Genomic DNA, 72,089 nt, shown 5'->3' with positions numbered 1-72,089 from the left:
GACGATAACCGAAAACAACACGTGTAGGCCACGAGTATTTGTGCACGAATTTCTTTACGTAGACGGTAACCGAAAACAACACGTGTAGGCCACTAGTATTTGTGCACGAATTTATTTACGTAGACGGTAACCGAAAACCACACGTGTAGGCCACGAGTATTTGTGCACGAATTTCTTTACGTGGATGATAACCGGAAATCAACACGTGTAGGCCACGAGTATTTGTGCAAGAATTTCTTTACGTAGACGGTAACCGAAAACCACACGTGTAGGCCACGAGTATTTGTGCACGAATTTATTTACGCGTACGGTAACCGAAACCTACAAGTGTGGACCACGAGTATTTGTGTACGAATTTCGTTCCGTGTACGGTAACCGAAACCAACACGTGTATGCCACGAGTATTTGTGCACGAATTTCTTTACGTAGACGTTAACCGCAATCAACACTTGTAGGCCACGAGTATTTGTGCACGAATTTCTTTACGTGTACGGTAACCGAAACCAACACGTGTAGGCCACGAGTATTTGTGCACGAACTTCATTTGGTGTACAAAAAACCCCAGAAACTCGTGCGGACGACTTGTAATATTTCTCCACATGTCTGTTCCACTATAATAACCTAGTATCCACCAAATCTACACGTGCTGTTGCTACATGGGGAGCTACTCAGCTGTTCATTCCCATTAACTACTCTGTCATCAGATTCAACAACGTTGTTTCCACTTCCTGATTTTATGTTTCTAATTAAGGTACCATTATCCGACATTCTTGAACTAATCGAATAAATGTCTTCGCTCGAAGTTTTCTTCTTCTTGCTCGTGATGGAACTGCTGGAAATACTTGATATTTCATAATCAGACGGTCTCTTGTATGCGTATTTGGATTTTTGTTGGTTTGCTGCAACAGTCTGCTTTGATTTTTCCATCAGCTTTCTAATTCTGTACTCGGTTTTTCTTGGTACTTCTGTATTTTTTCTAAGATATGCTTTATACTTTCTTCCTTTAGACTTGCTATTTCCACCATGGTTGGGGTATGGTACATTGGACTCGTTGGTGTTAGGCATGATTGCATAACTGTTAAGCCTGGCTCCTAGTCACTTAACCTGGAGGGAAATCACAAGACACTTAACTTTAATATAATGAAATTAGAAAATATAAATAATTATTGCATTTAAAAACATTAATCTTATCAAATGACACCTACAACTGAATCTCTGCCCGTTAGTTTAAAACCACTTTCAACAAGTTGGCAAGCCAAAATATACCTCTCCTCGGAAGAGTTTTTAATTTTCAATGAAGCAAGAGGGCTCGGGTTCGAATCCCGACCGTTTAAAAATTATACTTCACCCAATGACAAAAAGAGGTCGCTTTTGGAAAAACCTTTTCCCATATTCTAAGAAACTGCGTACGCAGTGATTACCCTTTGCACCGAAAATGCGAACGCGTTCGCAGGCCTGACAGACAGACCCACAGACAGACAGACACGGTGGTTGTATAACCCCTCCTAGGGTACAAAGTACCCTCGGAGAGGTAAAAATAGGAAAATAAATGAAGAACACGAGTGAAACACGTACAGGAGCGCGGCTAACTCCGATGAACCGCTGTTTGCACAGCACATTATTGGAGTTGGCCATGCTCCCTTTAATTTGGTGACGCCACCCCGATTTCAAGGGGTTGTACTTGGCATGGGTTTACCAATAAATCTTAAATCTTATGGATAGGCAGGATCTATGGAATTTTTTTTAAATTAAATAAATAAAGCGAAAATTTACACCTAAGCTTTTCGAAATCAAAGGAGGTTTTAAATTTGCATCTCTTATTTCATTTAACCGCATGGGCAATTAGTGAGGGTTAACTGTTTAACAACAAGGATATTTTTTCCAACAGGTGTTAGGGAAATTTAAAAATCAATGTGGCATATTTTTACCAATGACCATATATATAACCGATCGGCCGCGAGCCTTTGTTGGGTTTTTTTTTATCGTCCTAAGCCTTAAGTTTCGGCGTGGTTTCAACGTTTTCTTTCGTGTTGTATTTTGAATAAAAGCTTTTCTGGAATTTAAGGGTATGTGCTAATTATGGTGTTAAAATTTCTGTGTATTTCTTAAGTTACTTGTAATTTCAGAGAATGCCTTAGCTGTCCAGGAAATTTCTTTTGATTAAGTGGGTCGAGGAGCAAGCGGTATGGGATGTATTGGATATTGAACTTTGCTTAAAAGATAATAAAGATTTAAAAAAGAAGATTATTGAATGTCCTGATGAGTTCATTGGCAAAACGTTAGATTTTCATTGGAAAGAAAATGAAGAGAATTATCCAGGCCTGCTAATAGCTAAACTATGAGTTCGGCAAAAGTAACTATAGGGTAATTCGGATAACCCATTATTCTGAAAATCATTGTTTTGATTCTATGTTTACAATTAATTCACATGTTTAAAAAACAATCTCAGCGGAAGATCCGCATCGCTAAATATTAGTAAAACTTCCACATGTGCCTTATTACACTACTTTTCATAGGTAAGAATACCGAAATGGAACTAAGAAGGACCAGCTTGATGGAAAATCATTTTAAAAAAATGGAATCGCATTTCCCAGGAAGGCGGGAGCTCCTAATTCACAAACTGTTATAATCAGCGTGAATTATTTTTTATGTAGAAATATTGCAATAGTAAATTAGTTCTGTTGTTTCCTGATAATTTTAGAGACTGTATCGAGCCCACGCCTTGGATTAGATCCATTCAAGTCTTAGCTATTTGCAAATTTTAAGTAGCCATATTACCCATAGGAGTAGCTTTAGCCTCATCAAAAATTTAAGAAACCCATGCTTATATTTTTGTTGGCGAGTGAAGTTGCGGAAGTGGGCTATACATCAGTACCAAACAGGATGTATTTGATATACACACACAAATGTGCATTACTACAATTGTTTGAATTGGGAAGGGTATTGGTAGTTTAAAAAAATAATGTTGGTGCAGATAATAACCCTAAGCCCCCCCCCCCCCCACCTTAAAGTATGATAGCAGCTTATATTTGTGTTTAGTAGTAATATTTTGGCTTTCTCTCTAATATAATATAATTTCAGTCCAAAAATTTTGATTTCAAACAACAAACCTCATTGATGAACAAAGTAGCCAATATTGACAGTAATGAAATGAGGACTGCTACATGCCATGGTAATTGTCAAAAATATGGCACTCTCAAAGAGAAATATAAAACCTTAAGATATGAATTGACGGCCAAAGATGAAACAATTCAAAAATTGGAAGGTATTGCTGGTTTTATTTGGCCAGTTTATTACTGCAATGGCGTTACTACGGTGGGTGACACCCTTTGCCGTAACTCAAGTTTTTAATTCGTTGATAAAGTTACCCTGCAAGATTTTAAAATTTAAATGAGTGTCAAACTCTAATAGCACCTACCTGAGGGTGTAACCCAGTATAGACCGAAAACTGCTTGTAACGCCGTTGATATATTGCTAACTCTATAATATTTATTTTGCGGTTTAATTCCTTACAGATGTCAATTCACTGATCAGTGAATTGAAGGAACTTGTCAATAACTTAAAACCAATTGACCAGTGGTCAGGGACTGCGTATCTGATGCAAGCCCCTCTTTTCAAGATAGCCCTGTGAATAGTTATTCTGGTTCAGCGGACACATCAAAAGTGTAGATGATATTTTTCAGAACACCGATATTGGAAAAGGCATTGTAATTGATAAATCCGATTTATGAATGATGTTTCGAACTTCAACAAGTGCTACCAAATTAGCAAGGTGCTTATTAATGGCGTTATTTATCAAAGGCGAACTAATTGGATCATCTCTCTCAGGGCGCCCATGTAACGCCAATAAAGGGTCACCTAGACCAAAAAGAGCCTTGCATGGGCTAAAAGTGGACGTAATAACTGGTAAATATTCGTTAAATAGTTTATCAAAAATTAATATCAATTTATTTTCTAAGGATATGTACTTAAGCGTTATCCAGGGGCCAACAGGAGAGATATCAAAGATTCAATGGCTTATAAAATAAAAGAAATTAATAAACTGTATGCCAAAAAAATGTAGTTTAAATTGAACTTAATTAATAAATCGAAATAATTGTATTGTTATTTTTTTGTGAAATTGACCTTTAATTTCTACAGTAATCCTGTACAATTTCTACAGAAACCATAGAATAACGCAATGGAAACTTAGTAGAAATATTAATATTTAATACAGAAATAACGTAGAAAACCCTTACAAATTACACAGATATTATGTTTTTTTATATAAAACTTCTATAGAAATTTCGTTTAGGTATAACGGGGTTTTTCTACAGAAACTTTTTTTACGGGTAAGCTTGATTATATTTTTTCACTGTCAAACTGCTCTTATTTATTAACAATGCGGTTTTCCTTCCACAAATAAAATCTTTATTAAAGGTCAGACTTGTTAAACTATACTTTTACTGATTTATTCTTTTCAGAAAGATGATCCCCTAATCAAAATAACGAAAAAACACATTGATGTATAATGTAGTTTTCCTTAATAAGTTATAGTTTCGCAAATTATGTTTTAAATATATAATGTTGATTGTTCGGACCCTCTGAAGTAGATTGAACCGTGCTCCTCCGGAAAGATATCGCCATATAACTCACGACATAATATGGCCTTTTAAAAATAATATTGGAAACCCTTAATCCTTTCTTTAAGTAGATTTCGAAAATGTATCCTGTCTTGTTCCAAAAGTATTCGAACATAATAATAATATTAATAATAATAATAATAATCAGCTGGGCTAATACCCTAAGCACCTCCTTAGGACTGACATTGAAAGATATTATTTTCTCCGTGTTTTTTTTTTTTAAATTTCGAAAGTTTCCGGCACACGATTTCGAAAACAGTTGCCATGGTTTGTTGATGAGAAATGAATCAAAAGACACTTTACGTATGAAAATTACCAATCGATTCTTGTTTGAACTTAATCACTTCTGTAAAACTTGGAGAACCACTCATGCACGTAAAAAGCGTTTGGTTGAGTGTTAACAAAATAACAATTGCCAATATGAAATGTAAAAGGTTACAAATTGTGAAAAGAGCTATTTGCTTGGAACGAAAAAGCATATAGATCAATGTTATATATACTCGGAAACTTCAATGATTATCATTTACATTTGAATACTTATTTGCGCCTGCAGTTTCTAGGCGACTTAATTTTAAAGCTTTTAGTTCGAATAACACCCAGGCTGAGATACAGAAGATTGTGTGTGGATATATATGAAGCATGATATCATTATAGTTATAAATTTTCGCAGATAATTTTTCTGAATTAACTTATATATCAAATGTAATTTTTATTAAAATGTAATCAACGTGTGAGTTAAGTTTTCGTTAAGTTTACTCTAGCTATTTCGTTGTTATTTTAACATTAGTATTTTGAATTAGTATTTCGTTTTTGTTTGCGAAAACCGCACAGAGATCATGTTCCAGCGCTTTACAATTTGGCCATTTATTAATTTTATATGAAGTTAAATTGATTCTGTGTACAAATATACCTAAATTTAAGTCATTATCAAGAAGGAGAAAATGGTCAGCATATAGCATCAGGCAATCGTTTTAATTAATATTATAGACATCGTTAACAAACAATTTGCACAATCGTAGGGACAGTATATATCCTTGAGGAACTCCGCAATTCATATAATTGGAGTAAGATAGAAAGGATTTTACTCTTGTTTTATTGCTTCGCATAGCTAGGTAGGAACTTAACCATTTGTGAGCTGGACCTCTGATCACAAGCATATGAAGTTTTTTATTTAAAATGTCGTCGCTAACCAGATCATGAAAAACCCCTATTAAGTATTTGCTCTCATTTAAATTATCTATGATTTTTGTAACCTTTATTTACAGCATAATTGACACCCTTACCGGACACGAAACCAAATTGGTTATTTGGCAAAAAAACAAGTATCAAACTTTTTTGCAAATACTAACAGGATAGTAATAGGTCTCAAATTGATTGGGTGATTTTTATCTCCTAGTTTATACAATGGACAAATTACGCCTTTTTTAAGCAGATTTGAGTACGTTCCAGAGGTAAGTCTAAAATTAATCAGATACACTAAGGGGTAAATTACATATGGTATAATTGATTAAAGTAAATTGGGGAGGATTTCGTCCTCACCAGGCGCCGAGTTTGCTATAAGATAATCAATAATTTAATCTCCTTTTCCGTGTCGAAGATAAATAATGAGTTAAGTAGATTTTTTACTTTCGAATATGTATCTGATTAACTTTGTTTTGTTTGGAGTTAAAGAGCAAAAGAAATCCTTTGGGAAGTTCGGTGGTTTTGAAATTTCTGTATTTTTGATCATTTTTGTTTCAAAATTGGTTCAGTAGCTTCGAGGTGTCACTTTTAATTTTATATTAATTTATTGATAATTGTCTTTTAATTTTATAACACGTTACTTTATTTGGTGTAGATAAAACAAAAATAAACAGATGTTATCGGATTAATTATGGCCTCGAACCAAAGAAAGTGGTCTAAAAGCCGTGATCTCCGGATAAATGTCGTCACCCGAGTGGTGATTGAGCAATAGTTATTGCGCGTATGGATCACAAGTTCCAGAACCTTTTAATAGAGCTGTTTTTTACGCAAAACCTTGTGCCAAGCGAGCAGCTAACCGAGTCGCTATGAGCAACTCGGTTCGAAAAGAGTGAATATGTTTGCATTTTCGAGTTTCAGCTATAGTATAATTTGAAATCGCTAGATCAAATCCATAGATGCCCACAAATCTCAGATTAAAGATAAGCAGAGAGTATTCACCGCGGTTGTTTTCAAATATTTAAATAAATATTCTGAATTATTAATTCACATATGCCTACTAATAGGGTCAACTATGTTAAATAATTTATCTTCTCATTTAAATTATACAATTTAGATTTCCTAATCATAAACTAAAGTAAAGGAGATTTTTCTATGTTCACCGAATCGTCTTTAACATTTGCATCTATATAACCCTCGCGGCCATAATCAATATAATTTGAGTTTTTGTTATTTGAATAGAAACATCTTTAACTAAAGATATAAACTTAAATTCCTGCATACCACCACAATAACCGATAGACTATAAAAAACAAATTGACGTATCTTTTTGTTTTGTACCACTCTTAATGGCTGTGGGTTTGAGCTTTTGAAGTTTGGTTTTTACTGGTTTGTTTACTTTATTAACAAGGGTTTGACTTAATTAATTTTAAGTGGGAAGAATAATCTGTTCTCCAACATGTTTCACTTTAGGCCCTGAAATATGTCTTCCAAAATTGTGGTTTTTCAATTTGGGTTCAATTCATTTTATATTTTGACCTTGCTTGTTTTTCAAAACCGTTTTACTAAGTTTAAATTACACGGCGTCTATCGTGTACTACTCGCCATAAGTTGATAAATATCTTCAAACAAGGCCATATTTTCTTGGGTTAAAGCTACCCAAACAACTACACTCTCCGGAGACGAGAATGCGTTTCCACCCACACCTCCAACAAAGGCGCAATGCAAATAGGATAGGATCTCACGCGGCGGTCGAGAAAAAACGAGAGGGTGTAGAATGCGGCAGGGATTCTTTTTTGGGGAAACGGGTTTTTGTGTTGCTGTCGTCCACCGCGACAACAGCTGTGAACTCCTAGTTCTGTCTCCTGGTCTGTCAAAACGCCGTTTTACAAGCTATCGCAAAGAACCGGAATGCTTCGCTTAGAAACGAGATACTCTTTATTTATTGAGGCGTAAATTATTATTTGGGTTGCAATCTGGATTTCAACCCGCATCACTTCAAAACAACTTGTTTCTTCCATTTTGCTGAAGACTTTCTAATTGCCTTTACGTTAACGTTTTATAGATCTTAAAAGAAATTGATTTGAAAATCATCATCGGTTCATTATGTAAATTGGCGCGTGCTTGCTCGGAAGGGATAATCTTATTGGCTAAGACAAATGCGGATAAATATTTCTAAGCCCACGTGATTCTATTTTATTATCAGAATAAATAATTACACGTGCGACGAAAAAATGGGCGATATCATCGAGATTCACGCGTTTTTAATTTAAAAACTCTTAAATTTTGACGGTTTTTATTTTGGAGCGAATAATTTCTTTTACCGTCTATTGGCTGTGGATCACAAAACTCTGCTCCTTAAATTGCAAGAAATTGACATCTCTTCAGAAACTGTGTTGTCGTTGGAATCTTATTTAACTGAACTTTTGATGGTGCTTGGACCCTTAAATTCTTTGCTTGGGAACTTATGGACATTGTAGCCCACCTCTTGACTGATGACGATGCTACAACAACAATTATATTTTATTAGACTAAACTTTAGCTACTTTTGGTATAATTCTATCTTAAGTGTGGTTTTTGAAAGAACGTTTTGCAAAATGGATACAAAGAAACGACTTATTCTACAACGACATTTACGTCAACCCTATCTTGAAAAAGGAATTTGGAAATGGTCTGCGAGCTATAGTCCTTGAAAAATCCTATGTAAAGATGCTACTACATAGCACAAAACAGCTTTTGCGAGGAGGAAAGAGAGCTTACATTGGAAAAACGTCGTTTGAATCACTTTCAGTGCATTTTCTGTTTTGTAGAAGATTTCGTCGGAGTTTTTCAGAAATCATCGATCGCAGGTAAATTAAGGGTGTCTTCAATTGATCGACCCAGGCATTTTTCTCAAAAACTATACATTCTAGAATTGTGAAATTTTCAGTATGTAATCTCTCGTTGGAGATCGTTGTTATTTGTGAATTTCAGAGAAATTGTGAAATTGTTAACGGTTTTAAAATTTTTAGTTTTTGATCGCTAGGTGGCAAACGAAAAGTTTCAAAGAGCAAGTTGTAGAGCATACTCGAAAACCTTTAATGGAGTTGGTATGGTCAAAGTCGTACATTTTGTCAATTAAATAATAGTTCATGAAAAATAACAAGTTGGTACTACCCAAATGTTTTTACGCCTCATGTTATGGTAATGATTGTCTGTGAAAAATGAACATGTTTTGATGTACAAATCCGTACGCGATGAAGCGTATTCTGGAATGAACCACGGACCATATCTGGAGTAACGAGTTGGAACGCTGAAATGATTCTCTGGCGCAAGTCGTCTTCGCTAGTGACTGGCGTCTTGTATACTTCCTCGTTGACGAACCCCACAGGTTAAAGACCAGTGGTGTCAAATCTGGGGACCTAGGAGGCCATCGCACTGGACCATTCTTCCCAATCAAACGCTCAGGGAACTCGGTGTTGAGGTTTTGCACCAAATGTCGTTCCTCGTGAGGAGGTGCACCGTCATGAAAAAACGAAATTCGTGGCAGGTCGACTAAAGGGACATCTTCCAATGCTACAGCTACTTTATATCGTAGAAACGCCAAGTAGCTCCCCCCATTAAGCCGATTCGAGAACAAATAGCACAATGACGCGATCTCCTAGTAGACCTGCCCAGACGTTTAAGCGGAATTGTACTTGATTGTGATGTGGAAATCCCCAGTGCGGATTTACATTGTTCCACATATGGTTATTCTGGGGGTTAAATGGGCCATCCCTTCCAAAGGAACACTCGTCGGACGCCAAGATTAAACAGAGGAAATCTTCGTTGGCATCCACCATGGTACTAAACCAGTTACCGAAATCCAACCTAAGGCTCTGATCACCATCGTGAAGTGCTTGGTGGAGCGTGGCACGAAATGGGTGAAATTTATGGTGGTTAAGGACGCTCCAGACATAATATTTTGACAAGTCCCAATCGGAGAATGCCATTCTTATACTTGCTCGAGGGTAAGCGACAAAGTTGGCGATGACTGTGTCTTCCATATTAGTGTTATGACGTCCTGGGCATTTTCCACAGACAATAACATGCAGCGTAAAAACATTTGGGTAGTACCAACTTAAATTTTTCATGACCTATTATTTCAGTGACAAAATGTAATATATGGAAAATACCAACTCCATTAATGGTTTTCGAGTATGCTCTACAACTTACTCTTTGAAACTTTTCATCTACCACCTAGCGTTCAAAAACTTCATATTCTGAAACCGTGCAAAATTTCACGATTTTTCGGAAATTCACAAATAACAACGATCTCCACCGAGAGAGTACATACATTTCTAGAAGGTATCATGTTTGAGAAAAATGCCTGGGCCAATCAAATGTAGACACCCTGTATTTTTTTTTTGCTTTACCATATTTATAATGCAAAATAAATAACCGCGAGCTTGTGTGTAAGTCGGATATGTTTTTTTTTTGCTTTACCATATTTATAATGCAAAATAAATAACCGCGAGCTTGTGTGTAAGTCGGATATGTTTTTTTTTTGCTTTACCATATTTATAATGCAAAATAAATAACCGCGAGCTTGTGTGTAAGTCGGATATGGTAGAAGCAAATTATCAAACACACAAGCGATTAGAGAATTGAGAAATAAAATTGAATTGTTTACAAAGTTAATACCTTAATATAACTAGCCTAAAACTAAGCGATGGGTTTGATGTTATAATTCTGAGTCTTGACCTACAAGGCATATTTGTGACGCTCTCTTTAAACTTATAAATGAAAAATAAAAGTTATTTAACATATATATTTTTTTTTAAATTTTAATTTATATAAAAATGTCAAATATAAAAATACTTTATAGTTATTAAAATGCGAGTCCTCAAGTTTCCTTTTAAGCTTACTTTATATAAACTATTGACTTTTGGGCAGCTCGGACATGTTCTGCTTATCTAAACAAGAAATCTAATCCAATAATTTTAGAAACTAAATTATAAAAAAACTCTCTGGTCGATCAAGAAAACCATCTGAAGCTACAAGAAGTGAAACAAGACTCATCTGCCATCCATTGGTGGCCATTCTTTGTAATACCTTCCATTTAAAGAAATTGTTCAAAGTTATTGTAATTAATGTGAAGACGATATTCACAACGAGCTACCAAATAACAAGGGACCCAATATCAGTAGCCTCTGTTTCGAGAAAGGCTTCAAATGGGGTTGATTAAGTTGGCCCTCCTTTTTTGATTTCCTAGAAAATTTCTCTATCAATTTTATGCACCCACAATGCGACAAAATGCGATAGCAATAAAAAGAGATGCGACTTAACCATTATCGAGATATAATTAAGATTAAAAGGGGGGCTAAATTAACGTTAGCCCCCATAATTTCGTTATTCAACCAGGACAGAATATCATAGCCACTACATGTCAATGCGATATTTTGATTGCGAAAAAATTGTTTATGAGAAAATTAATAAAGAAAGTGGGGGGGGGTTAACAGTAACCCCCATATTAATTCATTATTTTAATTAACCTTAATATAAAGAGACGCCAATGCGAATTAATGCGACACTATTTTTAACGAATGCGACAAATTAGGATATGAAATAATAGACAAATGCAAAAAGAGGGCTAATTTAATGGCAGCCCCCTCCCCGAAATATAAAAAGATAAGTTCTATAAAAAAATTAAGTCGTTAACGCGGACCAATGCGACAACCATTTTCCAAATGCGACATCAATAAAAAAAGTTCTTCGTAACCAGATTGCAATGTGACCATTAATAGAAAATATTAAATGGGGGCTAATTTAGTGGCAGCCCCCAAATTTTATATATGTAATTTGTAATAAAAAATAAATTACGTCGTTAACCTGGACCAATGCGACAATCATTTCTTCAAATGCGACCTCAATAGAAATAGTTCTTCCTAACCAGATTGTTATGTGACCAATAATATATAAAAAAGGGGGCTAATTTAATGGCAGCGCCCAAAATATAACAAAACAAGTAAAACAAAAATTACATTACGTCCTTAACGCCAACCAATGCGACCATCATTTTCCAAATGTGACATCAATAGAAATAGTTCTTCCTAACCAGATAGGAATATGACCAATAATAGATATCAAAGTTTAATGGCAGCACCCAAAATATAATAAAAGAGTTTAAAAAAATAATTTGCGAGTTTAACGCTATTTAACACGACAATCGTTTTTTAAAAGGCGACATCAATAGAAAGAGTATTTCATAACAAAAATTGTTTTTATCAGATTTAGAAAAAAAACAATCTAAGGAAACGGCAATCAAATTAATGCAACACTATTTTACACGAATTCAACAAATTAGGTAAAGTAAAAAGCTAATTTATGTGTAGCCTCAGAATATTAAAAATTGAAAAAAAATTATGTTTTTAACGCGGACCAATGCGACAACACCTTTATTAATTGCGACAATATTTAATACCTGCGAAACTGACTAATAAATGCACTCCATTTGTGTTTTAGGAGCGATAGTTTTATTAAAGAAAACTGATAGTACCGACTGCATATGATTACGAATCATCTCTATTCGAAAGCGACATCTGGGTGAATGCTTGAGACATCATTTTAATGAATGTGACCTTATTTTAAATGAATGGGACATCATTTTTAGTGAATGCGACGTCAATATAAAAATGTAACATCAACATTAATAAATGCGACATCAATATGAATGATTGCGACATCAATATAAATGAATGCGACCTCATTTTAAATAAATGCGACCTTATTTTAAATTAATGCGACAATTTTAATGTGATTCCATAAAATGAATGGGACATCAATATAAATGAGTGCGATATCAATATAAATGAATGCGACATCAATATAAATGAATGCGACATCAATATAAACGATGATACCGCATTCATTTAAAATAATATATTTATTAAAATTCTGTCGCATTAATTTAAAATATGGTCGCATTCATTTAAAATGAGTTCGCATTCAAATAAAATCAGGACGCATTTATCTAAAATGAGGTTAAATTTATTTATATTCATGTCGCATTCATTTATATTGATGTCGCATTCATTTATATTGATGTCGCATTCATTTATATTGATGTCGCATTCATTTATATTGATGTCGCATTCATTTATATTGATGTCGTATTCATTTTATGGATTCCAAATAAAATGATGTCGCATTAATTTAAAATAAGGTCGCATTGGTTTAAAATAAGGTCGCATTGATTTAAAATAAGGTCGCATTTATTTAAAATAAGGTCGCATTGATTTAAAATAAGATCCCATTCATTTATATTGATGTCGCATTCATTTTTATTGAAGTCGCATTCATTGATATTGATGTCGCATTCATTGATATTGATGTCGCATTCATTTATATTGATGTCGCATTCATTTTATGGTATCGCATTAAAATTGTCGCAATAATTTAAAATAAGGTTGCATTCAATTAAAATGAGGTCGCATTCATTTAAAATGAGGTCGCATTCATTTAAAATGAGGTCGCATTCATTTAAAATGAGGTCGGATTCATTTATATTGATGTCGCAATCATTTATATTGATGTCGCATTTATTTATATTGATGTTACATTTTTATATTGACGTCTCATTCACTTAAAATGATGTCGCATTCATTTATATTGATATCGCATTCATTTATATTGATGTCGCTTTCATTTATATTGATGTCGCATTACTTTATATTGCTGCAGCATTCATTTATGTTGATGTCGCATTCATTTTATGGTTTCGCATTAAAATTGTCGCATTAATTTAAAATATGGTCGCATTTATTTAAAATGAGGTCGCATTCATTTATATTGATGTCGCAATCATTCATATTGATGTCGCATTTATTAATGTTGATGTTACATTTTTATATTGCTGCCGCATTCATTTTATGGTTTCGCATTAAAATTGTCGCATTAATTTAAAATATGGTCGCATTCTTTTTAAATGAGGTCGCATTCATTTATATTTGTGTCGCATTTATTTATATTGATGTTATATTTTTATATTGATGTCGCATTAACTTAAAATGATGTCGCATTAAATTAAAATGACGTCGCATTCGCTTAAAATGATGTCGCATTCACTTACAATGATGTCCCATTCATTTAAAATAAAGTAACATGTATTAAAATGATGTCGTAAGCAGTTACCCAGATGCTGCTTTCGAATAGAAATGATTCGTAATCATACGCAGTCAGTACTATCAGTTTTATTGTATAAAACTATCGCTTCTAAAACACAAATGGAGTGCATTTAGTAGTAAGTTTCGCAGGTATTAAATATTGTCGCAATTAATAAAGGTGTTGTCGCATTGGTCCGTTAACTATTATTGGTCATATTCCTATCTGGTTACGAAGAACTATTTTTATTGATGTCGCATTTGGAAAAATGGTTGTCGCATTGGTCCGCGTTAACGACTTAATTTTTTTTATATAACTTATTTTTATATTTCGGGAAGGGGGCTGCCATTAAATTAGCCCCCTTTTTGCATTTGTCTATTATCTCATAACCTAATTTGTCGCATTCGTTAAAAATAGTGTCGCATTAATTCTCATTGACGATAAGGTTAATTAAAATTATGAATTAATTTGGGGGGTTACTGTTAAGTTAGCCCCCTCCCCACTTTCTCTATTAATTTTCTCATAAACTATTTTTTCGCAATCAAAATTATACCTGTCGCATTTCTTCGCACTGACATGCAGTGGCTATGTTCTGTCCTGGTTAAATAACGAAATTATGGGGGCTGACGTTAATTTAGCCCCCCTTTAAATTTTAATTATATTTCGATAATGGTTAAGTCGCATCTCTTTTTCTTGCTATCGCATTTGGTCACATTGTGGGTGAATAAAATTGATAGAGAAATTTTCTGGGAAATAAAAAAAGGGGGGCCAACTTAATCGACCCCTTAAAATGTATTTCGAAAACAGACAAAATAGTCAATACGCATAAGTTGGTTACCATGGTATTGGAAATAGAGACGTGATCAGTGGCGTATTTATAAATGTTGGGCCCAATGCAAAATTGTCCCCACAATATTTTCACCAGTGACACCCGTGGTGGACTGCTTAGCTTGCGGGACACTATAAATTAGACGGGCCAAGAGGCATTGCATTGGGTGCATTGACCTGGTTACACCACTGTTCGTGATATATTGTTCAGCGAACGAGAGACCTTAATAACTTTTTTCATTTCAGCGTTTTGAGATACATCGAAATGAACCTTAACGCACGCTTTGAACTATTTCACAATTTCCATGGACGTGAATTTCTTGTAAGGGAAGATATTGTCAATCAGAAAGCGAAAACATTTACGTTGTTATATTTGTCAGGAGTTTTTATTTTGCACCTGTAAGGAATTCTTATTTCTTTAACAGTGGTCATCTTTGAGTTCATAGCAGGCCAAGTCCTGTTCAAACAGTCCGCAAGCACCATTTAAGAGTGAGAAACAAGCGAACCGTACAAAAAGCTTGAGCAAATATTTTTAATTTTAAAACAATATCAAAAATATATTAAATATCGTTTTGATTTTCATGATTATTGAATTCGCATGGTATTGTGCTACTCAATTAGCTGTAGAGCCTCTTATTGGCTAGTTATTTAGCCTTGACGGTTTTTGACTTATACTAGAACATGAAAGTAAAACTAAAACTAGAACTCTGAAAATATTTACCTCAAATGAATAAGTATTCGAAAAGCATTTAATCTGTTTACTGGTCCTGTATATTCGACCAAACTGTTCGACGTTTTTCTAACTATTCTTAATATTATCCGTGGTTGGAAAACTAATATTTGAAATTTATCCCAAACAAATTTCCCTCTAGGTTGAATATAACCAAAATAATATTTAAAACAAATTTAATTCTGTTATTTTAGGACCTTTTCAAGTTAAATATTTTTAACAAATACTTAGCAGATTTTTTTACAAATTTCTTATGAGACGCTTACTGATTTATAATATTGTTAAAGTTAAAAATAAGTTTTTATATGGACATTCTATGAACAGAATACTAGGGATCTACGGATAAAGCTGTTTCAAAATACCGCGTCCCCTTATTGAAAGACTTTAATTTTAGATTATTTTCCCTTTTAGGGAGTTCTCAATATAATATTACCAGCAAGAAGCCAAGAACCAATAACACTTCTCTTAGACTCATGATACCTTTCCTGCATCTCAGCATTTAAAGTGTCCAATCAGCAATAACCAATAAGTTTGCTAAAGGTTGCGGTGTTAGACTTATTCTGTGTCTGTGCTATTTAACTTTCAAAACAAATAAATGGAATGAATCTGCCTGTGAGCCGGATTTCGCTGATTTTGAACCCCTTCGAGGTGTAAGACTTTCGTTTTTCTGAAATTGACAGTAATTTCGCTAATTCAAAACATTTTCAGACATTTTTCAATAAATTATTATTAAAACTTACACGAAAAACACAAAAATTAATCGATTATTAATTATATAAAAATGGATGACACAAAAAAGCCGATTGAATCAAAAATTATTATTTATAATTAATAATAATAATTATTATTATATTATTTAGCTCTAACAGGAAAAGAGTATGTTTTTCTGATTCGATTTACTGCTCTACGTCATTAGTTTAAAATTTATCATTTGCAACGTTTGACGTTTCTAAAAACAAGGTTTTCGACATGCATTGACTTAAGTTTTGTGGCTCAAGGGTGCCCGTATGGATAAAAGGTTGAACTCTACTAGAGCTCTCTCAGTTGTTCTTTTTTGCTTGAAGCTTCCGTCTTAGTTTATTTGATTTGTTAAGTAAGGAAATTGTTTATATGGTAATAAAGAGAAGTACTACTTTATAGAATAGCAACTTCAATCAGTCAGAAAATATGAATTTTTGACTAATATGGTGGATGTTTATGAAATAACTTTGTTCATAAGGTTTTAAAGCAAATGGAAAATTGCTTTTTAACAAAGAGCAGAATCTAAAATGAAAATGTTTCTGATAGAGAAGGAAAAGGTTTCTTCTTCCAAGTATATGTTCTTCAGTGCATTGCAACTCTATATCTCAACCGTGATATTTACATTGCCACTGGCTCGCTACACTATTTAAAACAACGATAATTATCCTAAAAAGATTTTTCGAATTAAAACTATGGAAAGTTAATATTTATTTAATTTTGATCAGTTTTTCTTATCATAGACTATTGCCTTTTAAGACTTAATCTATGGTTTATATTCTCCAAATTCCACAGAGCAATTTTTCGATATACCTTTGTTATTTTGTGTCATTCAAATGGCTTCATTTCCAATTTCCTTATTACAATATAAAATATAATTTATATTAGAGTTTAAATTACTTTTTTCGTTTGGTACCGTTGATTTTTTAAGTACATATTTTTGGTTCCAACACTTGATTTAGGATAATAGTACAACTCATCATTTGGTCAAATTTTAAGGAAAAATGAAGTGAATTTCTAAAACGATGAGCTAAGAGCGGAATAAAACTTGTCTTTTTATTTCATTCAATACTAACTATAAATATTTCATTTTCCTGCTCTACATGATTTTACCTTTCTTTATTATTATTTTTTCTATTAAGGGCATAGTTTTTCTGATTTCACTTAAACTGCAAATAACTTGTCAGTTTATTATATTTTTGGAACTTACTTTTAGATCAGACTAATTTCAATTTCGTAATTTGAAATACAATTTTTTACAAAGATAATAACTGGCCTAACTTATAACACCCACCTAATTTGTGTAAGCTGAAAATAGCGCTTTTATATAAATTTACATCAGAAAGACTTGTTTCCCGATCAAATTTTTCCACATGGCATTTTTAAATAACCAGGAGTAGGCTACTACCTATACTTAGGCGGTATACATAAAAATTCCCAACAAAACCTTATAACACAAGCACGCGATAAAATGCAACAAAATTTTAGAGCACTTTCTTCGATAAACAAACATTTTCCACAACTACTTTGGTGGCGAGAGGAAGGAAAAAGGGAGGTGTGCGTTGCTGAATACGCCATTAAACATGATATTAAGGAAAAGGCAATTGAATTCCAAACTGCCGCTTTAGGATACATGCTAATTACTTACTAGCTGCTGGCTGCGACGTCACCATCACTTGTGTATCGGCTGTGACCACGGATTTCCCTGGAAATAACCCAGTGGAAATGAACCTTTAACCCACCTGCGTCTCTGGAGTATTCGTATTCTTAACCGGAACACACCCAAAAAGGTCCAAAATTTAAATACATATGCTTTCTTATTTAAAAATAGTTATTGTGTACTAGGTTATCTCATACAACTTCACCCTACTCGTTTTCGAGGAGTCGCTTCACCTGTCTTTATCTCAAATAGGGAAACATTAACTATCCTTTAGCACGCTTTTTAAAGGTTTTACACTTCAAAATGTGTTAAGGGTTTTACACTTTAAAATGTTTTAAGGGTTTTACACTTCAAAATGTTATAAGGATTTTATCTACATAATATTTTTTGGAGTTCCAACAATAAATGTTTTTAGTATTTTCTCTAAAGAATGTTTATAATATTTTTATAATGTTCTATACAATATTTCTTTTTTATATTGTATTATACAGAAAAAGATGTGTATAAGCTATACCTCGCGCTGTCTAATTAAGACTAAAATGAAAGAGACAGCCACCTACACCAATAATACAGTCTACTGTATAAACAAATAATAAAGGGAAATGTAAAAAAGATAAATTCTTATCGTTTTGTTTTCGCGTGAATAAAATGAATATATCTCTGTTTCGACCATAATGTAATTATCTAATATCAAAAATGTATTTCTTTCTTTTTAAGGAAAATGACTTTGTTGAGACGACCCGCGTTCACTATGGTCCAATTTCTCCCTGCAAAAGACGGGGAGGATGACACGTCACTGGTGAGCTCTTCAATCGCGTCGGAAGGCGTCAGTCTCGGGGAACCAATGAGAGTGGAAATGAGCTTTTTTTCGAGCAGAAAGTTGTTGGAAGTTACGCTTAAAATCCCCTTACAAATTATCCCTAAGAATAAGTTAAAACATTCGTGGACTTAGTCTGAAGGCCACCAAAAAGACGAAAGTCTTAGGTAGCCAACAAGATACTGGGCTGATTATATTCTTAATTATATTTTGTAATTGAAATGTTTTATTAGTCTTTTGTTGTATTTTCTGTCATAACCTCAATTATTAGCAAAGTATATTCTCAAAGAAGAGGTAAGGGGTATTCTTTATAGCACCATCATAGATTTTCTCAAATAAGGGCTCCATTTACACTTTAATTAATTGCACCCAAATGAAATGAACTGAACTGATTCTGTACAAGTATCCTATCCTGACTCAAAGGCTATTTTGTCCCTCGAAAACGTGTACGTGGCACTTGTAGGAGTGTACAATTTAAACATATAAGCTCCAAGTTTTCCGTAGGCAGGCTTAATCTATGTGATTACCTCGTCCACAGGAAAACAAACAATTTATTTTAAATATAAAATTAATTTGTTACCGGACGATTTTTGACAAACGTTGCAATTATATAAAAATAATCAGCTAGGCTAATACCCAAGGCACCACCTTAGGCGTAAGTCATCAAGCGACTATTAAAGCCATTATTTTAGGTGGCCGGGTTACAATGCGTAGGAGCTTGGTGGCAAGCCCTTCATGCCACGCGAGCCAACAGCTCCCTACACCTACTTAAAACCCTTTAAACCAATGGGAGAGAACTTTCAAACTCAACGCAGAAGGAGTTTTCACCCAGCGCCACAAGCTGGGATCGAACACGGCTTCTCTTGCTGCGAGGCGAAAGTGTTAACCACTCCGCTACCCCAGTATACGAGAAGTACAAAACACGATTGCCAACATATAAAATTGAGTAGCCTCAGTGCTCGAGCGCTCCAGAAGGATGTTTTAGAATAACACCGCATAATAGCAGGAAGAGAGTCACTTGGGTTAAATCCCCCCAGAGCCTTAGACGGTGTGACTTCGAGGCTACTATGCAAACCTGTGACGCCGCCAGTCCAAGCCGCACAAGGCCTAGCTTGTCCATCAAAGATATTATGGAACCCAGTCAAAATAATAATAGTTAATGTAGGGAGCTGTTGGCTCGCGTGGTATGCAGTGCTTGCAATCACCCTCCTACGCATTGTAATCCGGCCACCTGAATTATGGCTTCAAAGATCGCTTGATGACTTAGTCCTAAGGTGGTGCTAGCTGATTATTAGTATTATTATTATCTTTTGCTACGTTCAGCTAGAATTCTTCATTGCTGTCTTTAGCATTAAAGTTGTCAATTTAAGATTAATTTTATTTCAAATATTAAATTTATGAGAAAGTTAACAACGATAGCACTATTCCTTAAATAGTTAGCAGTTTAAAACGGCATATATTTACGGGTTAATATGGGAATGGTGTTTTGTATCCGATAAGAATAATAAAGATATTATTAATTATAAGGTGTTTTCATTTTTTAGATAAATATCAACAAAATGAACATAAACGTGACTAACGAAACATTTACGGCGATTGTAAGAGAAGTAAGTCTGATTAATAACGGCCCACTTGATTCAGGCTAAATTCTTGAACATTTTAGGCAGATGTTAGTGCAGCTGAGCTGAGTAGAGGTCGGGGATGATTAACTTTTATTCAATAGATAAAGCTCTCAAAATTATTCGTAAAATGTTTTGATCAAGTAATTTATATTTCTGTATTATCCGATTAATTTTTTGATAAATTTGTCAAAATAATCGGAAAAACGACGTTTTTTACTATAAAAAGCTCAAATTTTACGAATAATACATGTTTTTTTAATCATTTTCCGAACTATTAACCGGTAAATTTCTTTTTTTACATTTTTTTACTCGAAAAAAATTAAGTTAAACGTGGATAATGATTACCCGTCCCCGACCTCTAGAGCTGAGTGAAGGGAAAATGCAAAGCAATAAAAACTAATCCGCCGAAAAAAGTGGTGGAGTTAAGATTGGAATGATTTATTTTATGAAATTTTATAATGGGAAGAACATTTCAAATCTATACCAAATCCACAAATATATATTACGCTAAAATGTGCCTCAATTGTTTGAAAAATTCCGGGCGAATTGAAGGTAACTCTTCCCCTTCCGTCACTTGACTCAAGAGTATCCTCTAGCTTCGCCAAACATGTTACTACGTAGCCTTACCCTCAAAATTTAAAACGATTTGGGGGCCCTTTAAACAGTTATGTGCATCCTCAAATTAATTCAATTGCCAATTTATTAGTGCTAATTAAGTCAATATGATTAATTAATGAGCATAGCATAACTCGCAAGAGTAATTAATGAGCGGAGCACAGCACGCATAAGTTTTTAATGAGCAGAGCATAGCACGGACGAGTAATTGATGAGCAGATCACAGCAGGCACGAATAATAAACGAGTTGAGGGAACCGCGCACTAGTAAAAAGTTTACAAATCAGTATTATATTTCTTTATTATAAATTTTATTTTTGTGTTTTGTTGAATTTTTTTTATCTAAATTATACATTCCAAAACATTTTTGCTACAAATGTATTCTATTTTACTAAAGTGTTAAATTGTATAAATTTTTAAAAAAAAAAACTATACAAAAAGGGCTATAAGTCACTATTGACTTGACCCTTGCAACTCTTAACAATGTAAAATCAAATGATAAACAATAAACGAACTTGAACTTGAACTTGAACTTGAACTAATAAACGAACTGAGGGAACCGTGCACAAGTAATTAATGAGCGGATCACAGCTTGCGTGGGTTAATAATAAACGGAGCACAGCACGCATGAATTGTTAATGAGTGGAGCACTGCACGCATTATTGATTATTAAGCGAAGCACTGCAATCATGATGAATTAACGAGCATAGGGCGCAACTGAAAACGCTGCACAAGGTCACTTGTAAATAATATGGTTCATCAAATAAAGTTAAAGGAAATTTGGTTCATAACGTTTATGAAAAGTAAGTAACCTCACTAAATTCGATTGATTCCGAGATTTCTTATTGAGCTAGAAACGTTTTGTATAGGTATTGAATTGAAACGGTTAAGATATTTAAAGGAAAAGTTTGGTTCCAAGTTTTCTAGCGCTAAAGTATAATTTCTTGAGAAGAAAATACAAGTGAAGAAAATTTTTTAACGAACCTTAATAATTAGTTATAAATTAAATTAAATTCATTAACGCTGAAATTTGGGTACCGCCATTACCGATTTCAAAAAAAAATTCGATCGCTCACCGAAGACACCACGCACGAAACTATAGAGCCTACTCTCTCTTGCTCTATCCGAATAGAGATAAAAGCAGGCTTACCGTTGTACATGCTGTGTTTCAACGTGATTCACTCTTTGTGGTCACATGACTCACAGACTCCTCAATCGTTGGCGAGAGTTTGTTTTAGACTGGCCAAAAAAATACTAGGTTATAAATCGTCTGCTGTGTTTCTTAAGCCTAGGTCTAACAGTCTCTCTCTATTTTTTTGCAATTATATTTCATAAATCTGAAATGCTTCGTGTAAGTCCCTATGAAGTTGAACCGGAATATACAGAAGAATTCAGGGAAATAGAAAATCAACGAATTAATGAGATAGTTGGCAATGCCCAAATTCAAATCAATTTAGAGGAAATTAAAAAACTGCACTTGTGGGAATTATGTCCCTGAATGGGTTGGCCTATCTGGTGATGATGAACAAATTCAAAACATGAAGAGATATTTAAGTTGGAAGGATGTAAGGAGAGGATTAATCTGTTGCAAACAAATTGAGAAGGTTATTGAGTACTTAAATGAATCTGATGGAAATGAACCAGCTCAGTGTGTAACTAATGACATTGATTATAAGTTTATGAGAGGGCCGTCTTAAGGCATGGGCTAAATGGGCTACAGCCCAGGGCCCCCAGCCAGTTTTGGGGAGCCGGAAAGGCCAGCCATACAGCCTCTACTGTAGGGATACGGTTTTAGTTGGTTAAATATGATTTATTCCCAATTATAATGAGTATTAAAATCACGACTGATACTTCATGGTGTTTTTATTATTAAAATCTTTAAAATTAAAAATTTTATACATATTCCCGGAGCTTTCGGGTTCGAGACCCCTCGTCAAGCGGTGTTCTACTTGTATCTTATGTATCTTGAAGTTACGTCTGAAGTTTTTAACTCATCGCCACATCGCGAATCATACGGTACCAACAATTTCTAAAAGCTAACAGCGAGACACTGTCAGTAAAAATCTTATTTTCAGTAGGCCTATGTTATACTTTTAAAATGAAAAGTTTGGGTTTGAATATTGTGTAGTTGAATTTAGACAACGGACATACAAAGGCTGACCGTTGGGGGATCGCAAGGGTCTTAAGAAATAATTTAGCCCAGGGCCCCATAAGGTCTTAAGACGACCCTATGAGCCAACGAAAGCGTGCTTTGAGAGCCACTTATAGGAGCTATTTGCATGTTCGTCAAAGACAATTACCTGAAAATTTTTCAAACAGGTAGGTAATTTTATATTCAAATTTACATGTAACTTTAACTAATTATATTTTATATTTTAGAACTTATCGTTATGTAGCTTATCGAACGTATACGCATCTCATTTTTCAGAAGCTGGAGAGAGGTATTCGCAACGCTTTCCCACTTTGCACAATTCTTAACATACGAAAAAACTTTCCTGAAGATTATGTAAACGCATATACAAGCTACGAACCTGGAGTGGAAATAGAGATTTAGAGCTATTTAATAAGTTTTATACGCTACCAATATTTATATGATATTATGATGATGATTTATAAGATATTCTGACTCTGAATATCTATTTAATCACTTATAGTTTGTGATAGAAATGTTGTGATAGTAAATAACCCAATAACTTGCTACTTTATTTTTGAGATGTTGATATAAATTCTATAGGCTATTTTTATATCTTTACGATAATAGTTAGTGTAGGGAGCTGTTGGCTCGCGTGGCATGTAGGGCTTGCCACCACCCTCCTACGCATTGTAACCCGGCCACCTGTTTGATAATAATGAAAGGGGGATGATATTATATTTTCAAGTTCAATAATTTCTCTGGTGCTATAAATTATTGACCCCATTACCCAGATTAACAGTTTTAAACGTCTAGATTAAGTCCATTTATTATACTGTAATACTAATTCAACTTAATTTTTAATATTAAAAAGGTGTGATTTTGTTTTTCACGATCAATAATACTAAAGCTAATTCTTTAAATATTAAATATAATATACTACATTTTTATTTCATTAGCCCAATTAGTTCTACTAAATAAGGAGATAATGTAGATAGTTAACTAATATTTTTTAATGGTGAAATTAGAAAAATGTTTACACCAGAATAATGACAAATAAGGTAAATACATATTAAGTAATACATTTTAAAAATTTGCTTTCAATTACAAATGCCTTCTCTTTTTTGCAGCTTCGATTAAACTTTGTTTGTCTCGACGTGTAATCGGAGCAATATTTGGTCTTGTACGAGGTGCATTCATCAAATAAGCCAGTGGTAATCATCTTCGTTAATTGGTTAACGGTTGGCAATATTTTTGATAATATCATAAATGAACACGTAAAACTTAGGCTCTTTGCGAGGTCTCGCATGCGATTCGCCGGTGGCTTTGGTAAAATAATATTCAAATTCTTCTTTATTCGAGTGATCGGTTGTAGATTCGACTTCTTTTTCAAAATAAAATTTTCTGTCTACATTAAAGTTGTGATCTAAAGCGGCTAACATTGTACGCGCTTCCATAACATCAAAGTCAAATTCTTGCTGCTTAGGACAATATTTTAGAAGTAAGCTGTAGTACGATTCCAATTTAGAAGTATGAGAGTATCCGCTTATTCAAGTCCCGTAAAAGTATCTTTTTGTTAATAATCTCATACAAAGCATCGTAAGCCGGAGTATCAGGTTTGAGGCTTTGAGCCATTTCTTTTTTCTCGATTCTTCAGTTGAGGGAGGACCATGAATGCAAGTTTGGTAGTGGGTCAAACTTGCGAATGAATGAACATTAGAGACATGATAAATAACAGATTTCCACGTATCAATTAGAATGTGAGGGTCTCCGTTACATTTTTCTGCAGCGAACCACATTTGACGACCAAGAGATTTTACCCAGGGTTGTAAATCTTTGTATGCCTTTTTCTTAGCTACATCTTTAATTTGTTTTGCAATACGTTTTGACAAATGCCAAACATCAAATTGATGGTCGATATTTGGGTAATTATCTCTTAAAAATGCTCAAATCTGAATATGACGGTCCGTTGTAATTCTGGAGAGTTGAATTGCACATTTATCCATTTTTAAGAGGCACCTTTTTCAGCCTTCCATTTCCATATTTGTCGATTTGTATTCCACCTCATTTTTGCTAAGTATTTCAAAATGGATACATTTGTCAGTATCTTGGTCAAGGTACGTAACACCACAGTATTTTGCCGAATGGCTTACTGAATCAAAACGACCATCGACTGAAACTTCTACTTTAGGAGAATTGCTTAATTTTCCTATAATATTAGTTTGCTCTTTTTTCCATGCAACCCGAATTTCTGGTATTATGTAATTTCTTTGCAAAAAGTAGAAAGTAGGCTTTTTGATACGCTCTAATCCCATATATTCAAAAATAGAGAAAATTCTTTGAAATGTAGCACCAGAAAGCAAAATACTCGAAGCTAATAATAAATTTCCAGCCAGCATTCTTCCCAGTAAGGGTTGAGAAGACCAAACTAATTCATGCCCACTAATAGATGCCATTTTGACCATTAATTGACTGCCACTAGTTTGAAACTGAAAATTTTCTGTTATATCAAAAGCACTTTCGCGGTTACTTTCCCCACATCGTAGCTTACATAGCAACTGCTTCAGTTGACTTTCGAAAACAATATATTTTCTTTCCTCAACTATGTCCTCGGGAATAGATTTTGAAAGTGTAGGTGAATAGTTGGACGATGATGTTGAATGTGGACTAGGTTCATATAGTGAAGCAGTACCTGTTGAAGATTTTTTAGATTCCTCAGAGATTCCACTTAGGGCTGCGGGTGATGAATAAGTTTCTGTAGAATATCCTTGTGGTGAAGCATAGGCCCTTTTTGGGGTACTATTATTTGATGGTGAAGGATATTTAAAAATTAAATCTGGTAAATCGTCGTCTATATTCTTAGAACTTGCAGAGTAAGAATGATCTTTTGACACCGTTACAACATTTTTCTCTTGTAGAGCTAAAAATTCCATTTCTATTTCCAATTGCGTTCAAGTTTCAGTGAAGTTGTCAATCTTAAAACAGTCAATCTGAATAGCAACTTCTTTACTATTTTGGTGGATGTAGTGGGTTTTATTACTAATTTCTGGATCAGTTTGTATTCCTATTTCTATAGTTTTGGAAAATGTAATATCACTTGCCTCATTGGCTGATTTTTCATGAATTTCTTCCCCAGATGAAATATTTATCACGTCTTCTACTACATTTGGTACGTTTAGTGTTGGCAAAGAATCCGACTTCAGCGTTAACTTTTGCTTCGAAAATTCTTTGCCAAATTCAACAGTATTGAAACACTCTTGAGTGAAATGTAATTGACATACTCCAGAAGAATCACAAAATCGGTTTACCATTAATCACCTGTCAGTCCTGTTAATATTTGACAAAGGCTTAGCCTCTAATGTTGCTATAACTTCTTCGAACTTTTGTTTCACCGATTCTTTGGCATATTTAATCCACTTTTTAGCTGATTCTAAATGTTCTTCCACATCGGGAATTTTAAAGCGACTAACACCAGATTGTGTTGAAGTTGTTTTACAACCTTCAATCATACATTTAGGCATTTTGGTAAAATATAGCAACGTTGGATTTTTCTACTCTTTAATTTTAATATTTTCCGTCCGATGGCAAGGCTTTCACTATGACCATTGATTGCGGACTCTGTGAGTCATGTGATAGATAATCACGCAGAACGTTCAGCATGTACAACGACAAGCCTGCTTTTATTTCTATTCGGATAGAGCAAGATACTCAGGCTCTATAGTTTCGTGAGTGGTGCCTTCGATGATTGATCGCTAGATGGTTTTGAAATCGGTAATGGCGGCACCCAAATTTCAGCGTTAATGAATTGAATTTAATTCATAACTAATTATTAAGGTTCGAGAAAAAAATTACATTTGTATTGCTTTCTTAAGAGTGAAAATTATAGTTTTAGCGCTAGAAAAAATTTGCCTGTTTCATATAGTTTAAATAAACATGTACATAATCGTTTCCATTTAAGGATATGTATGAAATGGTTCCATATTTTAAGGAAATAGTGAATAGAGCTATAAATTTAATCCGAAATAATTGCAATGTTGGGTAAGATACAAATTTTTGTAAAACATTTCTGAAATCCTATATTTTTTAATAATTTCTTTATGATGGTAATCATACATTGATTAAGATTGTGATAGTTATTATTTTAATGTTAACACTTATTTATTTTAATTGATTTCAATTGTTAATAATTGCGAGTAATTTAGATTATAATTTATTTATAAGTTATTTATAGGCCGAACATGATTTCCTATGGGAATCGATAGTACACTGGAAGGCAGGAAAAAATATAACTTTCTGTTCACTTTTTGAAAAAAGACAATTATTTTCAAGGTTTTTCATGCCCCAGATTCCGCATTAGGGAGGGTAGCGGCATGATTCTTATGGTCAACAATAATTGATTAACACATTAAAATTGCAATGCCGTACAAGGTTTACTCGGCAGTAAATAAGAGTATACCAATGGCTTTCCTTCATAGACTCAAATCTGACATAAGTCTGCTTTCATTGGCTGGGAAGTTCCTGAGCTAGCAACGCTGTTATAAAATTCCAAAATGAAATGGCGGACTGCGATGTCGCCTTAAACTAGTGTTAAAACTTATTATTTCTAAATAAATTTGGTTCAGATGTATTTATTTAATTGAAAATTATTATTACTAAACAATTGTATTAACGTTAATTATTTAAAATTTTAACTAATATTTAGAACTTTAGGGTAAGTTTTAATAATAATTTAAAATTCGCGCAACAAAGATTACTGGTAGAATTATACGCCATTAGATGGCCTCCTAGGATGTAGTAGGATCATACAGATAGAAAATAAGTTATCTATGAGTAGGATATACATTATTTCAGCACAGGGGCCTTGTAATTTGTTGAAAAGTAGAAACTCTGACTAGCTTGCTATTGAATTAAAAAGAGTTCCAAAATTAGAATATAAAACTGTGACTATAAGTGAAGATAAGTGTTAAGGTATTTTGTGAAAATAATTCTGTTAAATTTGCAGTTGAAAATCCAGTCCTTTTCTTCAGTTTTAATATATTTTAGACTGGAAATGAAGGAGTGACAGCAATTGTTAAAATTATAGTGGGCACTGATCAATTTGACCCCATTTTTGTTAACAGTGTGTGGTCTCAGTAGTTTGTTTCTAATTTCAGGATTTCTGGTAAATTTACAGTAGAAAAATCAACAACAACAGTTAAAATTGATTTTATTGTAGAAATGAAGTTATTTAGTGAACGAGTGATACTAATGGATAGTACCATTGCTAAGGAAGCAAAGTACATGTACACTGTGGCCCACAAAATGCTTTATTTTTTTCAAATTCCACTGGTTCTTTAATTAACTAATTTAGAGACTGAAAAAATTACTTGATTAAATTTTGTTTTTTCCAACTGGAAATGTAACTGAATTCTTTAAATTGTTTTTTAAAGACAAGACCGAATCTGGTAAATTTTAGTAGGAAAATGCATGAATCAAGTATTGAAGTTAATGATTTGGATTTGGTTGTGGAAAGTGAAATGTACTAAATTTAAAGAATTTTGATAACTGCACATTTGTGAAATTTATGATATCTCTGTAGCTCCTACCTTTAATTGATAAATTTTTAAGAATTCTTATGAAATTGAAACTCTAGTCTTCAACATTTTTAATAGTGCTTCTTTACATTTTGGCTTGAATCAAAGTGTAGGATTTTTCATTAGCAAAACTAAAATGTTTTACTACAAAGTGAAAAGTTATAAAACTTCTAAAAAAAAACTGGTATGTAAATATGTAACTGAATGATTACTTATGGCATATATTTACAATAGTAATTTATACGATAAATATGCCCTGTAGGGCAGGGGAAAGAGCCAGATATTAATTAAAAATGCTTTTATTAAAGCAGTTTAAAGGTAATTTATGGGGGGGGGGGGGGTGAGTTGGGACCTAGAAAGGTACAGATATTTCTTTAGATTTTAAGAGATATTTTTTGCAATTACTTTCAAAAGCCAAATATATTTTATTACATTTCATCAATTTTCCTCTCCTTTTAACAAATTGATATTCATATTTATCAGATGGAAATGTGTATATTTTAAAACCCTTTCCTTAAATTTGAGCCTTGAAACTGTAACGGGAAACGAATAAAATATTAAATTACAAAGTATTACTAACTCTTGTAAGTTGACCATTTAATTTGTGGCAACTCACCAAAGAAAATACACTATTAAATCAGTATAAATGTTTTGTAATCTACCTAATCAAGAATATTATGAACTACATAGCCCCTAATTAATGATGATTAATTTAGTATTGATCTCCACCCATTGAGATATGAGAGAAACTGCAACTATATAAGGTGTTATGTTTTCCAGTAATATCCAGAAAAAGATCAGAACTGATCAGGATTTTTATTCTAATAATAATAAAAATAATAATCAGCTAAGCTAATACCCAAGTCACAAACCACAGGCTAGCATCTTGTTAGTCATGATTCAAACTCTAGTTTAATGTGAAAATATTATAAATTTAATATATATAGTTTTTAGTATAATAGTAAACTGGAGTTAATTTATTGGGTAGCATAGTACAACAAGTTTTAAGCAATATCAAGCCCTAAAAATAACAATAAAAACCAAGTGCCACTTCATTTTAAAATATTATAAAATGCAAACTAACAGACAGAATTTATAAATTAAATGGAAGTAAAACTCGCTTACATATTAATTAAATACAAATAAAAAAAGCATGATAATTACTTTACAAAAACTATGTACTTATCTATTTATTCAAACTAGTGACGACACCGTAGCAGACGACTGTTTTGAAACAAAGGGCCAGATAGAAGGTTATTAAAGTAAAAATCTGCTTGCTATGAGTATGAAGGTTTCGTTATTTGGAATACGTGTATTTTGCTGTGTCTCTTTTCGCTATTTTCTTATGGAAAAAGTAAGTGATTTCCACGGTAGTTCCCCCCCTCCTCAACGAATAGAAAACCCTGGAAGTACACGCGTACTCCTTTGCATTTTAATATTTTATCAGTTTCCTGTTACAGTTTCAAAGCTCAAATTTAAGGAAAGGGTTTTAAAATATGTACATTTCCATCTGATAAATATGAATATCAATTTGTGAAAAGGAGAGGAAAATTGATGAAATGTAATAAAATATATTTGGCTTTTGAAAGTAATTGCAAAAAATATCTCTTAAAATCTAAAGAAATATCTGTACCCAACTCGCCCACCCCCCATAAATTACCTTTAAACTGCTTTGATAAAAGCATTTTTAATTAATTTATAGTTTTGTTATAATATTTTTTTAATTTTTTTATGTTTAAACCTTACCTGTATAATTTTATTAGGATATTTTATTTTAAAGAATGAAAATTGATTTCGAAATGATGCCTGAACCAGATTGGGATGTGTACCAAAGCTATCTTGAAAATCAGGTATTTCTCAGAAGCCTTCCTTAGTGGCCCTAGACGTGGTGTATTTTTGTATAAGTGTAATTAAATGATATAAAAAACTAGTGGGTCACTTTAAAGTCTAAAGAACGTTTTAATTTTTTTAATTTAATAAATCTTAATTTGAGGTTGCAACGCTGTTAACAATTATGGATTCCTTGAAAGTTAATAGAGCAATAACGAAAAGTCTGAACATGTCGTGACTCACCTCACAGTCAATTAATATTGCAATCCTCTTAACGTCAATCAAATTGTCCCTGAATCTCATTGGTTCCCCAAAACTGACGTGTTTGGACGTGATTAAAATACACCCGCATACGACACCAGGGGGCAGGCTTTGGAAGCTATAGGAAAAAAATGACCCCGAAATCCTTCTAAAATTCCCTTAAAACATAAAATAAGTTACGATTTTTGTGGTATAATTTTAGTTTCTTTAATTCGTAATTTCATGCGAACAATTTTGACGAAGGATTTTTTATGTAGTTTAAAAATAAATTAATGCGTTTTTTAAATGTAAAAACCATGTTTGAAGAAATACAAATTTCTACCAAATTCAGTGCGCTTTCGTTATGCAGAATTGTTGACTATTGGTCTATAGTTCCCGATTAAAAAACACGAGAAAAGGTTTTGATATGGGTAGTTTTCTTACGCCGCGAGATGCAAGTAGACTTATAGAAGTTTTCGTTCACACAGAGCTACGACTTTATCCTTTCGACGGTGGAACTGGATTACCTTAACTTCCAACAGGCACGTTTCACTAATGTAATCGCGTTCCAAGAAACACGAATTCTAACAAAAAATCCGAAGAGGCATCAGCAGTCCGACGTTCTCGTTTTGTTCAATATACCAGCGGACGTAAGTCGTTGGTCCCGTTTCTTTATTAATCACACGCCCATAGTCGCTTCTGTTGAGTTTATTGTAAACAGTGGCGTAACTAGGCTAACGCACCCACCGGGATGTTATTATTTATAGGGGTCCACAAGCTCAGCCGTCCACCCTGATCTGTGAGTTATCAGGGGCGTAAGTATCATTTGCCTACTCGTGAAAGTCGGATTATCGTCTTGGGGTTTTTCAGGGATATTACGATCGACTTCTTCAGCCAGAGCGTTTTATATTTGAAGATAAGATTCTCGAAAGCGTCGGAAACCCAAAAGCCCAATTTCACCCAGGCAGCACCATTATTATACGCAGAACTCGTTCGACAGTCACACGCTTATCCCAGCCAAATATCACAATACGCCAAATCCTCTAAAAAACACAATGTGACTAATATAATCAAAAATAACCAATCAGTCGAGATGGTAATTTATTTAAAAGCGTACATTGAAACTGATTAGACCATTTATTAAGATGGGTTGAAACGCAAAAAGGTTTTTATATTACTGTATTTGTTTGTGTTATTTTCGATTCAAATTGTCTTAATATTTACAGAACTTAGTTTACTTTCAACTAATTCGGTTATTTTTTCACTCTTAGGTCATTTATCTTGTGATTCTCTCAACATTGCTGGTAAAAATTTTATTATCTACGATAGAAATCTTGTTTTCAAAACAGTGGGTATTCAATAACTCGGTTTGCATGGTACAGACTCTTCGAAATTTCGGACAACTTTTATCCGCTTTCGCAAACCAAGGTAAATTTTATATTAACGTACACAATCGCGATACGTTATCTGTAATTTTGTCAGATAATAAATTAATTTTTAAACAAAACCTGTTGAGCGATTTGCCTAAAAATGGATTACAGAGAGCCAGGAAACTCTTGTTAAACCGTTATATTCTTGAGTCTGCGCTGGTTAATATTTGAATATCAAAGGGCTCGATCAATTTCGCACAAACCACCTAAAAGATAAAAATTAGCGCTATCATCTTGCACCTTTCAAATACAACAAACAAAAACACGTGAATATGTTATTGAGTAACTCGCAAGCTTGCCAAAATATACCTCTCCTCGGAAGAGTTTTCCCTTAGGCGTATTTACTACTGGACACGGCACCCAACGATGTTTCGCCATATTCAAAGCGTCCACCTAAAAGCTTGAACCCGGTCTTATCCCAATCAGTAGAATGTTTTTTATTATAATTAAAATAAATATTACAAATGTTATTGCCGTAATCCAATTTAATTTATCAATAGAACAAAAAATCGACTTTAGAACAAAATTGTTATTAAATTAACAAAGCAACCAAAATTAGAAATAGAAAATACAAAATTAACATTTATATGAACGCTCACGAAACGTTAAATTTATGCGTGCGAGAAACTATTTTAAAGACAAAAACCAACCCATTTCATTAAAGGCCTTAAACAATCTAACATATATGGAAAACCAAATCGAAAGCGAAAACAAAACCTATGGTAAAAATCAATGCAAATAAAAATTCGTAGATATTAATTATCCCTCACCTTATCAACACTTTCGATATTCGAAATAAGACATGAAAAATAACTAATCGAGAAATATATAATAATAACCCAACCTAGCAAAATTTTATTAATTAATTAGGAATCAAGAAAAAGTCAATCCAAATACCCACGGTAATAAGAATTGTAATAGAAACAAGACGTACGACGGTCAGAATACACACAATACTTCTAATGTGTTAAGTTTGTTTGAGCTATTCACAGCAATCTGCAACGCCGGTATCACAACCAAAATATATCCACGGTCAAACATATATACAAAATTACACTTATTTGTTACTTCTAGTCATTCTTTGAAAGCATCGAAGATTCCTTCGATCAGTGTCACTCTTATTTTTTACTTCTGATAACACTTATTTGTTACTACTAGTCAGACTGTGAGTGTCACAATTATTTCTTCTGGTTATACGACAAAGAGTAGTTCGATCAGTTTCATACTCATTTGATACTTCTGATCACGCTTATTTTTTTCTGATCACACTTATTTTTTTTTCTGATCACACTTATTTCTTACTTTTTATCACACTTATTTGTTACGTTTAGTGTCACACTTATTACTTCTGGTCATACGCCGAAGACTAGGTTGATCAGTGTTATACTTAATTGTTACTTCTGGTCATACATTGAAAGCGCGGCCCACTCTGAACGGCCTTGAAAAACGCCAGAGGGAAACGGGCGCGTAGACCTCTATAAACACGCGGATTTACAATGTTGGAAATTGCGGGGGTCCGTATACGCTGCCCCTAAAACCTTACTTATAATTAAATTTAAGGAACGTTTTTACAATTCTAGGTTATATGTAAATCACAGCTATTCAAAACTATAACTTTAATGAAAATCGGACTTAAATTAAGTAACTGTATGTAGATTTTAGGCGAAAATATAAAAACACGAAAATTGGGGTCCCGTAAATTACCCTGAAAACTATACTTAAATTTAATATTTACTTTTAAAACCGAAGTTGTAGGTCCGCTGAATCCTATCCTATCCAATATATTTTTTTAACGTTATCGGATTTAATATGTATGAAAATATCTACCACTTAAAGCGAAATCACCAAAAATAGTAAATTGGGCAAATGTCCAGCTTCTTGGGCTCCGATTTGAAAACTTTATGAAATACTATCAATGGCTATGTATGTACGTTCGAACGAGATATCATTGACTCTTCTAGTTGTAACCGTTGAAGAGATATGCGCGACACGGCGGCATCGGCGGAAACGGCTACACTGTACGTGAGACTAAACAAGTGGGTCACGTGACCCAAATAATAGTCTTACACGAGCTTACTGTATAGACGTAGTGACGATTCCCGCGTCCTCTCTCCAGCAATTTCGCGGTACAGCTCTACCCCAGCGCCCGTCTAGACGTAGTGACGATTCCCGTGTCCTCTCTTTCTCTCTACCGTGCCGTGTAATGCCTGCGGCGGCGGCGGCGGCGGCGGACGCCGGACAACGGAGCGAGACCAGGAGTCTTACTAAGAGCCTATACTGAATAGTGAATGCTAAACAACAGCGCATATCTCAAAATAAATAAAACCAACCTAACCACATTAATGAAAATGTATCACACATTTAAAGCCTATAAGAAGGCTCGTAAAATAAATTACGAAGTTACGAGTAAAGGTTGGTTCAAAATATGCGATTTTTGTCGGTCAACTCGTCGTAAAATTTCGGTTGTTCGCTTTGTCGCAAAGTGTGAATTAAAAAGTTTTCCGATTTTTGTGTTTGCAATTTGGCGAAGTTTTGTCGGCAGAGTAAGCGATTTTCGTCTAACGACTTCAGGAAGTTGGATGTTGTAATCTGACAGAATAAATCCAATAGTGAAAGAGCAATAAATACGTCACAGACAGGCGTGAACATAAGTTCAGTTATTAATCTGGCTCCAAGGAAAAGTGGAATTTGGTCTTTAAGGCTTATAGTTGGTACCGTGTATTGCCAAAGTTGTAGCTCAAATCGTCTGTTTGTTGTTCAACTTGTTCTGCATCCTGTTCGTAAAGAAGGCCGCAATGGAAGACAGGGTAGGTGTTGCTCCATTTTATGCATTTTGAATATTTAGATAGACATTTGTTTCTTATAGGATGAAAAGTTTCCTTGAACTCCAACCACAATCAGGAAATTAATTGAGACATACAGGGCTGATCCATTTTTATATAATTCGAAGAAAACAGACTTCAAAAACAATTCTTTAAAAAAGGCAACTCTTGTCAAATTATCAGAGGAAATAGGAAACGGTTGCACTAGTAAGTAATACGTAGAGTAGCGTCACTTCATTTGTGAGAGTATAGTGTAATGTTTGTAATATAATATTTTCTGTTAGTAAATATGTTGACATCCAAGTGGAACAACTTACGAACGTACCTGGTAAAATAAATAAAGGAAGTACGAGACAGCAAAAGAAGTAGAAGCGGGACCGATACAATATACTCGCCAAAATTGGATTACTTCAATTACTTTTTTAGTCACTTCAACTCAAACAAGAAGTAGCACATCTAGCTTTATTTTATTGAATGTCATTTGTTTATATTTCATTCATTAGTTCATGAAGTTTATTTATTGCCCACCTAAATTTGATTGAACTTTTCATGCTTTTAAAACCTACGTTCTGTAAAGCGTATATTTGTGATTCTTCCTTATGAAAACCTAAACGAATTGTTCAGATGCTGGCCACAAACCAATTGTTTTCATAAACACTCACTTTTATTTGTGATTATCATTAATAAATGAAAAATGCAGCAGCGTACATAGTAATTATTATCATTAGTAGTAGCTTTTATTTGAACTGACCCTGTGTAGTTGCCAATGGACAGCACCTTCATTTGTAAAAAAATTGTATATTATATACGTATGGTTTTTGCTATTGATGATGCATGATAACCTTGATGCTGAAGCGGTCTCAGTTTTTCGAGTTATTTTTGAGTTTGGTTAACCTCCAGGTGTCGGTAGGAAACTGCACCATACATACGTAAACAATTATGGAGAACAGTAGCGGCGAATATCAATTTCTCCACATTTTCAGACAGAACTTAAATTTTTTTTAAGAAAATTCTGAAAACTGTAACTAACAAGCCGAAGAAATTATCTGATACTCTCCTTGCTCGAGAGTGCCTAGGGTAATAAAATGTTAAGAAATGGTATATGAAAAATATATGGGAAAAAACAAACCCATAATTGTATACTCTTTTGCTTTAGCAATTTAATTCACTTTTAGCAAATGGCCTCATGGTATTTTCTGTCAAAGGGAAGGCTTCATCCGCAGGCCCGGACTGGCCCTGGCGGCGCTAACCGGTGATCGCCGGTCACATCGCGCCAACTCAAATTGGGGGCCAAAGAGGAAATATTTTGCATTAATGGAAAATGGGGCCCATACGATTGCATAGCCGGTGGGGCCAACTACTAGCCAGTCCAGCCCTGTTGATCCGCTACAGTGACATAGGGCACTGGTGAAATTCTTCCTGTGAGTGGAACTGCCTGTGGTAAATTTAATTGTTGACATGAAAGCATTTGGTCTAAGGTACTGTTAGACAACACTGAACTATCATGAGCTCTTCCATTCGCATTACGTACTTGCGCCGATTGTTTACCTTGCAAGTAGCACAACACTAAAACTACTTTGTAGTTATAGAAAAAGGATCCAGAGTTAGGTGGAGCCATAGAAATCTTATAACATGGGCCAATTACATTTTCGGAGGTTTCGACATTATCAGCCAATCACGATTCAAAGAGTGACTACGGCAACGACTCGTTGCCATCTAGTTTGAGTTACTGAAAATAATAATTCGATTTTAGATTACGTCACCTTAAGAACCCGCATTTGATTGGCCCACGTCAATAGAGTCATGGCCCCCTGCACGCGCTCAGGTGAGCGCGTGCAGGGGGCCTTGATCGAGTTTAATGTAGTTTTTAAACATGGTAGACTGTTTCTTTACTCGTAAAGAGTTTTCTCTTATATGCAAACGTTTTGGGTAACTATTGCATTGTTTGTTGTTATGGCTCCTCAATGTTTCATTTCCACGGTAATGTGTCGTTGTACAGGTAATAGTTTGGGTTTCCTTAAGCCTCGGGGCAATTTGAAATGTTAACCAACGGCGGGCTTTCAAATTGATGATTTGGTAAAAGTTACTTTAGGAAGTTCAGTGAGCCTAGTGGAACGACAACTCAGGACTATAATTACTGCAATATACGTTTTTTTAAAAACACTTCATTTAACTTTGTAAATATCGGTCTTCATTGAGAACTATCTTTTATGTTGTTTAGCAGTGGAATGTTGAATTTAAGCAGAGTGCGAGACATTTTTCTTGGCTAAATTTCTAAGAGAAGCATATTATTAAATAGAAGGTAAAGTTTTGAAAAACAAGACAATTATCAGTATGATTGTTGCTGTTTCATTCAATAACTGTCGTCAATTCGTCATAAGTGTCATTCTTTATTGGGATATAATTACTCTTTCATAAGGTTTTTGTTTATCTAAGTATCTACAAACATAATAATAAATATAATATTACTTGCTTTAAATGTGAAATAACCTTTAAATACAAAGGTTAATACTAAGGACCTTCAGTCACTGCTTCTCCCAAAACTGCCAACGACATTGCCTGCTAGTTTAAAAGTTGGGCCTATGTCAGGCCTAGGCTTAAATATTTTCAAAGCGAACCCAAATGAAATCTTATTTATCTTCCTTACAATGGCATTTAAATATTCCTTATAATAAGTAAATATGAAAACAAAACTAAAAGTTCAAAAAAATTTTATACTATTATTAAATAAAAATCCAAAAACGTTGAAGTGGTTCATGTGAAAAATTCCAGCAAAAACCTATGGGAATTCTGCGAGCTTGCATCGGATGGATCCTGTAAAATCGTCTGAGCTTCTACTATTTTAAACCATCATGTTATGGCGCTAGCGGCTGGACGTAATCAATGAATGGCCGCTGATTGGCTGAAGCTTAAGCAAAGACTATCAGGGTTGGCTGGATAAAACGACACTGGTTTAAACCTTGGTTTAAATCATGGTTTAAACCAAGTGATTTTTTTAAAAAACCAATGGTTTTTTAATAATTTGGTTTTTTAAATTACCTAAAAATTATTTCAAAATTTTTGTACATTTCCTTACCAAAATGATTGTTTACATTTCTAAAAAATGTACAAGATGACCACATTTCCCATATTTTCAATACTTTCCTATTCACCCCTTAGGTTTTCTCATGTAGTATATAATATAGCCGTGTACCCTTCTTCATCCTATATTTTACTTAATTTTATCTACAGTTTCTCGATAAGAATCCTTATTTTTGCTTATGGTTTTTCCTATATTTTCCTTTAATACACTTGAAAATTAGTTTTTTTTTCAATAACATTTTTGAGGCATTTTCCTTGTCACCCAGCATTTATACAAAATCAAAAATGAAACTATAACTAAAACTTCGTTCTGGTGAGACTTGTAAGAATCGAAACTAAAACTGAAACTTTGTTCTGGTCACGTGCGACTTGTAATAATACTCTTATTATTTTTTAATGGATTTGTAATATGAATGCACGGTGAAACAAAAGCAAAATATAGATTAAGAGTAAAATAAAGCAGTTTTTAATAAAAACCTGATTTAAACCCAAAAAACCTGGTTTGGACCAAATGAACCGGTCTTTTGGGTTTATATGAAAAAAAACGGGTTTTTTTCCAACACTGAAGACTATATAATCATTAGTCATTGCTACAAAATGACTTGGCGTCAGCTTCTCCCGTAGACTGGAGCATTCTAGGTATGAGTATAAGATTTCTATGGGTGGAGCAAATATCTCAACATGTTTGCCATCCAGAGTGTTAGTTTACTTATATTTAAACTACACTCTTTTAGTGGGTTCTAACTCTAACAATGAATTCCAACTTTAATAACATATCAAAACTATTTATTTGTAATATAAAAATAATTAAAGTACAGAGATCAAATTATCACGTCTTATTTTAATGCCATGTCATTCCAAAGTGTCGTCTGCTAACTTTGCCAGACTATAAAAATAATTAAATATCAACATGGGCTGATAATAAGCATCTACTAACACAGAGCACCAATGCAATGGTTGTACTGCCACCTATCATTAAATTTATTTGCAATTTGTAACCAGTCTTCCTTTGATTGTGGGAACTGAAGGTACCTAAAGAAAGAATATATGGAAATAGATATGCAATTTTCATACTTCTTATGTAAGGATTTATAAATTGCTGCAGGTCTCAATTATTTTGTAGATTGTGCTTGTCCCAATCCGGAATTGGAAGTGCAGTGAATTCATACTTCCACCTAAATGTAGATTAATAACCTGATATGTTTTTGGGGGTACAACATTTGTAACGCACCAGTAGATAGGAACCTCAGGGTAACAGCCAGGCGCTTTTCTAGAACGATGGCTTCTCGAAGAATCGTGTCCTCCTTTTTTTAAGAAAGGTGTAACTGCCTCTAAAATCTCCATGTAAACATACTGTGGCATTCGAAGTAAACGACGATAGCTTTCAGCGTCTTTCAGTTTTAACTTTTTTAAGAGATTATGGTATTCCCTAAGGCCCCACAATCTTTCCGTCTTAATATCCAGCTTTTTGTCCATATCAATCTTTGTTTGAATTTCTTTTTCTCTTTTATTGCACTGAGAAGCTCAAACAGTTCCACAGCTTTCTTCCTCTTTTGTTCACTGTTATTCATTTCATCAGTACTTTACTTTGCTATTTGAATATCACACATTACACTTCAATCCGTTGATTCTTTTGTTAGATAGCAGACGAATCATTTTAGTGCAATATATCGGGACCTTAAACAGTTTGGGTTTAATCCATAGAGCAATTAAGTTCAAATTCGGGTACTTCAATATTTTTTGGTTCAATTTGCACCATTAATTTTTTTTTAAATAAGTGGAATAGCATCCTCTCTTGGGGAAATATATATTATACTAATCTTTTTTTTTTCAAGTTGAGGTGTGAATAGGAAATCGGCCTAGTAAAGTTGTCACACTAAAATTTTACGACGAGTTGACCTACAAAAATCGCATAGTGTGAACCTACCTTAAGGTAAGTATATCGAAAAGGCATAAGAGCGCGATGTATACAACATGAAACTGTTTTCATAAATGACCCATTACACTTGAAAAGTAAATACCGATAGACCAAAAACTAACTATGTGGACCACCCAGGAGTTCTACCCTTTAACCTTCTTATCTCTGCTGAGTGCGCTTAAACAAGATTCGACCTTAATAATTTCATACGTAAATAAAAATCTGATCTTACAAAAAAGTGAAATTTATATACGCTTCCGAATTAACTGAATTTCTAATTTTCTATGAGGCGTAATAAGTGTCGGTGGTTCTCTGGTAGAACGCCCACCTGTCATGCAGGTCACTTGGGTTCGAATCCCGCCCGGCTCGAATTGGTAATAATAAGACGTATACCGTGAATATTTGGTGGACACCCGGCCTTTTGTATGTTAAGAAGTTTAACGTAATCCTAAGCGCTCGTTCATCCCAAACGTCAGATTCGTCACGTACAATCACAATTTGTAAAAGAAAATTATACTACACCCAATAACAAAAAGAGGGCTCTTTTGGAAATTTTTTTTCCCTAATTCCAAGAAACTGCGTACGCAGTGATTATACACTTTGCCCCGAAAATGGATACGCGTTCGCAGCCTGGACAGACAGACAGACCCACAGAGAGACACGGTCATTGTAAGACCCCTAACCAAACACATAGTTGGTTTTATCTCGAGCCCACGCATTATTATCACAAACTGAACATTTGTTTTAAATAGGCGTAACCTCTAGAATAGAACCAAATTGTAAGAAAGTTGCATTCGCCTTTTGGCAAGTTGGGATATTTATTTTCATGGCAGTAGTTGTCTCGTTTATGAAATCAGACGCATCACTGCACCGAACGGATCTGGTCGATTCTATTGAGGACATCGTGAAAAACCCAAACATGGTGCCGTTTTTCCACGAGGATTCTGGAATTCACAAAGCTCTGCAAGTAAGTCAATTAATGATTGAGATTTAAGTTGCAATTTAAATTCAAAAATGATATGAAACATATTACACCATTATTTATTGATAAAGAACGTTTTCTATGATAAAATATACAAAGCCCAAATCTCATAAGCTCAGAATTATCTGCGAACATGTGTGGTGTTTACTGACTAACATAATATAACCCATAACTTATTACAAGTATACTGCTCCCCCCCCCCCACCCGGTAGAAAGCCGATCACATGCTTGTACTGGCCAAATCTAACAATGTCTACTCCCCCTAATTACTTCCTATATTATTCATATTTTTATGAATAAGTGGTATATAGTTCAAAATAATGAATACATATTTATTCAAACTCCTTACGATCGAAGCGCACCATGTGCATTTCATCAAAAGTGAAGTCCATTTGATCGAATTTTTTAAGCGTGACCATTTCATTGACGAAAGCGACAACATCCGTAGTAGCCGTTTCTTGTCAATATTTTTTATTTTAATTAAATTTTTGAGAAAAGTTCAAAGGTTGTGGGTAAGGTAAAAATAAATTGAAAATGATTTATTTGTATCTCAATTAATGGTTTCGATGTCAGTAGGTGGGATTTGTATAAACAGCCACCATGACTTGAAAACCACGTTTTGATACTTGACGGACTCATAGTTGATGGAGCTGATCTTAGTCCGATTCCATATAGCATTGTAGAAATCAACCTGTTTAGTAGTTTCCGATCAAAGATACGTTTCTATCCCGTGACGTGTTCAACCAACGGTTTTTCCAACCAACGCATTGACCATCAGTTTCCACCCTTTTCGGTTGCATCCGACTCCATTTCCAGACTACGTTGATTCTAGCGAATGTCTTTTTCAACCTATAACGCCATTAGCGAGCGCACTTTCTATTCAATGCCAGTTCTAACGAACGCCAATTCCAGCTTACGACTGGTTCATCAATAAAAACATTATCCAGCTGATGTTATATCCATGAAAGGGGACTGATGATTTGGCAACACGAGAAATAAGAGAAAAAGTTTGTTCTGGGCGATATACATTAATTAGGTAATCTGTTTAATTTTACATAAAAATAAACGGCTTATAAGTAAATATCACTAAGCAGTTTATTTTAATATTTTATTGATAAATACACGCTGTCAAATTCACCGGTGGTGTGTCCCAAAATTCGTCCATTTTGCAACTTGTTTTCAGCCAGAGTGTTTCGTTTTTATTTTGAATGCTGATTTTTTAATGTTGAACAAGCAAGCAAAAAATGCAATAGACAAAAATGTTAAAAATTTACTGGTTAATTAAGGATTATATGATTTTTAAAAAAAATTCAGCAGGGAAGGTAACATATTTTGGTTACTGAATTTTATGGGTTTTTTTTGCAGTTCAGGTTCGACGAAGCGAGCAAAAAGCTTTTGAAAAGAGCCGAAGATTTGAAGGGAATTTTCAAACTTGTTGATATAATTGCACAAAGAATTGGACATACAGCTGAAGAATATGCCTTTCTTATGTTCGTACCGTTCTATTTCAACGGGGAACCCGAAGCGATTTTGGAATTTAATCCGGAAATCGATAAATTTTATTTGGGTAGAGAAAATATTGGAGATATTTACATTGCCATTCCAGTTGGTAAAAGAGTTTCGGATTTATGTATCGAAAAATTGAACATTAGGTAAATATATTAGTTGGAAGGCCTACAGATTTCATGAGCAAGGAAGCTTAAGCCCTATTTGACTACCTGATTCAACGCCCTGATCTTGCCCATGAATATAGAATTTGTGAGATCCCAGGAATTAGGATTGATCTAAGCTAGGACGTATGCACATTTAACATTTGGGCCAGCTAGTAAATAGCAGAAAAAGTCGCATTTCTGCTGGAGGAATGCTTTGGTGCGTGAGACACTATCAGTCGAAGGGACGGAATGACAACGTTTTTTCTGACTGGGATGAAATCTTTTTGAGCAGTTTACATTCTTAGATAAAACGTTAAATTAATGTTCATGTCCTTAAGATAAAACCGTACTAATTCTAATATTAGTAGGATTTTGTCGTGCCTGGCTTCAAAAAGGTTCGAACTAGCTAGGGGTTTCTCCTTCGTAGTAGATTTTATAGTAATGAAAAGGCTAACAATATGTACAGAGACACCATGAATTAGCTATTTCAAGAAATAATTTAAAACGTGATAAAACTTGATATATCTTAAAAACTTGGAGGTGATTGGTGCTCGGGTTTTTTTTTGTAAGTTCTACTACGGTAACGGTTCTACAAGATAGTGGTGAAATATTTTGCAACAACTTGCAACTTTTGGATAAAAAGCCTTTAGAAAAAGCCGTATTTTGGTCAAAATTGGCCCTTTGATTGCATTTTACAGAAGATCTGTTTAATCTAATTTTACCAAATTTTAAATTTATATATAACATAATTCTATACACGCTTTGCAAAAAGAAATTCTATGGAATTCCATGTAGGGAACGTTTGGCCCTCTGGGTAAATCCATGTCAAATCACCCGATGGCTCCCACGGCACCATTTTCGATTTCGTTTAAACTTTAACCACTTATATTATAGACCTTTTGAGCAGGAAAGCCAAATTTTTAGCTCTGAAATCGAAGTATTTTTGAAGGTGCGATTTTTTTTAAATAACCTTGCAAGTAGTCGAGTGTTTTGACAAGTACAATTCTGTAATTTTTGAGCATTGATATCTAAAGATCGGTTAATATCACGTAGATGTAATTTTTTATAACGATTTTTACTGGTGGTAAAGATAACTAAGTAATCATTACGAGGTTCGAAAATAGCGTCGTTAATTTTATAAAAATCGGCGAATGTGCCATAAAAAATCGCATTACAGGTAAACAGACCAACTTCGTCGGTCTTTAAGACATCGAAATACATTTTTTAAATTCATTAATCGGCCTATATAGGATGAAATTAAGCCGGGGACTACAAAAAAGGAACCAGAATTACTCGCGGACTATACTTTTGGAGTTATAGGGGCTCAAATTTAACGTTTTTCTCGAAATCGGGAAATCATGGTAGTGAATAGTCGCGTTTTTGGAAATGTCGGATACCGAAACACAAAATAATGTTGAAAGTACAGAATTCATTATATAATATATGAAATTTTCATCTTGTGTTTCCAAGTCGTTCAAGGTCAAACGTTAAGGGCAAAACGAACCCGATTTTTAAAACTTAAAACTGAGCACTCCACGTCAAATCAACCAGGCCCATACCACTCAAGTCACCGAATTTGATTAAATTTTTTGGGCAAGTGTAGTTATGGATAAAACTAACCCCCTGTACAGCAAAAGTGCCGAAATAAGTTTATTTGGAAGTTATATGATAAAATAACTGTTTGCGATTTTCCGAAAATCCGTTGCACCCAAAGAATTAATAGCTATAACTTCGGCAGTGGCGTAGCGAGGGTTTGTGTTGCCCTGGGAAAATCTCTAAAATGGCGCCCTTTTTGCTTTAAAAATACCTAAAATGTAATTTTGTTCCTTGATCAAAAAGTCGCCAATCAATTTCTGGCGCCCCTTAATGAGTGTCGCCCGGGATGGAAGCCCCCTCCCCCCCGGCCCTCCCCCGAACTTTGGTTCTTAAAGAGATAAAAACGTGATCAATGACTTATTTTAAAGGTAATGAATCCCTTTACACATTATATTATTTAATATTATAATAAATAATATTAATATTATTAAAATTTAAAACCTTTGAAAAAATTTCAATTTGATCTACAAAATAGCTTTAGACAAAAATATATTTTTTTGGCCTCTATCGACTTACTTCATCATAATACATTCTCTGTTAAATCATTTTCATGGAGGGAGTATTTTTTGACAAAGCTACAACCACATTACGGTACGCAGGAAGAGTACATTTTGGAGGTTTAAATGGCCATTTTACGAAATATTTCGTTAAAACTCGGAAACGATTCATCCTAAGGACTTGCGGCTGGTCCCATTCGATTCGGCACTAAATAATACGTTGACCCTGGCCAAAATCTTGATATAACCTTCCAATTGTTATTGAAATTTACAAAAAAAACACACATTTTGGATGTACTTTTTGTCCGAAACTTTTAGTCCTATAGCGACCCGCGGTTAAAACAAACTACTGAAACGATACCAAACTCGACCCAATTCCTAATTTTTTTATAAAAAAAAACAAGTAGTTCAGTGCAAATTCGGTATTAACTCAGAAACGGTTGGTAGCACTCGACTCAACGTGGAAACTACCATCCAGTACGACACCAAACACGGTCCAATTCGTTGGTCGCAAATTTTGGGGGAAACTGCCCTACTTGCCACCTTTGTCCCCTCTCAAGTTATGTTGTCTATACCGGACTTATCAGATCCTCAAATAGGCGCTTATAAATAAACCCCTCTCTGACTGTCTTGCCCCCTGTTGAAAAATGACGCCAGACCTATGAATAGAAAATTATCAGCTTTGGCAGTATGAAGGGAAACCATAGACCAGTTATATGTCCAGTCGCAGCAGCACAAACTCTATAATCAGCTTTAATGATCTGTTATTTAGATGACTATTAGACACCAAAAATGGAATTTTTAGGCCTTATTGCAAGTTGGTACCAATTTTGATGTTGAGCTACCCTCTTTTACCATTTTATCATATGTAACATAATTACTCATAAGTGTGCCAAAAGGAACGTCTTCTCAATGAGACCTTGTTCACAGGATATGACGTAATTGACGTCACTTTCCAATCAATGACGGCTTTTTCGTCAACAAAACCAGGTCTAGCGGGGAGGGAAGGAAGTTAAACCGGATTTGCGCGTAGCTCGTTCGTGATTTCTTTGGTGTCTGTGAACCAAGGTCTCATTGAAAATTTTAATACAGATATGTTATATAGAGGCATACTTCTGAGTAATTATGTTACATAGGCCCGTACTAACCGTGCAGTAACATTTCGAAATAAGTCGATAGAGGCCAAACATTAATTTTCCTAAATTTTGCTATTTTGGGGATCCGCGAATAACTTACCTCCAAGTTTCAAAAACCCAAATTTTTAAACATTTTATTTAAAAAAAAATAATATGGTGTGTTAAGGATTTCATTACCTATAAAATAAGTCATCGATCACATTTTTATCTCTCTTAGAACTGAAGTTATAGCTATTAATTCTTTGGGTGCAACGGATTTTCGGAAAATCGCAAAACAGTTATTATATCATATAACTTCCAAATAAACTTATTTCGGCACTTTTGCTGTACAAAGGTTAGTTTTACCCATAACTACACCTGCCCAAAAAAATTAATCAAATTCGGTGACTTGAGTGGTATGGGCCTGGTTGATTTGACATGGAGTGCTCAGTTTTAAGTTTTAAATATTGGGTTCGTTTTGCCTTAACGTTTGACCTTGAACGACTTGGAAACACAAGATGAAAATTTCATATATTATATAATGAATTCTGTACTTTCAGATGGTATCAACATTATTTTGTGTTTCAGTATCCGACATTTCCAAAAACGCGACCATTCACTACCATGATTTCCCGATTTCGAGAAAAACGTTAAATTTGAACCCTTATAACTCCAAAAGTATAGTTCCGCGAGTAATTATGGATCCTTTTTTGTATTCCCCGGCTTAATTTTATCCTATATAGGCCGATTAATGAATTTAAAAATGTATTTCGATGTCTTAAAGACCGACGAAGTTGGTCTGTTTACCTGTATTGCAATTTTTTATGGCACATTCGCCGATTTTTATAAAATTAACGACCCTATTTTTGAACCTCGTAATGATTGCTTAGTTATCTTTACCCCCAGTAAAATCGTTATATAAAATTACACCTACGTTATATTAACCGATCTTTAGATATCAATGCTCAAAAATGACAAAATTGTACTTGTCAAAACACTCTACTACTTGCAAGGTTATTTAAAAAAATCGTAGCTTCAAAAATACTTCGATTTCAGAGCTACAAATTTGGCTTTCCTGCTCAAAAGGTCTATAAAATAAGTGGTTAAAGTTTAAACGAAATCGAAACTGGTGCCGTGGGAACTTTTCTTGAAATCGGGTGATTTGACATGGATTTACCCCTCTGGTGGCAGGTAGCGAAATATAATTTATATTTTCGGATAAAACTTGAAACAACAATTTATTATATTGAGTTGACTTTTAATTTTGTCACTAAAAAGTCGATTTCGAAACACTGTGCAACCAAATCTATATATTTTTCCGCAAATTCTTTTGTAGATTTGTTAAAACCGTCAAGTTTTGGTTAATATATTTTGCTCTAACTTTACATCAAAATTAAAATATCTTTAAAGGTTTCAAGTGTTCCACGCCTGTGTGCCTTTTGACTACGTTTGGAGGTCTGTTAAATTTAAGTATTGGAAAGAGTGGTACTTCTGGCGCGCCAGCGAGGAAGCTGACGACATGATGACCATGACAGAAATGTATTTCATCTTAATTCTGTGGCTCTCAGGCAACTTCGTGTCGTTACTCATTCTTCTGGTAGAATTCCTTTGGAACTCATAATCATTATCTAAACGTCCACAGCTTTATCAAGCAGATATGTTATTATCAGATATCACGTCAAAACTATTACACGATGGAGGCAGATATTACCTCAAAATATAATCATACCGGTTTAATTCCCAAACGTTTTTTCGGGGTTTTTTTTTTCAATTTAATCGAAACTCATCGACTGGGATCCCGTTGGGGCTTCAAGGCCCCCACTGAGTGGCGTAACGACAATTTATGTCTCGTGGGGAAATACTTTAATGTTTCGTTTTAAATTTCGAATTTGCCGCGCCGAGAGCGCATGACTACTCCCCACGAGAACTTTCAAACATCTCTCTCTGTAACTTCGAAAAGTTTATCTTTGTAACGTTTTAAAATTTATCTCCACAACGTGCGTATTTTTCATACCCCCACGAGACAGCGTAAGCTTTACCCGAGGCCTTCGCCCACCGTGCCTCTCTCCGTGCCTCTCTCCGTGCCTCTGGGTGGGGGTAGAAAAATACGATCGTTGTGGAGATATTTTGAAGTTTCGTGGGGAGATATTTTGAAGTTTCGTGTAGAGATGTTTGAAAGTACACGTGTACGCTCGTGGCGCCAATTTCAAACACAAATAAGGAATTTCCTCATTATTCGCTTTTATTACAATAGTTTAATTCCCAAACGTTTTTTCGGGGTTTTTTTTTCTCAATTTAATCGAAACTCATCGACTGGGATCCCGTTGGGGCTTCAAGGCCCCCACTGAGTGGCGTAACGACAAATTTTGGGCCCCACGCCGGATATCAAAAGGGCACTTTATAAAAGAGTTTTTAATCGTCCTGATTTGTAAAATGTGCCGATATAATATATTTGGGCAGCGGCGGACTGGGTTTCGAAATATTGGTTGTCAGATCAGGGGGCCACCATGTGGAACACGTTCTCTTATGTTTAAGAGGAAGGGGCATTCCATGGGAGCCAATATGGCCCACTTGTCATCGAGCAGGCTGACACCCTAGGGTGTCCACCGCTGTATTTGAGCTTTTTTTCCAAAATATATTTTCCTTATTTACAAAATTACAATTGGTACAATTGGAGGTTTTTTATGACAATATTCAAACAAGGAGAAACTTAACAAACTTTAAAGTATATACACCAAATGTTATGTTATTCAATTTATAAGATTCATAAAATATTTTATAGATTTTATAGAAATATTAATAATAATAATAAATTAGCTTTTACTGGATATTCCTATATTATTACGCTTTGTAAATAAAATTGATGATCCTATTTTCTCCGACTCAGATATTAATTAGTATTTTAATATTGTTGCGTTGTCTCCTTTTTCAATGCGTAATATAAAATATAATACTGTAGGACTCGTGAAGAACGCACTAACATTTAAGAGTAAACTAACAATTCAGAGCTGCCAGTCAAATACTAGAACATTAATACATCACTTAACTTCACGCTCGCCATCTATCTGTAATAAATGGAAAATCTTTAAATTCAAGAATAAATACGAGGAGGACGTTGTCTCGATCAAGGATGTATTTATTTAAAATTAAGGTGAATAACCAAATCGAGATGATTTCTAGCCTTTCTCTCACGGGTCCCCGTCCTAGCTTTGGGGACCCTGAACCAACACTGTTCTTCAAATTCAGTCTATCAATGGCTCGTCTCAGCTGAACATCGTTAGGGGCCTAACCAATTTAAATTTATTCATTTTCTAAATTAAATTACTTTTTTTTTTACATTTCCGTCAAGGTACGAGGTCAAACCCAACAATTTTATTATTAAATCGTTATTTGACCTGTCAACTATGTGTGAAAAAATATGCGACCACATTTGGAGTTTAATACTTCTAGTCTGAAACTTTGAGCAGCAGCTTTTACGATTTAATTTCAAACTCAATTATGTTTTCCAAAGCACTACTTTCTGATTGGAAGTTAGAATATCTGATCTCCGTGGCAAAACCTTTGTCGTCTGCTAAACTCAGTTTGGGCAAAGTTTTAAAATAATTGGTACTTGAATTTAACCGGGAAACCTTTTATAAAATAATTTTCAGACTTTTTTTCAAGTAGAAATCGATAGAAAGCAAGTTATTTACCGATTTCAGAAAATCCCTTTAAAATAAAACAAAATATACTGATAAAATAGAGTGGGATGATCATAGAAATCAGAAAGTAACTAGAACGATTTTTGCCATGGTTTACCACGCCTCTAGCGCTTCTAGCACAAAACAGATAAACTGCAATATTCTGTATCCGATCAGTCTGCAGATTATCGATATTTTTTTACAATCTACAGATAACAGTTACCAGTTAGTGCTTATCTGAACAATTTTACGTCATTCGATTGGTATCGGTTTTTTAATTTGTATCTGTTTTAAAAATCGGTAAATGTTCAGATAGATAATTCAGATAAAGAAACAGGATCATACCCGATCAGATAAACTAAGGGGCAGATAAGCCACTAACCCCCTTCGATTAAATTAATAAATTGGTCCGGAAAAGTTTGAAACTGGTCATTCTCCCACTGCCACGCCCGATTTCTTAACGATTTTAAGAGGCGCCGATAACACGAATTTAAAACTCCGATAATATATTTTTAAGGGATGATTGGAAGCGCCCAAGGTTTCGTTTGGGGTCGCTGAGTATTCCCTCGCGTCGCCTGGTTTATAGGGCCTGAGGCACATGCGTTTTTAAATATTATATCACCCCTAATGTTTACAAAAAAAATGCCATCGGTTTGCCCCACTGCCTTAAGTTTCCACTGAACACTACTTTGAAGACAAACGAGGAATAAACACGTGCAGGAGCTCAAAAAATGGCTTAATCCGACCCATTGCTGCGCCTTCTGCTGGGATGAGCGGCTTGCGTCGAGGGTGCGACCATCAGTAGTGGGGTTCTGCTGCCGATGCTGGTTTTGTTACCTGTCCGGGCTTGTGGACGCTGGCGTAGGGCATTCTGATGAGACCACCGGTGTAGTAGGCTGTTTAATCGCTTGGAGCACCGGTATATAAATTTCTGACCACGTGTATCCGCTACTGCAAAAACTTCACACTTAAAATTTTTGCGGAATAAAATTTTATTAAAGCTGGAGATTTTTGGTTTATTGGTTTCGCTTTAATATCATCCCCATATAAATCCGAAGGTTCCATTATCGGAATACCCACCGATTTGACTTTACTAAAACTTAGCGGAGTCCGCCGGGGTCGGCCTCTCCCACTAGATTTATAACCTGGGGGGGGGGGTCAATAACTGGTAAAATATCAAAAACCTAAGAGTTAAACGACGCGTAAGTGTTAAAGTCAGTATCTAATAGTCTTTTGCAAAATGACACAAGTCGCTTCAATCACACCCTGGGACCCGGAGTGGATCCCCGTTAGTACGCCGACCAAAGTTTCTGGAAGTAAGTAAAGTACGTCTGAGGAGGCTCCGAGCAGCCGCATTTGTGGGGCAGGCAAAAGGAATATGAGAGGCATCCTCACGCGTGCCACATCGAATACAGGAGTCGGTAGGGCACAGCCGAAAGCAATTAAGTAAAGCTCTGGTAGGAAGTCTGCCGCATTCGAGCCGTTCGTTACGAATAAAGTATATTGTTAATAGACGGCAGTGGCGTACACAAGGGGGAGGGACACGGGGCACGGCCCCTTCCCGGAAGAAGAAGTTATCTAAAAAATGTCAGCTTTAGCGATGGACGGAAGAACGTTGAAGTTGTCTATCTAAACAAGTTTTGGAACTCATCGTCCCCCCCCCCCCCCAGAAACTATTTCTGGGTGCGCCACTGATCAGACATGGGCAAAACTCGGAGTGAAATTTTGGGAATGATTTTTCCCTTCACTTTATTCACTCTACTTTTCAAAAACCAACTCTACAAGCCGAGTGCCCCTCGGAAAAAAAGAGTGAATCTGGTCAAGGTAATGACTTCCACTCTTTATATTTTTTGCCCTTCACTTTTCTCATTCTACTCTTCGACAATAAAAAACACTCGCGGAGTGCGGCCTCGGAGTAAGAGTGAATCTGGCCAAGGTCACGGAGTTCACTTTTTATTTTGTTTTCTCGACCCGTAATATATCGCGGGAAATTTGAAATTCCGAGCGGTATATTTTAATTTAGTACGAATAATTTTATTTAATCTGACTGAAATCTAACCATCTTATTTTATCGGGTTTTCAACTATTATTGATGAAATCTTAAGCGTCGCAAGGTATTTGTTTTGGGGCAAGGTTATATAGCTAGGACCGCTGAGAGCGGGCCGGCGCACCAGTAAAGGTTTTTCCGGGCCCCATTTTTTTTATAAAATAACGTTGTTTCGTGGGATAAGTATTGTAGTACATTTATATACTTTTAGAATAAGTTGCTTTCGACGATATAAGTATGAAATATCCTATTTTTCTCGATCTGCCTCGTATATACAGACAGACATCAATTTTGGGTTCCGAATTCTCCAATTACGGATTCACTCAGAGACAGAATATCATTAGCTGAAATCGTTCAGCGTCATACTTATAGTTCCAGAGCCCATGACAAAATAAGCATGTGATAAGGTAAACGGTGCGTCAATATATTTTTAAATTAGGTTAGTGATTTGTCACAAAGAACTGTGTGTCTTACGGAGCAAAGTGTGGACTTTCCGGAAAAACGAACCACGTGACGTCACTTCCGGTGACGTTGAAAATTGATATGACCTGATATTGGTATCATTCGATTGGTCTCAACGTGCTCTTACCAAATATCGGTAAATTAACGATCAAATAAGAAACAAGATTAAAAAAATTAATTTTGAGCCTCTCCCAAATTTGCATGTATAAGACAAAATTACAAAAAAGAGCTGAGGGGCTACACAACTTTTTATGTTTTTTTGTAGTTTCTTTATAGAAATGCTACAAACTATATGTATTTGATTTATAAAACGTTTAATGTTTGTCCATTTGTTTATTTAATTTGGTAACACTGGCAATAAAAATTCGAAAGTGCACTCGACGAGTGGTAAAAAATTCAAAGTGCGATAAAAGTAATGTTTTATTACCACTCTTGGGCGAGAGTGATAGTGCAATAAAAAAATTGTTCCAATCCCACTCTTGAGCGAGAGTTGACTAAATTGTGTTTACCCGATTCCCACTCTTGAGCGAGAGTGAACTAAATTATTTTACCCACTACCACTCTTGAGCGAGAGTGAATTAAATTATTATACCCACTACCACTCTTGAGCGAGAGTGAACTAAATTATTTTACCCACTACCACTCTTGAGCGAGAGTGAATTAAATTATTTTACCCACTACCACTCTTGAGCGAGAGTGAACTAAATTATTTTACCCTCCCACTCTTGAGCGAGAGTGAACTGTTAGACAGACGCATATAAAAGTAGCATAAACTGTGTCGAAATCGTGAGTCCTGTACGCGAACTTTGTCCTCCCATTCGCTTTTGTTGTTTTTGTTTACGAGAGAAACTCTACGCAGTTGCTCGCGAGTTACTAAACGAAGTGTATGGCAAATTTATCTTTTGAGTATTAAACTTAGTTCTTTATAGTTAAAACTTTGGTAATTCTTATTTCGAATATATAACTACACCTGTTACGATCCATTATTAACAGGTTATGGGTCCAGTACGCGTAAACTGCGCGTTATAAAGTGAAGAAAGTGATAGTTATTTTTATTCAATCCGATAAACCTTGGTCCTGAAAACCCCGGTCGCTAAGCCTAACGAAGATGGCTACGCAAGGCGAAGAATTCAAGATCAGTCGGTTATCAGCAGAGAAGTCGAATTACAACTCATGGGCCATACGAGTAAAGGCGGCACTCATTAGCAAAGGGCTATGGGAAGCTATTGATCCAGGCTACGGACCTAACATTATTCATCTTGCGAGAATAATGGATTTGCATAGAAAGCTTGAAGCGTGCGGATACGGCTTTACTGATAAAGAAGTTGCATTAATAATGTTATTAGGCCTCCCAAAATCATATGAAAACCTAATATTAACCTTGGAGCATGATATTGCAAATTTAACATCGCAATTGGTCAAGGCAAGATTATCCATCGAAGAGAAGCGACAGTGTAGACGAGACGAAGATAATCAACATTCCGACGAAGGACTACGCGGTGGAAAAGCTCTTATCACGCGTAAAAACACTAATTATAGAAACTCGAAAAACGCGTGGAAGCCGAACGATCGTTTTGTTATTTGTTTTGCTGCGGCGCTGCGGGTCACATAGCGAACGAATGCCCAGAGAGAGAGAAGAATATCTCTACACACAAGCGGGACAAACAAGTCGTCGCAAATAAACAGGAAGACTCGAAAAGGAATGCCGCGAAGATGGTTTCTTGTCACGAGACAGACACAGAGAAGGAGAAACTATCAGCCTGCAGTGTGGCACTCTACCTCAACGAGAAACGAAGAAGCGATGTAAACTTTAACGTCAACTTGTGGTACCTGGACAGTGGGGCAACGGATCACATGTCTTCACGCAGGGATAGCATGAAAAATTTTAATAACACTTTCAAATCATCAGTTGAAGTTGCCAATAGAGAGGTTATACGAGTCGAGGGAAAGGGGGATATGGTATTACACACTGAAATAAACAAGACGTCGCTTAACATCCAGCTGCACAACGTGTTATATGTACCAGAATTAGACGGAAACCTTCTATCCATCGGGCGTATAGAAGAAATAGGATATACGGTAACATTTGAAAATGGCGCGGCCATAATTAAACAACAAGATGGGAAAGCTATATTAAAAGCAACACGAGTCGGTAGACTCTATGCTGTCGAAGAAAAGAATATTAACGAAGTAATTAAAATTGTCAAATCAGCGAAAATTGTTAAGCACGATACTTGGCATAGAAGAATGGGCCATGTCCACGAAGACGCGTTACGCATTTTATTAAAAGAAGATTACACACCACTAGAGAAACCTTGTGAGATCTGTATTTTGGGAAAATTACGAGGGAAGCCATTCCCCAAAAATCAAGCGAAAAGAGCCACACGGCCATTAGAGCTCATACATTCTGACGTCCTGGGAAAAATCGATCCTACTTCAAAAGGTGGTGCGCATTACGTCGTGACATTTGTTGACGACTATTCTCGACGTATTGTAACGTATTTCATGAAATACAAAAGTGAAGCGTTTGATAAGTTCAAACTATTTAAGGAAAATGCGGAAGCTCAATTAGGACTCAAAATTGGCACACTGAGATCGGACAATGGAGGAGAATATATGAGTAGAGAATTCGACGACTACCTAAAGGAAAAAGGCATTAAACACCAACTTACTATTCCAGCGACACCGCAGCAGAATGGAGTCGCCGAACGCGTTAACCAAACGCTACTAGACATGACGAGGTGTTTACTACTGGATTCCGGAATTCCAAGAAATTTCTGGGCTAACGCCCTGAATACGGCGGTTTACTTACGAAACCGATGCCCTTCGAAGTCCATCAAAAATCAACTACCAGAAGAGCTGTGGACTGGACAGCCTACATCACTAGACAACGTACGAGCCTTTGGATGTCGTGTTTGGACGGTCAAAGGAAAACTTGTCAAACGGACGAAACTGGATCCCAAGGCGGAAGAAACCGTCCTCATAGGATATCCTGAAGGAGTTAAAGGGTACAAATTATGGAACTACAAAACAGATAACATATTCGTTAGCCGTGATGTCGTTTTTGATGAACTCACCTATCCTTTGAAAAACGACGCCGAAATACCTCCTTTGACTACCATTACTGCTGAAAATAAAAACATCCAAGATTTTATTTTTGTTAACGAAGATTCGCAAACGGAATCAGATGAAGAAGATAACGTCACAGGATCACAAGAAGATACCGTTGAAGAAAAAGACCATAAAGAGATTGAAGAAAACGCACCTTTGCAGGGGAAGCAATCAACAACTATAATTGATTTGACTGTTCATCCACAAACCAAAACATCAGGAGATAACAGAGAAGAAGGAGTGGTAACACTTCGGCGATCAGAGCGATTAGCGCAAAAACAGCAGAACTGCAAAATGACGCAAGAACGACCAAATCTCAACCTCGATCCGGTAACAGTCAAAGAAGCTTTATCGGGTAACGACGCGGTTGAATGGACAAAAGCAATGACTGACGAAATCAATATTTTGAGAGACAACGAGACATGGACACTCGTACCACGACCGTCAGGACGAAAAATCATTGGATCAAAGTGGATTTTTCGGAAGAAGTATAAACCAGACGGAACCCTTGAAAGGTACAGAGCACGCCTCGTAGCGAAAGGTTTCTCACAAGTCAGCGGTATTGATTACACAGACACATATTCGCCAGTTATGAAAATGAAAAGTTTTCGACTTTTGGTTGCACTTGCTGTGAAACGGAAATGGGTGATTCGACACATAGACATTTCACAATACAAGAAAATATATATATGCACCAACCAGAACTCTTTGTAGAAGAAGGAAAAGAAGACTGGGTATGTCATTTGCAAATAGTTTATATGGGTTGAAACAGTCCGGTCGTGAATGGAATAAGCATTTTGACGCGTTTCTCAAAACGGCAAACTTGACCAGGTCAAAGACAGACCCATGCATTTACTACAATCTCGACGATGGTATTATATTGGGAATATACGTAGATGACACTCCTTTAATCGCTCAAGATGATGAGACAGCCGATCATTTCATAAAGAAGTTAAAAGACGCTTTCGACATACATGACTTAGGCTTTGCAGAAAACGTGTTGTCCATTAGCATTACTAAAAACGAAGACGGATCATTATCATTAAGCCAAAAGACATACATCGAAAAATTGTTACAAACATTTGGAACGAGCAATTGTAAAGGGATAAAAACACCATTGGACATCAGTATTAAATTGACCAAACCATCTGACGAAGAATGGGCAAATGAAGAAAGCAATAACGACAACGTGCCATACAGACAGGCAGTGGGTAGTATCTTATACCTAGCAAGTATGACCAGACCTGATTTGTCGTTTCCCGCCACGTATCTTAGTCAATTCAATGAGCGATTCTCCACAGAACACTGGACAAGTGTGAAGCATGTCCTTCGTTACATTCAAAAAACAAAGGACTATAAACTAGTGTTTAACCACAATTCAGAGGGCCTCAAGGCATACAGCGACGCTGATTGGGCGAGAGATCAAACAGATAGGAAATCCTACAGTGGATATATTTTTATGGTAGGCGGCACCGCTATTTCATGGTGTAGTAGAAAACAAAAGACAACCGCTCTATCAACCGTCGAAGCAGAGTATTTGGCAATGTGCGAAGCGACCAAAGAAATGCTTTGGATAACTAGCATATTAACAGAACTGGGCGAGAAGAACTTGGTAGAGATATCACCAATAATCCACGTTGACAATCAAGGAGCGATGTGTTTGGCAAAGAACCCAGTTAGTTCTGACAGAAGTAAACACATCGACATAAAACATTTCTTCCTCAGAGAAATGGTTGACGAAGGTAAAGTCGCTTTCAATTATGTCGCAACTGAAAACAAGCTGGCCGACATGTTTACAAAACCACTCGGTGCATCGCACTTGAAAGAACATTGTGAACATTTTGGTCTTCGCTTGGACTAACACTACATCGACAAGGGGAAGTGTTAGACAGACGCATATAAAAGTAGCATAAACTGTGTCGAAATCGTGAGTCCTGTACGCGAACTTTGTCCTCCCATTCGCTTTTGTTGTTTTTGTTTACGAGAGAAACTCTACGCAGTTGCTCGCGAGTTACTAAACGAAGTGTATGGCAAATTTATCTTTTGAGTATTAAACTTAGTTCTTTATAGTTAAAACTTTGGTAATTCTTATTTCGAATATATAACTACACCTGTTACGATCCATTATTAACATGAACTAAATTATTTTACCCACTACCACTCTTGAGCGAGAGTGAACTAAATTATTTTACCCACTACCACTCTTGAGCGAGAGTGAACTAAATTATTTTACCCACTCCCACTCTTGAGCGAGACTGAATTAAATTATTTCACCCACTACCACTCTTGAGCGAGAGTGAACTAAATTATTTTACCCACTACCACTCTTGAGCGAGAGTGAACTAAATTATTTTACCCACTCCCACTCTTGAGCGAGAGTGAACTAAATTATTTTACCCACTACCACTCTTGAGCGAGAGTGAATTAAATTATTTTACCCACTACCACTCTTGAGCGAGAGTGAACTAAATTATTTTACCCACTCCCACTCTTGAGCGAGAGTGAATTAAATTATTTTACCCACTACCACTCTTGAGCGAGAGTGAACTAAATTATTTTACCCACTACCACTCTTGAGCGAGAGTGAACTAAATTATTTTACCCACTACCACTCTTGAGCGAGTGTGAATTAAATTATTTTACCCTCTACCACTCTTGAGCGAGAGTGAACTAAATTATTTTACCCACTACCACTCTTGAGCGAGTGTGAATTAAATTATTTTACCCTCTACCACTCTTGAGCGAGAGTGAACTAAATTATTTTACCCACTCCCACTCTTGAGCGAGAGTGAACTAAATTATTTTACCCACTACCACTCTTGAGCGAGAGTGAATTAAATTATTTTACCCACTACCACTCTTGAGCGAGAGTGAATTAAATTATTTCACCCACTACCACTCTTGAGCGAGAGTGAATTAAATTATTTTACCCACTACCACTCTTGAGCGAGAGTGAACTAAATTATTTTACCCACTCCCACTCTTGAGCGAGAGTGATTTGTTAGAAACCAGTCTACTATTGGATGATCTGGCTTTATACTCATTTTTAATGTTTTTACTCAGAGTTTCACGCATTGATTTTTAGTTGGAAGACCTATCGCTCCCAATACGTCGCATCCTTTTATAATGTTTCCAAATTTGTTAGGATTTAACTTTATAGCCCCAAATTTTGAAGGACGTTTTATAATTTTTTTTTACCAAATAGCAGTCCATCGGTCGTTTGTATCCACTTTTATTCAAATATATATGGGTTTCGTGCGTTGTAGAAATTTTGGGGAGACGTAACGACGTCTATAAAATCGAGTTTGAAATTAAATTTGTTAAAGTTTCTGCTCAAAGTTTTAGCCTAGAAATATTAAACTCCAAATGTGGTCGCATATTTTTTCACACATAGTTGACAGGTCAAATAACGATTTAATAATAAAATTGTTGGGTTTGACATCGTACCTTGACAGAAATGTAAAAAAAAAAGTAATTTAATTTAGAATATCAATAAATATAAATTGGTTAGGCCCCTAACGATGTTCAGCTGAGACGAGCCATTGATAGACTGAATTTGAAGAACAGTGTTGGTTCAGGGTCCCCAAAGCTAGGACGGGGACCCGTGAGAGAAAGGCTAGAAATCATCTCGATTTGGTTTTTCACCTTAATTTTAAATTAATAGATCCTTGATCGAGAAAACGTCCTCCTCGTATTTATTCTTGAATTTAAAGATTTTCCATTTATTACAGATAGATGGCGAGCGCGAAGTTAAGTGATGTATTAATGTTTTAGTATTTTACTGGCAGCTCTGAATTGTTAGTTTACTCTTAAATGTTAGTGCGTTCTTCACAAGTCCTACAGTATTATATTTTATATTACGCATTGAAAAAGGAGACAACGCAACAATATTAAAATACTAATTAATATCTGAGTCGGAGAAAATAGGATCATCAATTTTATTTACAAAGCGTAATAATATAGGAATATCCAGTAAAAGCTAATTTATTATTATTATTAATATTTCTATAAAATCTACAAAATATTTTATGAATCTTATAATTTGAATAACATAACATTTGGTGTATATACTTTGAAGTTTGTTAAGTTTCTCCTTGTTTGAATATTGTCATAAAAAACCTCCAATTGTACCAATTGTAATTTTGTAAATAAGGAAAATATATTTTGGAAAAAAGCTCAAATACAGCGGTGGGCACCCTAGGGTGTCAGCCTGCTCGATGACAAGTGGGCCTTATTGGCTCCCATGGAATGCCCTTCCTCTTAAACATAAGAGAACGTGTTCCACATGGTGACCCCCTGATCTGACAACCAATATTTCTAAACCCAGTCCGCCGCTGCCCAAATATATTATATCGGCACATTTTACAAATCAGAACGATTAAAAACTCTTTTATAAAGGGCAATTTTGATATCCGGCGTGGGGCCCAAAATTGGTCGTTACGCCACTCAGTGGGGGCCTTGAAGCCCCAACGGGATCCCAGTCGATGAGTTTCGATTAAATTGAAAAAAAAATCCCGAAAAAAACGTTTGGGAATTAAACTATTGTAATAAAAGCGAATAATGAGGAAATTCCTTATTTGTGTTTGAAATTGGCGCCACGAGCGTACACGTGTACTTTCAAACATCTCCCCACGAAACTTCAAAATATCTCCCCACGAAACTTCAAAATATCTCCACAACGATCGTATTTTTCTACCCCCACCCAGAGGCACGGAGAGAGGCACGGTGGGCGAAGGCCTCGGGTAAAGCCTACGCTGGCTCGTGGGGGTATGAAAAATACGCACGTTGTGGAGATAAATTTTAAAACGTTACAAAGATAAACTTTTCGAAGTTACAGAGAGAGATGTTTGAAAGTTCTCGTGGGGAGTAGTCATGCGCTCTCGGCGCGGCAAATTCGAAATTTAAAACGAAACATTAAAGTATTTCCCCACGAGACATAAATATATTTCCCCACGAGACAAAATATATTTCTCCACGAGACAAAATATATTTATCCACGAGACAATAAACCATCTCCCCACGAGACAAAGACATCTCCCCACGAGACTTCGACATCTCCCCACGAGACTAAGACATCTCCCCACGAGATTAAGACAACTCCCCACGAGACTTCGACATCTCCCCACGAGACTAAGACATCTTCCCACGAGACTTCGACATCTCCCCACGAGACTAAGACATCTCCCCACGATACTACGACATCTCCCCACGAGACTAAGACATCTCCCCACGAGACTTCGACATCTCCCCACGAGACTAAGACATCTCCCCACGAGACTTCGACATCTCCCCACGATACTAAGACATCTCCCCACGAGACTAAGACATCTCCCCACGATACTAAGACATCTCCCCACGAGACTAAGACATCTCCCCACGAGACAAAGACATCTCCCCACGAGACTAAGGCATCTCCCCACGAGACTAAGACATCTCCCCACGAGACTAAGCCATCTCCCCACGAGACTAAGACAACTCCCCACGAGACTAAGGCATCTCCCCACGAGGCTTCGACATCTCCCCACGAGACTTCGACATCTCCCCACGAGACTAAGACATCTCCCCACGAGACTAAGACATCTCCCCCCGATACTTCGACATCTCCCCACGAGACTAAGACATCTCCCCACGAGACTAAGACATCTCCCCACGAGACTAAGGCATCTCCCCACGAGACTAAGCCATCTCCCCACGAGACTAAGACAACTCCCCACGAGACTAAGGCATCTCCCCACGAGACTAAGACATCTCCCCACGGGACTAAGACATCTCCCCACGAGACAAAGGCATCTCCCCACGAGACTAAGACATCTCCCCACGAGACTAAGACATCTCCCCACGAGACTAAGAGATCTCCCCACGAGACTAAGACATCTCCCCACGAGACTAAGGCATCTCCCCACGAGACTAAGACAACTCCCCACGAGACTAAGGCATCTCCCCACGAGACTAAGACATCTCCCCACGAGACTTCGACATCTCCCCACGAGACTAAGACATCTCCCCACGAGACTAAGACATCTCCCCACGAGACTAAGACATCTCCCCCCGATACTTCGACATCTCCCCACGAGACTAAGACATCTCCCCACGATAATAAGACATCTCCCCACGAGACTAAGACATCTCCCCACGATACTAAGACATCTCCCCACGAGACTAAGACATCTCCCCACGGGACTAAGACATCTCCCCACGAGACAAAGGCATCTCCCCACGAGACTAAGACATCTCCCCACGAGACTAAGACATCTCCCCACGAGACTTCGACATCTCCCCACGAGACTTCGACATCTCCCCACGAGACTAAGACATCTCTCCCCGATACTTCGACATCTCCCCACGAGACTAAGACATCTCCCCACGAGACAAAGACATCTCCCCACGAGACTAAGGCATCTCCCCACGAGACTAAGACATCTCCCCACGAGACAAAGACATCTCCCCACGAGACTAAGGCATCTCCCCACGAGACTAAGACATCTCCCCACGAGACTAAGCCATCTCCCCACGAGACTAAGACAACTCCCCACGAGACTAAGGCATCTCCCCACGAGACTAAGACATCTCCCCACGAGACTAAGACATCTCCCCACGAGACTAAGCCATCTCCCCACGAGACTAAGACAACTCCCCACGAGACTAAGGCATCTCCCCACGAGACAAAGACATCTCCCCACGAGACTAAGGCATCTCCCCACGAGACTAAGACATCTCCCCACGAGACTAAGGCATCTCCCCACGAGACAAAGACATCTCCCCACGAGACTAAGGCATCTCCCCACGAGACTAAGACATCTCCCCACGAGACTAAGGCATCTCCCCACGAGACTAAGACATCTCCCCACGAGACTAAGCCATCTCCCCACGAGACTAAGACAACTCCCCACGAGACTAAGGCATCTCCCCACGAGACTAAGACATCTCCCCACGAGACTAAGCCATCTCCCCACGAGACTAAGACAACTCCCCACGAGACTAAGGCATCTCCCCACGAGACTAAGACATCTCCCCACGAGACTAAGACATCTCCCCACGAGACAAAGACATCTCCCCACGAGACAAAGACATCTCCCCACGAGACTAAGGCATCTCCCCACGAGACTAAGCCATCTCCCCACGAGACTAAGACAACTCCCCACGAGACTAAGACATCTCCCCACGAGACTAAGACAACTCCCCACGAGACTAAGACATCTCCCCACGAGACTAAGACATCTCCCCACGGGACTAAGACATCTCCCCAGGAGACAAAGACATCTCCCCACGAGACTAAGACATCTCCCCACGAGAGAAAAGCATCTCTCCGCCAGACGGTTTATAATTTTGTCCCGTTTGGCGTGCCATACATAACAGCAAGAATGAAACTTTCTATTGTTTTAATGCTGACTTTCTGGCAGAACCATTTTCAACACTGTTAGACACTGTTAGACACTGTGCTGAACCAAATCTTGTATGCGCAACCTCTTAAAATCAGATAGGTTTTTTTTATAATTGTAATACTTATTTTTGTTATGTCAGTTGTGCAAACATTAAGTGCAGATGTAAACCTATCATCATAAAAAGAGGATGTAACTAGAATTGGTTGCTACCGTCTTGTTTAAAATTTAAAACTCAATAAAGCAATGTTTGAAAACCAAGTTATATAGTAAGTGGTATGTCTAAAATCACACAATTATTCTACCACGAATATCGAACAGCATCGGGTGTTCTGGCATACATATGAATTATTATGCTTCCGATATTTTTCGACTGTCTTATCCAGTTTAAACGCGCATTCCCAAACACAATTAGTGGATTGAGTCAAGAGCAGATTGTAGAAACTGTACTGGTGGAGTTCTATATTCATGGTTGAAATGTAATCATTTGAGTTACAAGTCTCTAAGCGCCCGTTAAAGAGACATTTTCAAATGTCTCGTTAAATTACGAGACCCACACTACAGTAAGCAAAACGCGTTCCATTGACATTGTAACGATACCAGAGCAGTACCTAGACCAAAGGGTGCCCTGGGCAAAAAATCAAAATGGCGCCCTCATCAGACCTGGGCAAAATCACATTTTCAGTTTAATATCGTGAGCGTTCAAGCCGGAAAAACTCGCTCACTTTTGGAATTAACTATTGAAAACGTAGAGTAGATTATGCATATAGAAGAGAGATCTCATTCAATCTGAGACAGATGAATTTCGCACTGGCAATAATTGTTCTCACTACTGCAAGAAAACCATCCTAGGCTAAGAAGCGATTCGCTTAGGGCCCCAACGAAAAGAGATCACGCTCACTGGCAGCCGCTGAAATTACAAACGAAAGAGCGACGCGTTCACTGGCAGCCGCTGAAATTACATACGAAAGAGCGACGCGTTCACTGACAGCCGCTAAAATGACATACGAAAGAGCGACGCGTTCACTGGCAGCCGCTGAAATTACAAACGAAGGAGCGACGCGTTCATTGGCAGCAGCTGAAATTACAAACGAAGGAGCAACGCGTTCACTGGCAGCCGCTGAGTTTACAAACGAAGGAGTGACTTTCGGGGTACGTTCAGTAACGCAAATCTGGGAAAAATCGGTTTTTACTTGATGTTTGCTTGATGAGCGCTTGTCGTCATAGTGACGTATGAAGTTACTGAACGGTGTTATTTCTAGTCAGCGCTGTTTAACGTTCCGACATCAAAAAAACCTTCTCTCCGAGATGGTTTTTTGATGAGCATCGGATGCCCATCGCGTGACGTCAAATCGAAAACGTGAAAAATCGTACAGTAACAAAATGTTGGCATCAATTACTCAGCGATGTTTTTGATGAGCGTTACTGAACGTACCCACGGCTTGAACAAAAGTTGCCTGGTTCAATGGCAGCCACTGACAGCGCTCCAAACAAGTTATCGCAAACGAAGTCTCTCGCACTTTTCCATCACAGCCAGAAAAAAACTCAAACAGTGGTTATTAGGTCACGTTCACTGCCAACCACTCACGGGGCAGCACGCGAAGTTATGGACAGCGGAGGGACGTCTCGGTCGGTTTAAACGGCGTTAAATGCGTTTCCCTGAAAAACCTGAAGATTCTTGGAATAAACTTTACTGGAAAGGCTTTATTACCATCCTTTTTAGAACCTTGGTCACACTTCCACCTCCAAATAGCTTCAAAGCGCTTTAAAACGCGTGCTTAGATGTTTTTAATGCGTTCACACTTGCCTGAAACCGATTCAAAGCGTTTGAACGCGCTATATAGTGACGTCGCGCAAACGGTTTTACATTTGAATGTTGGTTTCTATTGTCCCAAGCAAATGTTAGGAATAAATTCAGAACTCCAAAATCTTTTTAATAATAGTCGGTGTCGCCACGAATATATAAACGATTATGGAACAATATTAACCCGGGTTATAAAGGTATTTATAGGATTTGGGTATTTACCGAGAGGCTAACCACTTTCTGAAAATCTGTACACCGATTACATAAATATGAAAATGAGTACAGCCTTTGGTAGTACTCACTTACGTAATCATTTTAGTGCTGTCAAAGCTACAGGCTTGTACACCGATTGCGAGGAGTGATCAGCCCCTCGGTATTTACCCGGGTAAGTACCCAAGATATAAATACCCGGGTATTTTACATAACTAGTTCAAAGTGTCTTACTTATTAGTTTCTTAAGGCCATATGTTGAAAGCGACGGGAAGTGTCACACTTATTTGGTAATTTGAGCCATAAGTTGAAACTGTCACACTTAATAATTAGTTTTGGACATATTTTGAAAGCGTTTGATGCGAAATAGCTAAAAAACTCACTTAAAAAATTTCTTCTACGGGACTGTAAACCAAGGTAGTATTTGTCTAGAATTAACTAACATTCAAATCCAATTGAACTTCAGAAATGTATGGAATTTTAAAGTCAAAATAGCCAAAAGCAATAAAATTGACGGTCATTAGCATTAAAATGGATTGTGATATAGGGCTGTTCACAAATTACGTAAAGCCGTAAGGGGGAGGGGGTTTGATCAAGTGTTACTAAATGTGAAATAACGAAAAAAGGAGAAAAACACCGTATTGAAAATTAGAAAATCTCTGTACTTGGTCAAATATCCCTTCTTGGCGGTACGAGATTTAATAAATTAATAATTAAATATCGTACCTAGAGGTGTCAACGAGCCGAGCAAACTCGCGAGGGCTCGCAACTCGACATGTTCGACGTGAATCGAACCGAAACGACCTAAGAATAAGAATCGAGCGAAAACTTATCGAGCCGAGTTCTAAAGCTGGCTCGTTAATCAGAATAAAACGAGCCGATTCACTATCCGAGCCTATGTCATATCGAGCGAACAACGAGTCGAGTTAGTTTATGGGCAAGCGATCCACGAGTCGAGATAGTTTCTTGGCGAGCGAGGAAACAAGTCGAGCTAACTTCTTTGCAAGCGAGCAACGAGTTGAGCTAGTTTCTTGGTAAACGCATCAACCTACGAGCTAAAACGTTGAGCCCTGAAACGAATCGAGCTTGAAAATTCTTAGGAATCGATTTTTACCTCTCCGAGGGGACAAAGTCCCCTAGGAGGGGTTATACAACGACCGTGTCTGTCTGTGGGTCTGTGGGTGGGTCTGTGGGTGGGTCTGTCTGTCTGTCAGGACTGCGAACGCGTTCGCATTTTCGGTGCAAAGTGTAATCACTGCGTACGCAGTTTCTCAAAGGGTTGGCAAAACCACCGTGTGACGGTGAGCGTTAACGGATGCATTTGCAGTTTGGTTTGGATGGTGTTTTTCGCTCACCGTCGTGACGGTTTGGTGTATTACGTTTTTGTAATGTTTATGCGTAGGTTGTGAGTGTTGAATTTGTTGTGTTTGTGTTCTGATGGTTGTGCATGTTGAGTCTGTTGTGTTTATATAGGCGTTTTCTCTCCAACTTCTTCTTAATGACTTTGGGACGGACCGAATGCTGAGTGTAATGCTACATCTCAACGTCCAATGGCAGGGTTTCCACCAGTTGTACACGGTATTCGTCTTAGTATCAATTTGCGATCGCATCGGGCGGGATTTGAACCCGAGACCTCCTGATTGACAGGCGGACGTTCTACCACAGAACCACCGACACTTGTTACGCCTTATTGAAAATTAGACCTTCAGCTTTATCGGAAGCGTATTTAATAGAGTACGAAATTTTGGTTTAATTGAAATAGAATTGAAATTGAAATTATTGCATCGAAGAAATTCTAATTTAGCGTTTCTCTATTGATTAAAAACAAATGCGCCACCCAGGTTTCGAACCCAGACCATACGGCTTGGCAGTCGAGCGCTCTACCACAGAACCACCGATAGCTGCTTAGATTCACTGAAATTAAGACAGGCATCGTAAGCATAATAGGTAATAAAGTCTTTTTTTATTAATGAATTTATGAAGGCCTAATCTGGTATTTTTTAAAGGTTAAATCTTGTTTTAGCGCAGTCAGCCGAGATTAGAGGGTTAAAGGGTAGACCCTGTGGGTGGTCCACTTTCTTAACGACCTATATATAGTTCTGTTAATTTAAAGGAGATAATTTAACGTTAATTGCTTTAAGAGGTGGCGGTTAGTCAAGTGGCTCTCTGTGCTTTGTTGATGGTAAGGTTTTTGCTTCTTGTAAATACATTTGGTGTGGATATTTGGATATCTACGATTTCTAACGCAGTCAATGATTTCTTGGGTGTGCGAGTCATTATATGATATTAGAATTGGACGGCATTGGTCTTTTTCATGTGGTATGCGTCACAACGTCAACAGGAAGTGAACGAGTCGTCCACTACCAGATATCTACGGTATCTTCATCAAGGGCGAGTGTTGAAATAAAATGAGCGTTAAAGATGCGGCAAGTATTTCGTAAGCGAGTAATTCCAAAAAGCCTCTGTAGATATTTCTTTCATTAAAATTTGCTTCGTATTATATTTAACTGATAAACTTGTTCTGTAAAAGGGTTTAATTCAATTGTGCATTGTTATAGTACGTCTAACTTACTGTTGTAACTACTTAACTTATGATATTCTGAATAAATTAAAATTGGTCGTTTCGTCTCAATTATTTTAATTATAATTAAAATTTTATACCGGGCGGGATAGAAATGGGTTAATATTTTTAACAAATAACTCTAAATTGCGGAGATATATCTTTAAGGGTTATCTCGAGAAATTAATACCACTAGGGACAATTCTACCGAGGAGAGGTATATTTTGGCTTGCCAACTTGTTTTTTATGCGAGCGGTACATGAGTTAACTCGTGTACCGCTCGCGAAAAAACTCTAATTTTTCTGTGAAAGAATACACTATTGTGTTTCAAAAGCTAGCTAAACAAGCGCGAAATAAACTTCACAACATCATCATTCATCAATACTAATAATAATATTTAATTTTAATTTTACACAAGATAAAAAACAAAGTTACCAGTGGAGCGTACCTAGAGGATTGCGCCGCCGCTAAACGCCGCCACCACCGATAATTTTGATCGCACATTAAATCACTAAAACAAACGTTTTACAAATTGAGTCAGTCTCGTGTGTTTTCCAGCTGCTGAGCTACATTTGTAATTTCCTTCCCCTCACCCATTTTCCTTCTTCCCCGGTTTTCATCAGTTAGTTAGTTCTTATCTCCGCCGCCAGAGCGCAAATATTCGGGAACGGGGCGTCACTGTGCGAAGTACATTAATTAGTCTATGGAAGGACTAGTAAGAGTTGGTATTTGCCCTTGCCCTTCTGACCGCGTGTTTTTTAAACTGTCGCTACAAGAAGTAGCTCTGAAATTTATACAAACGCCGGCGTACGCCGCCGCCGCCGGTATATTTTGAGTCAAACGCCGCCGCCGACCAATATCAGATCGGCACAGGCCTCTAAGTGTACCACTGCTACTGCTAGGACTTAAATTATTAGTATTTACCAAATTATCAGTGGAGTGCACCACTGCTAGAACGCGTAAATTCATAACAAACAAGTTGGCAAGCCAAAATATACCTCTCCTCGGAAGAATTGTCCCTAGTGGTATTAATTTCTCGAGATAACCCTTAAAGATATATCTCCGCAATTTAGAGTTATTTGTTAAAAATATTAACCCATTTCTATCCCGCCCGGTATAAAATTTTTATTATAATTAAAATAATTGAGACGAAACGACCAATTTTAATTTATTCAGAATATCATAAGTTAAGTAGTTACAACAGTAAGTTAGACGTACTATAACAATGCACAATTGAATTAAACCCTTTTACAGAACAAGTTTATCAGTTAAATATAATACGAAGCAAATTTTAATGAAATAAATATCTACAGAGGCTTTTTGGAATTACTCGCTTACGAAATACTTGCCGCATCTTTAACGCTCATTTTATTTCAACACTCGCCCTTGATGAAGATACCGTAGATATCTGGTAGTGGACGACTCGTTCACTTCCTGTTGACGTTGTGACGCATACCACATGAAAAAGACCAATGCCGTCCAATTTCCAATATCATATAATGACTCGCACACCCAAGAAATCATTGACTGCGTTAGAAATCGTAGATATCCAAATATCCACACCAAATGTATTTACAAGAAGCAAAAACCTTACCATCAACAAAGCACAGAGAGCCACTTGACTAACCGCCAGCTTTTAAAGCAATTAACGTTAAATTATCTCCTTTGAATTAACAGAACTATATATAGGTCGTTAAGAAAGTGGACCACCCACAGGGTCTACCCTTTAACCCTCTAATCTCGGCTGACTGCGCTAAAACAAGATTTAACCTTTAAAAAATACCAGATTAGGCCTTCATAAATTCATTAATAAAAAAAGACTTTATTACCTATTATGCTTACGATGCCTGTCTTAATTTCAGTGAATCTAAGCAGCTATCGGTGGTTCTGTGGTAGAGCGCTCGACTGCCAAGTCGAATGGTCTGGGTTCGAAACCTGGGTGGCGCATTTGTTTTTAATCAATAGAGAAACGCTAAATTAGAATTTCTTCGATGCAATAATTTGAATTTCAATTCTATTTCAATTAAACCAAAATTTCGTACTCTATTAAATACGCTTCCGATAAAGCTGAAGGTCTAATTTTCAATAAGGCGTAACAAGTGTCGGTGGTTCTGTGGTAGAACGTCCGCCTGTCAATCAGGAGGTCTCGGGTTCAAATCCCGCCCGATGCGATCGCAAATTGATACTAAGACGAATACCGTGTACAACTGGTGGAAACCCTGCCATTGGACGTTGAGAGGTAGCATTACACTCAGCACTCGGTCCGTCCCAAAGTCATTAAGAAGAAGTTGGAGAGAAAACGCCCATATAAACACAACAGACTCAACATGCACATCCATCAGAACACAAACACAACAAATTCAACACTCACAACCTACGCATAAACATTACAAAAACCGTAATACACCAAACCGTCACGACGGTGAGCGAAAAAACACCATCCAAACCAAACCGCAAATGCATCCGTTAACGCTCACCGTCACACGGTGGTTTTGCCAACCCTTTGAGAAACTGCGTACGCAGTGATTACACTTTGCACCGAAAATGCGAACGCGTTCGCAGTCCTGACAGACAGACACACCCACAGACCCACCCACAGACCCACCCACAGACAGACACGGTCGTTGTATAACCCCTCCTAGGGGACTTTGTCCCCTCGGAGAGGTAAAAAGCTTAGACATAAGAAATTACCATAAAAGTATTAGAGCCGGTTCAGGAGCCGGTTTAAAACATTTGGAGCTGGAGCCGCGGCTCCAGAACCGGCTCCGGCTTTCACCGGAACTAAATCCGGAGCCGACTGGAGCCGATAGGGTTTAATTTGGAGATGTAGCCGGAGCCATGCGGAGCACTAATAGAGACGTAAGTCTGAAATGCGCATGCTTGTAGCGTCATAATTGTAAAAAGACCTCGTCCCTAATATTCTGCGGCACATGCGCAGTTTCCAACTCTGTTCCTCAAAACTAGGAGGGGGAAGGAATTTGGGGGAAATTATAGAACTATCCCGGCCGCTAGCTTCTACCCCACAGTACCTCTCCACGGTCTTAGTGCTCCCTGCTCAGCGATAATCATGGATGGTGATGAATATATAAAACTTTTTGTATAGCTGGCCTTTATTTTAGCACTTTCACCTCGCAGCAAGAGGAGCCGGGTTCGATCCCAGCTTGTCGCACTGGGTGAAAACTCGGAACAACTCCTTCTGCGTTGAGTTTGCAAGTTCTCTCCCCACTGGTCTAAGGGGCTTTCTTTTGGTTTCTCCTTCCATAAAAACTTGTTGTGGTTAACGGTAATAGTGTAGGGAGCTGTTGGCTCGCGTGGCTTGCAGGGCTTGCCGCCACCACCCCCCTACGCATTGTAACCCGGCCACCTGAATAAAAGGCTTTAAAAGTCGCTCGATGACTTAGGCCTAAGGTAGTGCCTTGGGTATAAGTTAGAAGAAACCACCTATGGACTGTGAGAAGGATGATAAAATACGCGAAAAAGTAGATTAGTCTATAATTTAAAGGGATAATATAGCTAAATCCTAAACAAATTGGAAGAAATTAAAAATCTTACTAATAACTCGTACCAAACAAAACGCGAAACTCAGATCAAATAGATCTTCGAATTATTAACTAAATTAAAAATAAATAAAATAGCCAGATAGCCCGCACGGTACTGATGCGTTCCAAATAGAACGAAACGGGTCTACTGTTGGAATTTCTGGCTATTTTATTTATTTTTAATTAAGTTTATTACTCGAAGATCTATTTTATCCGAGTTTCGCGTTTTTTGTTTGCTCGAAGACCTATTGGTACGAGTTATTAGTAAGTTTTTTAATTTCTTCAAATTCGTTTAGGATTTAGCTATATTATCCCTTTAGATTATGGACTAAAATACTTTTTCCCGTATTTTATCATCCTTGGGTATAAGCCTAGCTGATTATTATGTATTCATTTCATTAGTGTATCAACCTTCGCCGTTTTAGGCACAGGCGAGTGAGCGAGGCAACTTCCTCGGGGCCCGCACCAAAAATAAAAAATGGTTTTCAAAACTACTAGATCCAGGATGTTATTTCCAATTAAAAAATTGACGAGGGTGCATATTTTTAGAAATATTTGATTATTTGGTAACACTGATTATGTGTGTTGGTCACACTTATGAAATGGAAACTCTGGAAGACTAGATTTCGGTAGATATCTGTGAAATGTTCTAGACAAACTGTTTCAGTATATAAATTCTGCAAATGCAAATATTGTAAGATCAGTGATGTTCATATTTGAGTGGTTGCAACTCTGTTAGGGAGGGCCCACAGAGGCCCACACCACAAGTTTGCCTTGGGGCCCAAATTTGGTTAAAACGGCCTTTTAGCTAGGGTCGGATTGGGTACGTAAAGTCTCAGGGGGAAGTTGTTGTAGTCAACAGTAGAGTTTTTAGTTCCAAACAAGGGCGCCAAAACTGCTTCTTGAAACCACGGCACAGGGGCGATCTCATTCGTCCTATTGGTCAGTGTGACCCTGAATTTAGTGGCCTAAATTGAAGTCTCTGTACATAACAAAGACCTTTAACGGTCTTATATCCTAATTCTTTTAAACAGTAATTTTTGTCTGCTTTTAGCGAGTCTTAAACGAAACGAGCGCGACTCAAATAGGGTTTGGTGAGCTAAGACGCCACCCAAGTCGAACTCGAGCCGAGTCAGTTTATTTCGATCCTTTGCCGAACCAAGGGTTGTATACCATTGAACCGAATCCCGTTCGACCGAATCCCATTGAACCGAAAAGTATTTTCGTTTATAGCCCAACATGGCGGGATTCAGTTGAATGGGAAATTTAAATCTGGTTCGTTTTTACTTAGGGTAGGTTAGTTCAGGTTTGGTTAGGTTAGGTTAGGTTAGGTTAGTTCAGGTGGGGTTAGGTTAGGTTAGGTTAGGTTGGGTAAGGTTAGGTTGGGTAAGGTTAGGTTGGGTTAGGTTAGATATGGTAGGCAACTATTTCACGTCGGGTCTTATCAAGGTTATTTTCCAAAATTAAACCCGGAAAATATCAAATTTCATGGAAAAAGG

At 36.5% G+C, this 72,089-nt stretch overlaps 1 protein-coding gene across 1 annotated transcript; it reads left to right on the top strand.

The window, feature by feature from the left end:
- Window positions 1–40,782: 40,782 nt before the first annotated feature.
- Window positions 40,783–47,521, top strand: LOC149963244 (uncharacterized). The gene is made up of 4 exons (XM_090165475.1): window positions 40,783–40,923; window positions 42,304–42,590; window positions 47,209–47,395; window positions 47,441–47,521. The coding sequence occupies exons 1-4, from the start codon at window positions 40,783–40,785 to the stop codon at window positions 47,519–47,521; spliced, it is 696 nt and encodes a 231-aa protein (XP_090021601.1).
- The last annotated feature ends 24,568 nt before the right edge of the window (window positions 47,522–72,089 follow it).

Source organism: Leiobunum rupestre, chromosome 1, assembly GCF_980474605.1.
Source record: "Leiobunum rupestre chromosome 1, qqLeiRupe1.1.hap1, whole genome shotgun sequence".
Lineage (NCBI taxonomy): Eukaryota > Metazoa > Arthropoda > Arachnida > Opiliones > Sclerosomatidae > Leiobunum > Leiobunum rupestre.
The sequence above is the reverse complement of the archived record's forward strand: the minus strand, read 5'-3'. Positions and strand labels throughout refer to the sequence as shown.

Bases quoted from the DNA above. Each gene is read 5' to 3' on its own strand.
- LOC149963244 (XM_090165475.1), top strand. From the start codon at position 40,783: ATGGCAGTAGTTGTCTCGTTTATGAAATCAGACGCATCACTGCACCGA. The intron at 40,924-42,303 runs GTAAGTCAATTA...TTTTTTTTGCAG, and splicing joins GAATTCACAAAGCTCTGCAA to TTCAGGTTCGACGAAGCGAG. The intron at 47,396-47,440 runs GTAGAATTCCTT...AAACGTCCACAG, and splicing joins TGTCGTTACTCATTCTTCTG to CTTTATCAAGCAGATATGTT.